Source organism: Terrapene carolina, unplaced genomic scaffold, assembly GCF_002925995.2.
Source record: "Terrapene carolina triunguis isolate 2854851 unplaced genomic scaffold, T_m_triunguis-2.0 Scaffold58, whole genome shotgun sequence".
NCBI classification, from domain to species: Eukaryota; Metazoa; Chordata; order Testudines; family Emydidae; genus Terrapene; species Terrapene triunguis.
This window is the reverse complement of record NW_020664409.1, coordinates 1,220,255-1,289,952: the sequence shown is the minus strand read 5'-3', so window position 1 is coordinate 1,289,952 and position 69,698 is coordinate 1,220,255. Positions and strand designations below refer to the sequence as shown.

Here is a 69,698-nt window from a genome sequence, read left to right as displayed (position 1 = left end):
CCTGCTGCGTCAGCAGGTAAATAAACTGGCCCAGCCCGCCAGGGTGCTTACCCTGGCGAGCCGCGTGCCAAACGTTGCTGACCCCTGTTCTAACTACAGGTACAAACAACTTATATTTTCTATAATTAAGTATATCACATTCACAACCAATAAACTATGCCAAGACCATATTCAGTCTTGGTGTACTTTTACTAAAATTAGTGGAATTATTCTAGGAAATTAGCAATTATTTGTATTATGGCAGTGCTTAGGAACCCCAAATCTGGACCAGAATCCCTCATTGTGCTAGGTACTGTTCAACCAGAATAAAAAGACTGTTCTTGCCTCAGAGAGCTTGTTGGGTCAATCAGCACTGGAGTTACACTAGCTATGATTTGGTCCATTCTGTGGCTAACAGTAAGCTCTTCTCCTCATTTCCTTACTGCTGAACCCCATGGAAGAAATTAACTTTAGGTGTTTTGTTTTTTTTTCCCTTTAATGAAATCTTTGATTCTGGAAGACAAAAAAGTGGTAAGGGATGGTGAATTTGATCTAGGGGGTATGGGCTGAAAAGGTGATAGAATACAGCTCTTCTAAATCCAGATAATGTCCATTAAGCACAAGTCCATCTTTTCCCTTGTGAGGGAGGCAATCATTGCCTGACACTTGAAATTTTCCTTTCTGTAACAACCAAATTATCTTTGTTAGGACGTCAGATTTTTTTGAATATAAAACAAAAAAAAATTTTAAAGTTGTAAACTGGCCATGATCCAAAATCAGACCCTCCCATCCAAAACCAACTCTGCTTTGGCCCTAAATCTCCTGAAAATAGCTGACAAGTTTTTGGAGTTATCAAACCCTTTTCTAGGTTTGGCTCTGCAGCTGAACTTCAAACCAGAGCCACAACCTAATTGGGGGCCCAAATGTAACACCATGCATTCCAATGGAAACAGTATCAGAAGAAGGGAGAGAGAAAATAAGAAGTGAGGTTTTGTTCATGGATTTGGTGATGGGACAAAAACATCCTACTGCCACCCTAGCACCAATAGAATTAAGCACATGCTTCAGTGCTTTGCTGAATTGGAGCCTATATGTGTACATGAGATCAGCCTCCTCTGGAATGTGACAAATCTCACTTGTTTTACTTCTGGGGCTGCACTTTGGGAGTAAGGATGTTGTCAGTAAAGAGGGAGAATTGCCACTTTAAATGTTCTTAGGCTAAAATCAACTCCTGGCTATTCAAACAGCCTGAAAAACCCACTCAACCTTCAGACTAAGCCTTGTTAATGCAGTACCAAAACGACAAAGGCTGTTGATCTTAACTTTAGAGTTATTTTTTGAATTCACCTGATTATTGCCTGGAAATATATAGCTTTGACAGTACTTAGCATTAAATCTTAACATAGATTTGGGGCTAGAAGCATATTCTTTGCTATGCAGTACAGAGAGGGGCAAATGAGAGTTAAAGTTGGTGGCATGGGGGAGAGATGGAATTCACAGGGACGGAGAAGAGAGATGGCTGTTACATGATACGTACACACCAGCCCACATAAGACCCTCTATATTAGAGTGCCGCAGAAAAGCAAGGGGCACATCTGACAGGAAGGGGATGGTGCTGGTCTTTAGGCAGCATGCTCTTCTGGAGAACTCACATTTTCCAACAGAAGAGTCCATGAAAGTAAGTGTTGCTCAGAGCAACACTAACTTCTGCACCTTGCTTTCTATTCTCAATTCCACCACCCCATGGAAGGAATAGGGATGTACAAGCAGAGCAGGATGACTACTGGCTAGCTAGGAAGCCAATTGTACTGCCAGTGTTGAAAGGGACAGGCCTGGAAACCACCTGCAAATACATGCATTTCTTTTGCACCCAAAACTCTCAATTACTTTAATCAAAGTTTTGGTTGCTCATGTAGAATGGGTCCCATCGTTGCTACTGAATGGTTGCCATGCAGTTAGTATGCAAAGCTCTTATGTTTCTTTCAATTTTAAAGGTTTATAGTGTGTAAATCTTTATTTTTAATTACAAAAGGAACCATCTATGTACTTTAGCAATGGGCACCAATAAAATATCTACATAAACGCATTTATTTAGCTTACAAGATTTTCACTGAAGAGAACATTTTGGGCTTTTTATCTCCAGGCTGTCAGCTAAACCCTTTCAAATGTGGGGAATAGCTAATCCAAAACCCACTGCATGGAAGAGAAGAAATCAAAACCTGTTGCAGCTAGCAAAAGAAATAGAAACCAATTATATATAGGGTGTATGCAAATTTATATACACACACACACACACACACACACACATTGTGCACGCATTACACACAAAGAAGTTAAAAGAACATTTACAAGCACTAAAAACAGTAGGAAATGCCAGAAGTAAGCAACCTTAATTCAGCCCCCCGTGCAACCTTAATTCAGCCTCCTTTTTTATGATATAGTCTTTAATGTGTGATATACTCTTTAATTACATGATCAAATTTTTTCCACAGGATTCCTTGATAAATATTTGCTCAGAAGTGGAAAGAAACTGCCGTTATCTATGCTAATTATAAAGATTAGATTAGGGAAGTTCCATTGCATGAGTTGGAAATAAAATCATCAATAAGCCATATTTCAACAACTATACATTACTAATAACATAAATGTCTACAGGGCAAATCCTACCCCCTCCATTTCCTTATGGATATATATGAATAAATAAGCAGTGTAACCAGTACAATTCCATTGTGCAAGGTGGAAGCATGGGATGCACAAAGGGTCTGTTGTGACCATTCTGTTTATGAGGGACACAGAGGGAAGGTGGGTGAGAAGGAGTAGAGTCAATCAATCTTAGATTGCATATATCTACCATAAAAACCTCCCTGCAGAGAGCGAGTGCAGGGGATGTGGATGTTACTGCAGAGTTCAGAAGATAGTAGAAGGATTGTATCCCAACTGTAACTACAAAAGGTCTGGGCCCAGGTTCAGCACAGGGCATATGATTTGCCCCATCTGTATAATATATATATATATATATATATATATATATATATATATATATATATAAAATACAGACACATACCAGAGAAGGTATTTGCAGGATAAAATTTAATACAATAAGTAGTACATTGCACATTCTATTTATAATAAAATCAGCATTTAGCATAGATTAGATACATAATACCTATTTATATTATTTTTCAGAAGCCTTGGACAATTAATGCAAGAACTATTTTGAGACTTAAAGTTACATTGACAAAATTATGGTACAGCTAACAGCAATATGACACACTAGGATTTTCTGGCATGTAAAGCTCATTTTAACAGATACCAATGTGACATACATAAAGCTGTCAGGCTTTCTCCAAAGGACAGTCATCCACTTCATCTTTCAAGTGCCAAATTAATTATATTTGACATTTAATTTATAACCTCAGGTATTTTGGATTTAAAACTTGACTATGATAACAGCAGATTAGAGCAGTGTTCCATTTGACAGAATCTATTTTTTTCAAGTTATTTTCATTGAGAGTGAGAGTCTTGATACAGATTTTTGTGTATCAAGTATGCATACAGGACATTGATACCTCTAAGCAAAGTGCACTTCATCATATCTCTCCTCCCCCACCAACTCTGTGGTGAATTATTTTACTTTGGGTCAAGTTTCTTTTGCAGATTTAATCACAACGCTCCACCTACTGGAATGATGCAGAACTGTTCATGAGAAAAGACAGGATTACAAATATTGCCAAGCAGCCTTTCGGTCAAGAGAAAATCATTATAAAAACTGTAAACAATTATGTATATGTAAGTAAGCTGTAAAGTCTGGTCTTCCAAACACTTGAAAGGATTTAAATGGAAGGAGAGAAGAAATGAAAATCAAAACAAAGACTAGAAACAACTATTACAAATCTTTTCATCTAGGTGAAATAGGAAGCCCATTTTTAGAACTGTCACAGACAGATGTAGTGTGCAATATTTACTAATATTGCATGTTTATATGGCTTTCATCATAAAAGATCCAAAACATTTCAACTATAAACTTACAATACAACTGTATGTAACATATAGGTACATCTGTTACTATATTGTTTATTTTTCAGCTCATGGAGAGTCACAAATATCACTTTTTTCCTATGTATTTCAAGCATCTGGAACAAATGACTTTTAAAATATACAGGAATGGAATATTTAACTGCTGTGCTGCAACTTAACAAACTCTACACAAATTCCTCATGTAATTTATTGACACTGCATTGAAATGCCAGTAGAACACTGGCACACCAAAACCACAGCAGAAACCAACATTGAAGAGTTTAAAGGTTTACAGTTAAAAACACTGCCAAGTTAGAACAATTTTTCAAACTAAAGTGCAATTTTATAAAAACAATCTGAACATTGCCTTTTGTCAAAATATGCCTTTGAACTATAAGGATGCTTGCCAGGCACACCTTTCTCAGGAGAAGTGAATGGAAGTTATGTATCAGTATGGCAGGACTTCTTAATTCCTATAAACAGGGTCCTATAGGATTGCTACATTTTTTTTTACTAAAAGTATAATATCAGGTTGATACATGATTCATCCTGTGTCTAGGCCTATACACCGGCCTGGCAGATAGCTTAATAGAAAACACCCTTTAGATTACCAATCTCTAACATTTATGATTTTATACGCCGAGCTCTCGTCCACTCCAGATTTCAATGTAGATAGCTGATAGTGGATTAAATAAAACATTGCCTAGGGAGGCTGTGGAATCTCCATCTCTGGAGATATTTAAGAGTAGGTTAGATAAATGTCTATCAGGGATGGTCTAGACAGTATTTGGTCCTGCCATGCGGGCAGGGGACTGGACTCGATGACCTCTCGAGGTCCCTTCCAGTCCTAGAATCTATGAATTATTTTTAACAAATTTAAAAAGCAATTCAGTGACAGTGAAAAAGTTTGATAATTCTTTTCATGTAGCCTGAGGACTATACTTTACAAGTGTAACATCAAAACCGAGAAATATTATATTTATGATGCATGAGAAAAATTCAAGACAACATTGTAGCATTTTAACTTAGAAGGGCAGCACGTAATTAAAATACACAATACAGTATGCATTCTTGGACTGAGTTACTTTGAAGTTATCAGGTTTCTAGTGCTCATAATAATATTGAAGACAAACTGTAGATGTTAAACTATTTACAAAGTTTCTCTCCTTTTTATTCCTCTGATTTTTTTAAAAAGTATGAGAGCAGAGGAATACTATATATTAATTTAGTAATATGTTTTCTAGTTAAAACTTGTGGTATTTCTCAATGATAAAAAATACAATCAAGAAAGCAAGATGGTACATACGTAGCCAATGGACCTCTTGTGAGCAAGATAAATGCTTAATTGACACAGTTAGAGAACAATGTGGTCTAGTGGAACAAATACGGCACTGAGAATAAGGACTCCTGAGTTCTTATCCCAGCTACATTCCTTTTATATTATTCCACCTGCTTTAAAAATAAAAGGTCAAATTCTGCATCCTTACTCACAATGGATGAAATCCTAGCCCTACTGAAATCAATAGGAGTGTTTTCATTGACTTCAGGAAGGCCAGGCGTTCACTCAAACAGTGTTATCTTATTCTGAGAGCAGACCAAATAAGACTACATATACAGTAAATTACTATTCAGTGAAAGGAGGCAGAATCTGGCCCAAATAAATTATGGAACTATGACCTTTATGTAGACCAGTATAGTTCAGTTATCTACTTTTTTCTCTTTGCCTTTTTACCTAAATCATTACAAATCAATAATTCAAACCAATAAATCTTATCTCTTGCTTTGCACACATAGGGTCAAACTGTCACAGCCTTTACTGGGCTATGCTCCTCAGCCCTACTTAGAACATGACTCAAGCAGTGAATGGAAGAGCAAATGGAAGATCGCTTGTCCAATATTCTCCTTGTGAACAAATGGACAGATTGGGCAGGGAGTAGGAGAATCCCCAGCTCTGCCCCTTGGCCTCCATACTCACCAGGCACAATAACTGGCCAGGTGCATAGGCAAAGTAAGATGCTCTGTGAAAAGGGGTGAAGCAATTTACTCCTCCCTGCAGAACAAGGGAAGACTGTTCATTTCCGTGGCTGTGCAGCTATGTGCTACCCCAGGGTTCAGCAACCTATGGCACGCGTGCCAAAAGCGGCACACAAGCAGATTTTCAGTGGCACTCACACTGCCCGGGTCCTGGCCTCCAGCCTCGGGGCTCTGCTGCCGGCCTGGGGTTTCGTTCACCGGCCCCCTGCCAGCCGGGGTCCCGGCCACAAGTCCTGAGGGCTCCACTGCTGGCCTGGGGTACCAGCCGCCGGCCCCCTGCCAGCCGGGGTCCTAGTCGGCGGCCCCGCTCAGCCCGCTGCTGGCCTGGGTTTCCGACTGCTGGCCCCCTCCCAGCCAGGGTTCCATCCGCTGGCCCCACTCAGCCCACTGTTGGTGCCGGCCCCAGGTCCCGGCCACCAGTCCGTGTGGCTCCGCTGCTGGCCTGGGGTCCCGGCTGCCGGCCTGGGGTCCCGGCTGCCAGCCCGGGGCTCTGCTCCTGGCCTCGGTCCAGTGCTCTGCAGCTGCCCGATTTTTTTTTTTCCACTGTGAGCTGAGGAGTACATTTGACAAAATGTCATCTCCTAAGAAAGCAAAGTTAGATATCCGTTCATTTCAGCCTTCTTGGACAGACACATTTGGATTTATTCAAAAGAAGGACTGTGCTGTTTGTGCTTTCTGTTGTGAAAGTGTTGTTGTGAAAGTTTGTCGCACATCGAGTTTTCAAACAAAGCATGAGAAACCTTTCTTGACAAAGCAGACAAGACGGAATTGATCAAAAAGGCAGTAGCAGGATATGAGAAGCAAAGCAGTGCTTTTAACTGCTTAAGGGTAAGTAAAATTCAAGCTACAGAAGGAAGTTACAAGATTGCACAGTGTGTTGCAAAAAACGGAAAGCCGTTTACAGGTGGGGAATATATAAAAGAAGTTTTTCTCAGCAGTTTGGAGCAGTTTGTTCAATGATTTGCCAAAGAAAGATACGATCGTATCTAGAATAAAAGAACTGCCTGTCTCTGCCAGAACAGTTGAAAGACACGTAAGCGAAATGGCAGAAAACATTAACAAAAAGCAGACAACTGCATTAAAGGACACAGCAGTGTTTAGCGTTGCAGTTGATGAGAGCGTGGATATAAATGATGTTCCATGTTTGGTAGTTGCTGCAAGATATTGTGCTTCCAATGAAATCCAAGAGGAACTTTGTTGCCTAAAACCCCTGCATGGCACAACAAAGGGGGAAAATATAGTGGAAAGTTTTGTAAACCATTTGGAAGAACGAGGAGTTGACATCAGAAAAATATTTTGTATGTCAACAGATGGTGCTCCTGCCATGGTCGGAAAACAGAGGGGATTTGTAAAGTTACTTGAAGATCAAATTGGCCGCCCGACAGTCAAATTTCACTGTATCATCCATCAAGAAAATCTGTGTGCTAAAATTTCTAATTCAGAGCTTAATCAGGTGATGAATACAGTGGTGCAAATTGTGAATTTCCTTGTTGCTTGATCTGCTTTGACTCAAGTTTCAAGCACTGCTAGAAGAGATGGACAGTGCTTATAACAACATTCCACTTCACAGCAACATTCGGTGGCTATGTCGTGGCAAGGTTTTGGAGTGCTTTATAAACTGTTTTGATGCAATCAAGGCCTTTTTGTCGGAAAAAGGACAAAACTACCCCGAACTGGATGATGACAAATGGCTGTGTACGATCGTGTTTCTAACTGACATCACTGCTCACCTAAACGAACTCAACCTCTGTCTCCAGGGTGCAGGGCAAATGGTTCTGAATCTTTATGAAGTCTGGAAGGTATTTGTTGTAAAACTAGCAGTTTTTTCTCGGGGTATTCGAACTTCGACTTTCCGCTACTTCCAACACATAAAAGAGCTATCAACACGTTGCACTGTCAGTGTCGATGAGATTGGAATGTACATTCAAGAACTGGAATCAGAATTTTCTGACAGATTTCAACATTTCCAGCGATTTGGCCCAATGCTTTATTTTCTAATTAAACCTGAAAAGTTCAACAAAAGCAACTTGGATTTGTCTGTATTTCAGTGGATGGGTGTTGAAGATTTTGAAATGCAGCTCATTCAGTTAAAAGCTCAGAATTGTGGGCATCAAAGTTTGGATATCTGCGGAGTGCACTTGGAGCTACTGAGAGAGATCATGGGGCCTCTATTCTGACCTGCTGGACGTCCCTGCCAGTGAAATTTAACTGTTTGAAGAAAACTGTGTTTGCAATGCTTTCAGCATTTGGATCCACATACCTGTGTGAACAGGTATTTTCAGACATGAAATCTGTCCTCTGTCCCTCTTGGAGCTGGTTAACAACTGATCACTCAGAAGTCTGTGTGTAGCTTAAAGTATCCAAATACGTGCCAGACATTGGAAAACTCAGCAAGGAAAAGCAAGGGCAAGAATCACATTAAACTGATAAGATCTACATTTTTAATTTAATTTTAAATGAAGCCTCTTAAACATTTTAAAAACCTTATTTACTTTATATACAATAGTTCAATTATATAATAATGACTTATAGAGAGAGACCTTCTAAAAAGGTTAAAATGTATTACTTACACGCAAAACCTTAAATTAGAGTGAATACATGAAGACTTGGCACACCACTTCTGAAAGGTTGCCGACCCCTGTGCTACCCTCTTAATCAAGGTAGATTGTAAAATTACAATCTAATCAAGAGGAGTGTACTTGATTCTCCATAGGCATGTATAGGTACTATAATTCCATAGGCATGTATAACTCCTGTTATTCCCCTAATCTTGTTATGACTAATACCATAATGATAACTCAATAGTCCCTGAGTCTAAATTTTGAAATTCAAGGAGTGGCTGGTTCTACAATTTATCTGTCAATGGCCTCAGAAAGCCTAGCATTTGTACTGACTCCTCTTCTGTCGCCAGCACTAGAGGAGGTCCCCTTAAAAATGCCTATAAACTATCTATCACCCCTAATTTTAAAACCCATGAAATAGGCAATAAAATAGACTAACACTTTAAGCAAAATTGATAAAGTGCAAAACCATAATAGAAATCTCAGCCTCAATGAACCCCTCTTTTACACAAATGCTCTAATTGGGTATGATCTCGTGAGATAAAAATAGGCTGGAGACTGCCTAGGCAGGGGCACCTGGCACGGAGCGGCTCAGCCTAGGGGCGGTCTGCGTCTGTCGCGCTGCCAGTCCCTGGAGGGAGGACAGCAGTATTAGCCCCCCTGATTGGCTACATCACAGACCTGATTAGCATACGAGACTCTTCCTCACCCCAGCCCCTTCACTTTGCGCACGCGTAAATCAAGCTTCATAGAATGTACTCCGCCTGTCTCCCCTTTGCGCATGCGCTTCACGCGCCTCCTTCAGCCTGAGACGTGACCCCTCCCCTTTCTACTGCGCCTATCATTATTAAGCCACATTCATCTCGGCGCAGGCGCAGATTATTATGTTCCTGGGCTCGGCCAGTCTTGTCTTTCCCCCCTTCCTCCGCCAATGGATGGAGACGTTACTTAGGGGGAGGCGGAGGTGGGGCCCCTCTGTCTAATCGCGCTGGAGATTGTTAGTTTTGCGGGACTCGTCATTCTTCCTCTTCCTTTCCCGGGCGGGTTGTCTCCAAAGATGGCAGCTGCGGCGGGGCCCGGGCCGGAGGAGCTGCTTTTGTTAGAGAAGCTCCTGGGCCTGAAGAAAGGGAACAAGTACAGTGCCCGGGAGGAGCGGAAGGTGAAGGATGCGAGGGGAGAACTGGGGGCCGACTCGGGCATGTGCGCGCGCAACAAACGGGCTGCCCTCGCGCTCGTCCGTCTCTCCCTTTGGCGAGCGCTACGCGGTGCGGCCCCGTTACCCCCGCCCCCCCCCCCGTCTCTGGCCGTTTGAGTCCCCAGTTAGAGGCGGTGAGTTTCTGTGGCCTCCTCCCCGCTAAAGGGGCGCCGTAGGGGGAGGGGGGCAGGAGGCTTCCCCTTCCCCTGGCAGCACGTCCAGGGCTGAGCGCGAAGACAGGAACCTCCCGCAGCTGCGATTAGATTCTGGCCGGGTCTAAACTGACGGAGCCAGCTGGGCTCGCTCATGCCGGCTCTCACCAAAAGGCCCCCCCGGGCTAGGCTTTGCGTTAGGGCCACGGTGCCTGTGGGTGACGTGCCCAGAGACACCCCCAGCTGTGGGTGCCAAAGGGATCAGCCCCTGCCGCAGTGCAGGATGCATTTATTTATTGGTTCGACTTACACACCTGAAGAAGAGCTCTGTGGAGCTGGAAAGCTTGTCTCTTTCACTAGCGGAAGTTGGTCCAATAACAGTACCTCACCCAACTCTTCTCTTTCATATCCTGGGACCAACCCAGCTACAACAACATTGCATAGGCTTAGTCAGTGAAAAGCAGTATCAAATCTAAATGTGGGCTGTCTGGTAGCGCACTCTCTTTGACCCGTAATTACCCCAAAAGTTACAGAGCTCAGAAACCACTCCCTCTCCAGAGACCCCCTCTGGCCCTCATAGCTGGGGCAACAAGTAGCCTTGCAGCAGCTCCAAAGGTTAATAAAAGTTTGTCCACGGGCTGTCTTTGCAACATTTTAACTACATTGAAACTGATGTAGGTAGTTCAAGCAGTATAATCCCCTACTGTGGGTGAAGTATGCTGGTGTTGGTATAGCTTATTCATATAAATAAGGCATTTTTACTGGTATAACTTTGTCCACTTTAGTGATTGTACAGATTTAAGTATCTTTGTAAATTATAATACTGTGAAATAATTAAATCTATCCAAAGACCCATTTGCAGACAAGGCCTAAAATGCAACAGACACTTCCCCCTTAATGTTGAAGTATAGAAATAGTGCATAACTGGGAAGCACATTTGCAAGGAGAACATTGCATGGGGCCACCTGAAAGGGACAATAATTAAGGCTATGGTTTAGTCCCAGGTATTTTTAGTAAAAGTCATGGACAGGGCACAGGCAATAAACAAAAATTCAGAGCCCTGTGACCTGTCCATGACTTATACTATAAATACCCTTGACTAAGGGGGGAGGGATAGCTCAGTGGTTTGAGCATTGGCCTGCTAAACCGAGGGTTGTGAGTTCAGTCCTTGAGGGGGCCACTTAGGGATCTGGGGCAAAATCAGTACTTGGTCCTGCTAGTGAAGGCAGGGAGCTGGACTCAATGACCTTTCAAGGTCCCTTCCAGCTCTAGGAGATAGGGTATCTCCATTAATTTAATTTAATTTAATTTAAATCAGCGGGAGGGGGAGCTACTAGGGAGGGTAAACCCTGGGGGATCGCTGCTGGCGTGGGAGCTGGGGGGCTGCTGCTGGAGGGGCACCCCGGGGACTGCCCCAGCAGCTGCCCGGGGACTGCCCCAGCAGCTGCCCGGGGACTGCCCCAGCAGCGGCTGCTCTGGCTGCCTGGGGACCGCCCCAGCTGCAGCAGCCGGTGTGACTGGCTGCAGAGCTGCTCCAGCAGCGACAGGTGTGGCTGTCCCAAGGGCCACCTGAGGAGGCCGCAGCAGAAGTCACAAATGTTGTGAAAAGTCACAGAATCCATGACTTCTGCGACCTCTGTGACAGACACAGAGCCCTCACAATAACAAATGGGCTTGCCAATATAAAATCAAAGTACCCTGAAATCTGGCCCAAAACACTTACATATTAATTTCATTCTTCCCAACTTTGCCTGCCCTTTATGCTCAGGCCTTTGAGTTATTGTAAAGTGATATTCATTTCCTGTTCTTGCAAACATACCATGTTCTCTAGAGTTGTTGATCAATCAATGGAGAAGGTAGCATTTTATTTATAATATCAATATGGGGAATGGGTAGCTTGGTTTTTCAGCATTATGTTTTAAGACTATGGTATGTTCAAGTTTGTTTCTGGCAGCTTTGAAATCATTCAATTCAAACTAGATCAGCCAGATGCACAAGATGTATTCTTTATCATATTTTCTTATTAATGTATATCTATTTTTCTGTTTTACCTCTGAAATTTTTGGTATACTATTTTATCAGGTATGCAATACAAAATATTTTGTATTTAGGGTTGGCATAATTGATTCATTCTATCTTCTCTACATGGCAACCTTTATCAGTTTTTACTGCCTGGAAAGAGCAGACTTCTGGCTCAGTACTGCTGTAAGCAAGTAGTTGTTGCCACACTCCTGTTGCTGAGTACAATGGTACTGCCACTGAGTTACTCTGAATGCACATTTGTGTAATCCTTTGCTCCTCAGTGTTGACCTCAATATGCATTTGTGTACCGTGCATTTATTTGCTGAAGAGGTTTTTAATTGTTCAGTAATAATACTCAGCACTGAATTTTGATTCCTATAATTAGAAATCTATTCTATTTTGGCATTAGGAGACAATCAACAAAACTCATGGTCTTCCAGTTGAAACCAAATCTAGTGAAGCATAATTATGTGTAACAATGAGGAAAGTAGTCTCTCCTTAATTCAGATTCTGGAGATCTGATCGTATCCAACAGCTAAAAGTAGTAACATACTGCAGAAAATTCCTTCTTGAATATCTGTTGTACTTTGAATATTGACTGTGTGACAGTGAACATGAGATCATTAACTTCATAAAATCTGAAGGAAGGAAGTACATCAGGTAGCTGTTATCACTGGAAAAACTAGATGTGTGATGCCCTTTTAAAATTAGATCAGGAATTAGTTTAGACCCTCTGGAAATATGCTTAATGCTTAAATGCCAACAGTATTTGGCATACAATCTTTATGAACCATTTTTGAAATATAACTTGATTCTTCTGCTTCAGAATATTAATTGAAATATCACAAACTTCCAACTATTCAGAAGTCTTGTTTAATTAGATCAATGTTACTTCATTTTCTACATGATTTTTTTAAAAGTCTCAAAAGTTTAGCTGTAGTACATTTCTTCTACTTTTTGCAAGAGAAGAACTAACTGCTGGTTACTGCTGAGCGGGATATCTACAGGGGACACAGATTCTGTTTGTTTGATTGGACCTTACCCTTTTTAAAGTTTGGGTCTCTGTCATGAAAATAGCAACATAGTTCTTAGGTTTATGATCTGGTTTAATAATTAGAATAGGTGCTGTCTAATGCCTTTATTTTGTTTAAGATACTTAATGATAATTCAAGTCCCCAATGAGAGGCAAGATCTTGTGGAGAGAAATGGGTGCTCCACTGCATGCTTTCTGTAGTGCCATCATACTCCAATCAGTTTCTTACTGAATGACTTCAAAGAATATTGTACACTATACTTACCCACTGTTGAAAGTCATGGACAGAATGGTTGTCTGTCTTGTCAAATAAAACCATAGGGTTAATTCACACTACATTACTGATTTCCTTTATAAGAATTGCCCACACGTACAGCCTGAAGTGATATAGTTTGTGGCACTGGCAGTATGGAAGACTGGTATTAAGAACTGAAGCCAGTTTTCCATTTTCTATAATGCTGCTTTAATAATTAGAAGAAAATATTGTATGTTTAGACATTTTCTTGGTTTTAAAAGTTGTACACGTAACAAGATGAAATTTGGTTTGGTATCTTAAACTAAATTAATATAGTCACAGATGACTTCTCTAGGAATATCAATTATTGTTAGGATCAGAAATGTTAACTGTAATTGCTAGTTTTAAATGTATTTCAGATAATATATGCCTATTACATTTTGTACTTTCAGGGTGCTCAGATGAGCAAAATAGGTAATTTTTCTTTTTACAATTTGAAGTACAACTATACATAAAGGCCTACTAACTTTTTCATTACATATGTTTTCAGTGATTATGATAAAGTTTAATACAAAGCCAGGAAATCCTTTTGGTGTGAAATTTGTTAGTTCTTGTCCAATTTCATGGTTTTCATCATTGAATTGATGGTTGTATTACAGTGATGAGGACAGTACTTAGAATTAGACAACAGTAGGTTTGACTTCTATATCTCGTGTTTTATTGAATTTGGTAAATATGGACTCAACTTTTGTAATTTGATCAGCATCTGTATAGAGAGTCCATGATTCTGCTGCTCCCCTTTTCTCCGCTATTCATTCTTGCCTTCTCACTCTGGTAACTGAGAAAGAGTTGTACAGGGCAGACCTTGTCCTTTTATAGTTTGCAGGTCAGCCTCAAATCCCCATCAAGTGACTTGTTTATTGGTTACCAACCCACCTGGGAGAACTGTTTTTCCATGGGCTGTAGCCAGCTCTTTGGTCTAGGGCAGTGGTTCCCAAACTTGTTCCGCCGCTTGTGCAGGGAAAACCCCTGGCGGGCTGGGCTGGTTTGTTTACCTGCCGCGTCCGCAGGTTCGGCCGATCGCGGCTCCCAGTGGCCGCGGTTCGCTGCTCCAGGCCAATGGGAGCTGCTGGAAGCGACGGCTAGTACATCCCTCGGCCCACGCAGCTTCCATTGGCCTGGAGCAGCGAACCGCAGCCACTGGGAGCCGTGATCGGCCGAACCTGCGGACGCGGCAGGTAAACAAACCAGCCCAGCCCACCAGGGGCTTTCCCTGCACAAGCGGCGGAACAAGTTTGGGAACCACTGTTGTAGGGTGATTCTATTTGACTGAGAGGTCATCGGGTTTTATCGAACCGCCATTGTTATCCCTCTGCTAGGTGCAAGATTTTTTCAGTTCAATATGGAGGCTACAGAGTCCAGGTGAAGGCACAGAACAGTTTTACATCAAAATGAGCTTCACAAAACAAAAAGGAGGATGCAGATTAATTAAGGGTTTTTCTACACTGGGAGTTATTTTGGATTTAGCTATTCCTGATTAACTCCATGTGTGAATGCTATAACTCCAGAATAAGTGTGCCTTATTCCAAATTAGCTTAATTCACTGGCACACTATTGGAAACACAGGGTGCTCTTGAAGTGTGAGTCTCTTAGTTTCCACTGTTATTACTTGAACTGTGCTCAGACTTCCTTAGCATGGGGTAAAGATTGATACAGCATTTGTATCTCCTTTTCTCCTCTTGGAGCAACATTTGCTGTTACAGTTACCTGGCAAAGTCTCTTCAGGAGGTGGTTGAACGACTTGACAATTATTTGTATAGGAGTTCACAGGAACAGAGAACATGTGCTATATTTAAAGGGTATCACAAAAAACCCCAAGTAATTGCAGTACTATAAATTAAGATTTTTAAAGGTTGACACTAAACTATAGCTTAACCCTAAGCATGGAGAAGTGTGATGCAGAATTTTTTTTTTTTTTAAGGTGAAACAACACATTTGCTGTTGCTCCTGAAACGGCTTCCTCCGAGTAACTTAGTCAGTCACTAGACTTGTATAACTCTAGTCATCTGTCTTGCTGAGTTATGTCCCTACACCTAACTGTGTGTAAAGTCACAACTTTCACAATCGTTAAGCAGTTATTTAGAATAAGCATTGAAAAAGTCTGACAGGTATGATTTATTTGTGGCTGTCCAGAAAAGCTGGATATTTGCTGATTCTATAGTCTGAAGTTTTATTTTTACACTTGAAAATGTGTATCAAAGGCTACCTATGAAGATTTCTGGTAGACGATAATTCTTATTCTGATGCTCTCACTGATTTTGGCATGCGTTGGTTATATTGAACTAGAAATACCCTATGTATATGTTCTGTCTTGCATGTATATATATTTTTTTTCTTCCTGCAATGGAAACTAAAAAAAAACCAACCCAAGGATTAAGAATAATTAATTTAAATATTTTCCATGTGAAGTATTATTCTTAGCATTAATATTTTTAATTGCCTAACTAAAAGTGAACATACTGGGATGCCATATAATGAGGTTGTTTAACAAAGGCTAACCTTTGAACATGACAGACTTACATGGTATTTGTTTTCTTCTAGATTCCAGTTCTTCAAACAAACAATGGTCCCAGTCTAACAGGATTGACTACTATAGCCACCCATCTAGTCAAACAAGCTAAGAAAGAACAGCTACTTGGAAGTACTGCAGAAGAGAAAGCAATAGTTCAGCAGTGGTTAGAATACAGAGTAACTCAAATAGCTGGACATTCTAATAAAGAAGATATAAGAATAATTCTGAAGGTAAGGATAACTTAATTGCTTTACCACCAGAATATTGAATTTTGGAGTGACTGGACACTAAAGCTGTTGAGTTGGGGACAGTATATTCATATACATATATGTATTTACTTTAGTAATAAAATGGTTAGATATTGATGATCTCAAATTATTTGCCATTAAATTCGTTGCTTTCTTTTCAGTTTATTGAAAAAACAACCTGAAACTTAAGGAAATGGTTTTAACTATAGAATACATAAAGCAAGCCTCCTGCTCTACTGTAAAAACTTAATATGTAAGAATGTAACGGAGAGGGAATGTAATTGTGCCTATAAAGTTCAGAGAGTGTTTAACTATTTAGTCTCTTCTAAATCTTGAAAGGCTACAGTTTCCTCACATCTGTAAGCTACTACTGAAGTCCCAATATATATAAATTGGCCTGCACTCTGATTCAAGATAACATTTGTTTTATTTTTATTGAGAACGACTCTTTGCTTCAGTAACAAGGTGGGATCTACTCCAAGTCTAGATATTATGGTGATTGGATAAATGGATGGATGGATGCCAAGATGAGTTAATATGCAATATGATATGTGAAATGGTGATGAGTGAAAGCATAGAGGGAAATTTCTATAAACTCATGTTTTCATATTTATAAACTACTAATGTATGGAATTTTTATTGAGTGTTCCTCACTGCCTTAGACTTCAAAAATTGCTCTCCCTTATTTTCAGAAGCTGTGGTTGGGAGGGGGAAAGGTACCATTAAGTTTTACCCAGTTAAAATTAAACTAAAATCCTTCTTTCCATTTTGCTTCTTCAGACTTCTTGAGTCCTTTCATCAAAAATGCCAAAAGTAGTTTAATTTTAACTATCATATCAGGGTAGGAGGTTGAAGAGGCCTAATTTTATTATTAAAAGTGTACAACGTGGCACTGAAATCCTACATAATTTTTAAGAAGTTCTCTTTCTTCAAATTTAAAAAGTTTCCATAATTTTATATGGAAAGTACAAAATGTCTGGTGTTTCTACAAATATGTCTACACTGCAATTAAAAACTCATGACTGGCCCATGCCAGCTTGTGGGGATCAGGTTGCGGGGCTATTTCACTGCAGTGTAGACTTCTGGGCTCAGGCTGGAGCCAGGACTCAGGGACTCTGAGATCTAGTTAAAACTTTTCATCAAACATATTTTCATGGAAAATTTGTATTTTCTTGGAAATTCTGGGGGGTTTCTTTAATTCAATGAATCAAAAAACTTGTGGGTAGAACTGGGTAAATAACCCCCCCAGTTTGTTGGCAGTTCCACAAGCACACAAAAATAAATAAAATAAAACATTTTGTTTGGGGTATTTTTAGTAAAAGCAAAGGAAATGATTCAAAAAAAGCTGTTGTCGGTGGTGCCCTCCTTCTCCATCCCACTTCCCTTTAACCTTTTGCCCAGTGGTTAGGATACCTACCTGGGATGTGCAGGGAAACCCAGATTTGAATCCCTGCTTTGGAGCAGGGACTTGTTCCTAGGTCAGGAACAAAAAAATGAAACACATTTTTCATTTGTTAAAAAAAACAACATTACAATTCTGTTTTGTTCAGAAGTTTTCATGGAAAACACTTAATGTTTTTTGACCACCTCTAGTCCTGATTATGCAAACTTCTTCATATGGGCAGAGCCCTGCTGAGTTCAGTGTGTGTCTGTGTTGGTATATGGGCTCGTCTGCACAAAGCAACTTGTAGGATTCCTGCCTTAGATTGTAAACTCATTGGGGTGAGGATCTTGTTGTTTTGTGTGATTGCTCAGTGCCCAGAACAGAGGGGTCCATGATCATGACTGGGACATCTTGGCCTTACTGAAATACAAATATTTAATAGTAACATCTGTGACGGGTCGATCACAGAAACCCTCTTGGGAGCTGCCACCTGATGTGCCAAGACTACTTCTGCCCCTGCTTTCCCTGCCAGCTTGGGACTCCAGCACCCTGTCTTGTTGAGCCAGACACCCCGGTCTGCTCCAACACAGACCCAGGGTCTGAACCACGTGCCCCAAAGCTGCAGACTTAACTGAAAACAACGTACAGAAGTGTTCCTGTCTTTAACACTCAGGTGCCCAATTCCCAGTGGGGTCCAAACCTCAAATAAATCTGTTTTACCCTGAATAACGCTTATACAGGGTAAACTCGTAAATTGTTCACCCTCTATAACACTGATAGAGATGCACAGCTGTTTGCCCCCCAGGTATTAATACATACTCTGGGTTAATTAATAAGTAAAAAGTGATTTTATTAAATTCAGAAAGTAGGATTTAAGTGATTCTAAGTAGTAACAGACAGAACAAAGTGAATTACCAAGTAAAATAAAATAGAACATGTAAGTCTATGTCTAAGAAACTTAATACAAATAACACCTCAACAGTTCCAGTAAGCTTCCTTTTACAGACTAGTCTCCTGCTAGTCTGGGTCCAGCAATCACTCACACCCCCTGTAGGTATTGTCCTTTGTTCCAGTTTCTTTCAGGTATCTTTGGGGGTGGAGGGCTCTCTCTTTAGCCAGCTGAAGACCAATAGACTTTCTCTTGTGGGTGGAGACCCCCTCCTCTCGCCTTTGCAAAGTCCAGCTCCAAGATAGAGTTCTGGAGTCACCTGGGCAAGTCACATATCCATCCATGACTCACAGTTTTTACAGGCAGAAGCCATTGCCCACATGGTATCTTGTATGTCTCCAGGAAGACTTCTTATATGGATTGGAGTATTCCAAGATGCATTGTTCCGTGAGTGCTTCTTTATTGGGCACTTAACTTTGTGAATTCCTTTCTAAAGAAGCTGATCAAATGCCTTACAAAGCTTGCTTAGAAATCAAGCAAGTATACAGCCAGTATTCATAACAAAAAATGATATATGTGTACAAATAGGATGAATAGATTCAGTAAACCATAACCTTTACAGAGATATGTTACATGGCACATGTAGCATAAAACATACTCCAGTTATGTCATATTCCCATAAAGCATGGGATACATCGTCACAACATCAATAAAATGGCCAAAGTTGTGGAGAGCAAAATGGTTTCACTATAAGGCATGCTTGATTATCATTGCTTTGGAAAGTGAATCTGTTTTAAATCTGTTTTAAAAAAATAAAATTAATATTTCAGGTTATAGGCTCTTCTCTTAGCTGTAAATATAAGAAGTAGATATTTACAGATTCTATCACTATTACTACATTTATTCAGTCATGTTTATGGTTTGCAGAAAGTATTCTGATTGCTGGGTTTTGCTGTATATTTACATTGTAAAGCCATGATTCTAGTATTCACAACTCCTTTCAACTGGTATACTATGTTATGTCTGCTAACCATACACACTTTCCCTTCGCTGGAAACTTTCCTTTTCAATTTAGTCTAAGACAATATGAATGTAAATCTGTACTTTTAATTTTCTTGCTCTTTTGGAATACAGATTAAAAGGCAGATTTTTCAACTTGGCCATAACCAGGTTTCCACAATGCAGCAGGCATAATTGCTTGACAATTGGATATCAAAGTACCATTTTATGTCTGTAAATCAGGTACTTAAGTATTAAATGACCTAAATTCTGGACACAAAAGCAGTCTTAGTGCCAGGTTTTTATAACTCTGGTCTATCTGACAACTTTCACATCACAGTTTTGATCTTAGCAGCAGTGCTAGTGTGGGAAAGAGAGATTGTCTTACACATTTTGTATTTCAATATTGTATGTAAATTGTTTCCAAACAAAATAAAAACTTCACTCCTAGTATATAAAGTAGATGTTGGGAGAGGAAGAAGAGTCTCAGCACTTAATTTTAACCAGTGATAGCAGTTTTCCTGGAAATGAGTGGCCAGAGTTCTTGCTGACACAATACTGCATGAAATACTGCCTCTGTAGAAATGTTCCTACAGAACAGTAGTTATTTCTTTGCTTCTATTTGTTCCTCTTGCCACCGTGAGTTAATAGTTGGAACAAGAGACAGCCTAGTATTGAGGTAGATAAGTATCCTGTGCCAAAAGGGAATATGGGAAAAGAACTAAAGTAGTCAGGCAAGTCTGAGATTGTGGTTTTACAATGTATCTGGAATGCATAGTGGCAGTCTTGGGACAGTTGCAGCCTAAAGCCGCAATTTGTAATGAGTTGTGTGTTGCATGTGCCAAAAGCAGTTCAGTCACCTCTGCTGTAAACTAGGCTGCCTCTACTTGGATCTCAAATGAGATGCTGTGACTCTGTAAAACCTCAGTAACAAAACTGTTTAGTGCTTGTTAAGAGATTCTGAAACAAAGGTCTTGTTGAGAAGAAAATGTATAGAATACTCAAACTGATCTTTCTACCTTTTTTGAATAGAACTCCTGCATAGCATCAAAACAATCTTGTTAATTATTTGCATTGCCTTACTCGGGTTTTAAATTTTTTTCATAACATGGACTGTGTTATTGAGAGAGTCTCATGGACCACCTTCCTATCCATTCACAAGCAAATAACATCCTTGTGGCAACTACAGCACTTGTGTATATGGAGAGGTTAGAAAAAATACACAAATTCTTTTATCTTTAATATAAATATTTGTCTTCAGTGCAATTTACTTCTTTCAAAATCTCCTTTTGCTCCTCAGTTCATCTCCTCTTCACGTATGTTCTGTTCCTTTCCCTCCTCCCTTGCATGTGCTTGTCTGCTGCCTGGTCATTTCTAATGACACAAAGGAGGAAGGACCTTAAAAAAGGAAATTTAGCAAAAAAAAAATCTATTAATCTGCATTCTTCAGATGCATATTTCAAATTATCAGGCCCTTTTTTCAAAATATGACTGTCACCTAGGGTGCAGGGCTTCATGGCTCCAATCTTATGGAATGTGCAAGAAGGTCTAAACAACAATTGAGGACCTTCTGTTTGAAGACACTGAACTGCGTTTGTTGAAGGATTTGAGTACCACTATCCACCCTCATCATATACATACCAGCTCCAATGAAGAAGCAGACAAGAGCCCAAAGTTTCACCAGACCAGAGGCCTCAACTTATTACTACAATCCACAGAGAATGTTGGAACCCCGCCAAAGAAGAAACTGAAGTTCAATGCAAGAGACCATGAGCTGCCTTTTCCTTCTCCTGCTGTATGCCTTATGTTTTCCTCATGTCAGCAAGTTTGAGAACCCTTCAAGAGCAGAACAGTTTCAGGATTTCTCTCCTCCTCCTCTCTTGGCAACTACCTTTTAATTTTTGGAAGACCTGAATTAAGATCACTCAGACAAATTGGTCCTTGAAACTAAGGGTATTCTATCCAATTTCAGTCACTCCCTTCTCCACCCTCCTTCCCCATCCCTTTTTCAGGAATCCCTCTCATAAGATACTGTTAAAACAAGAAGTGGACTCTTTCTGAAGCTCAGAGTACTGGAAGAGGTACCCATATAATTCAGATGTAAGGGATACTATCCCATTACTTCATAATCCCAAAGAAGAAAGATAGCTGGTGTCCTATTCTAGACTAGAGATGTCTCAGGAGATAGGTCTATTGGTTCAGGATGGTAACTCTGGCCTCAATTATCCTTCATTAGAGCTCCAGGATTGGTTCAAAACTCTCAACTTTCAGGACACAGATCAATTCATTGGATCATACAGCTCTTCACCATGCTGGGGATCAAGATCAACAGGAAAAGAATCCACAATTTTACTGATCCAGATGATAGAATTTATAGGAACTATGTTAAGATCTTGCTGACCTCAAATCTATCGATCACAGGAGAGGTACGAGACCATAATGAGTGTCGTTGATCATCAGCATGCTAACCTCAAGATGTCCGTAAGAGCATATTTCAGGTTCCTGTGTCACATGGTCTGTTGCACCTGTGTCACTTAGTATGCCAGACTTCACATGACCATGTAAGGGTGGTTCAAATCAGTATATCTATCAAGCAGTCACCACGTGGGCATGAAAGTGAAGCTCCCAGGAGAAGTCCTCTCCTCCTTAGATTAATGAAAGGATCTGCTTCATGTGTGCAATAGAATACCTTTTGCTGCACCATTGCCTACCAAGACTCTCAACATAAATGTCCTGGAACTCAGAGCCATGTCTAGCGTGGCATTTCTACCCATGTTACAAGGATCCATGATCCAAATGATGACTGAGACAACGCCCGAGCCATGTATGGTGTTAACTGGGAGAGAGGTATATGGACATCTCCACTTTGCCAAGAAGCTGTAGTCTCTGGGATTGCTGTATTTGTCATATCACACCAGTGGCTCTGCGTCTTCTGAGCTTGCAAAATGCCCTCATTGATCAGTTCAGCAGACAGTTCTCAGACAACCATGAGTGGACTATAAAAGACTCAATCCTGTGGAACATATTTTGGAAGGGTGTCTGTGTCCATAAATAGACTTACGTGCCACAGTGCAGAACAAGGAATGCCCTATATTCTGTTCTAGGGCATTCTGATGCCTTCCTCATCTCGTGGGTATGGGACTGATGTATGCCTACTGCCAATCCCCTTAATGCCATGGATCCAAAGGAAACTCAGACAAGATTCATCCTCAGTGATTGACCTAGATTGGCCCAGCTGTTCAGGTACACAGACTTGGTGAACCTGTCAGCTCAATGTCCTATCACACTACTTGTTCTCTCTGACATAGTTTCACAAAACTGAGGTCAGATCTCATGCCCAAATCCAGCATCTTTACATCTGACAGCCTGGATTCTGGCTTATTAACTACAACCAAAAGAACCTGTTTAGCTGAAGTCCAGAACATCTTGGTACATAGTATAAGTTCTTCTAACTTTATGCAGCAAAATGGAAAAGGCTTTCTATTTGGATAGCATGGCATCAGCTGTCTTCCTTGGAAGCTTCTGTTTCCTCTATTCTGGACTATTTACAAGCTCTGAAACATCAGAACTTTCTGTTTTATACGGGTCCAACCCAGGGGGTAAAGTAAGGTGGTACGGCCTGGTACCAGCCCCTACCGCCTTACTTTAAGTACCCTGCTTAAAGCGCTGCCCCTTTTGCCCCCGAGGCTGCCAACGAGTTTGGGGGGCAAAAGGAGCAGCTGCGGTAGCAGCAGCAGCGGCCGGAACCCCAGGCCCTTTAAATCGCCGCTGGAGCCCTGGGCTGCACGGGCCAGGCAGCCTGGAAGGGCTGGGTGGGGGACACTGACCCCCCCCAGCCCCACCCCTTCTGCCAGAGGCGCCGGCCCCCATACCTGTAAGTTTTTCAATTTTACTTTCACCCCTGGTCCAACCATAATTGCACATCATCCTCTTATCCAGAGCCATACTGTGGCAAAATTCTTTACCGAAATCTCAGTAACATTTTAGAGACTCTGCTGCAATGAGTCCAGCTGCTTAAAGTCGAAAAACAAATCCTGCGACATACTTGGATGGATGTGTAATCAGTGTGCAGTATTAACACATTCATAGGGAGAAAAGGAACCATATGGCAACTACATTTCTGTGAAGGATAACCCTAAAAGAAGAGTTACGGGGAAGTACACAGGTTGGATAAAAATCAATTATTGTTTTTAATGGATTTTTAAAATTTTATTTAAACCTGTATTTAAAATTAAATTTGAAATTATGACAGCCTATGTCAAGGCCTAACCTTTCTATCTGTTCAAATAATTTCAGTTAAATAAAAAATAATAATAATACTAAATGGTACATACTTGTTGCCAAGCTTTAAAGAAAGTCAGATCCCTGAACTGGTGAAAATCACTGGCTAAGCACCGGGAACAGGGATTTACTGAAGTTCCACACTACCTTTTGACATCAGTAGCTCTCTCTTGCAAATATAGAGAATAAACTGAAATGAAGAAAATATTCAGCTAGTTCAGTTGAATGACTAGTTCATTTAGAAACCAACTGGATGTTGAAAAAGCAGGAAAGCTTGTTTTTCTTTTCCAATTTATGAATAGAAACTAGGTGTGAAAGGATGAGATCTGTTAGTTCTAAAATCGTGAAGGACATGGTGACCAGAGACAATCATCTCAAATCAACAACTACAGATAAAGTATTACTAATTCAATTTTGATCAGTTATTTTTCTTATGCATCCAGCACATTTAAGGCTGATTAATTTAACTAATAAAATGCTGTTTATGTGCATTTTAATTGAATTTTAATTTCTATCAAAAGAGCTTGATACACAACACAAGTAAAAAGTTAACCATCTAGTACAGGGGTGGGCAAACTATGGCCCGCGGGCCACATCCTGCCCAGCCCCCGAGCTCCTGGCCCAAGAGGCTCACCCTTGGCTGCTCCCCTGCTGTTCCCTCTCCCCTGCAGCCTCAGCTTGCTTGCTCTGCCGCCGGCACAATGCTCTGGGCAGCAGGGCTGTGAGCTCCTGGGGCAGCGCAGCTGCAGAGCCCAGCCTGACCCGGTGCTCTGTGCTGTGTGGTGGTGGTGGCGGCAGCGCAGCCCAGCTTGAGCCAGGCAGCGCAGCTGTAGCACCGCCAGCCACCGGTGCTCCAGGCAGCACGGTAAGGGGGCAGGGAGAAGAGGTGGTTGGATAGGGGGCAGGGGAGTTCAGGGTGGTGGTCGGGGGGGGGGAACAGAGGGTTGAATAGGGGCAGGGGTCCCCAGGGGAAGTCGGCAAGGAGGGGGGGGTTGGATGGGGCGGCAGGGGGCAGTCAGGGGCAGGGGTTCCAGGGACAGTCAGGGGACAGGGAGAAGGGGTGGTTGGATGGGGCAGGGGTCCCGGGGGCGTCAGGAATGAGAAGAGGGGTTGGATAGGGTGGCAGGGGTCCGGGGGCAGTTAGGGGACAGAGAGTGGGGGTGTGTGGATGGGGCAGGGGTCCCAGAGGGGCTGTCAGGGAACAGGGGGGGTTGGATGGGGCAGGAGTCCCGGGGGGGGGGGGGCGCACAGATAGGTGGGGGCTGGGCCACGACCCCCTCCCCTAACCGGCCCTCCATACAATTTACGAAACCCGATGCGGCCCTCAGGCCAATAAGTTTGCTCGCCCCTGATCTAGTAAATAAGAAATGCATCATTCTCCATTTTCTAACATAATAAAAATTAATCTCAGTAAATGTGAGTTACGCTATATAATTAAATTTGTATAAATGTAGTATACCCTGGTTATTAAAAAGAAGCAGCAAATTTAGTGGAAAGGCTGTATTTTAATTGCAAAACTATGTTTTAATGGTTACCAGCCAATGAGAATCAATCAGTTAACCTTGGCTTAAATCTGTTTTTTCTGCTTGCTGATTTTAAATCATTTGATTTAAATCAGTCCACTCTGGGAGCTCATCTGTCATATTTTTTAGGTTATTGGTTTGACTAAGATCCCCAGGACCTGAGGAAGAGTTCAGTTCAGTGTCTCTGCCATTTAAGAATGCATAACTTTCTAGAAATTTCAACTTAGAAACTTTAGAATTAGTGTCCCCCTGCTGGCTATTGGGTAAGAGTGTAAGTGAACTCATCCATGGGAATCCTTATAGTAGCCCATGATGCAGGAAATGAACTAAACACTCCCAAAGTATTCAGAAAATAACAAATAATCTCAGCCTATACTGCAGCATTATAGAAGTAGCATAAGCTACTGCTTCATAATATAATCTTAAATATTATATTACCAATCTGGTGTCCCATATTCTAGAATTTTTCAAAGTAGAACTCAGTGTCAATTTTTAGATTTTTATAAAAGAAGTGAAGTATTTTTGAAATGTTATGAATATTTGGATGTATAACATTAAGCAAACTTGCTCAGTAATGTAACTAAGGAGCAAACTTTTTTTATGATCTTATCTTACCATTCCTAACATGTAAGCAGTACTGTGTGTGCATAACTGTTTTTTGCACAAACTAGTGGCGTCTGCCTTTTAGAAAGATTTCCAATGCCAAAAACAATGTAATCAGTATATAGTAACTTTTCTGAAGAAATGTTGTTCACTGAAGTACAAGTAAAAACAGTGTGATATTATCATGGATGGTATTAGATATTTGGCTTTTAATTTGCACAATGAAGATTTTTATAATTTTATGCAGGATGTGGAAAAATATTGGGGGGAGACTAGGACTGGGTCTCTGATATTCTGATTGAATTTAACATAGGTTTACAGTTATTTTGTTATGACGATAAAGCTGCATTTAGTAAGTGACACAACAAAAAAAGTTGGTTGGAGACTGATTATTAATATATTTTTATGCAAGGTGATAGGTAGCCTTTTAGTAAATAGATTTACAGATTAGCTCTGCAAGCTTTTTCCCTTAACACTGCATTAGCCTTCGCATATTTGTGTGACTAAACAATTTGTATAATACCTTTGTTGTCCCTCTTGATATTTAAAGTAATTTGAGAGCTAAATAATATGAACAAGGCAGCAAATAGTCTAAATAAAAAAAAAAAAGCTATATAGCTAGGAGCAAGTGACCTTATACAGTTTTAACTGTGTAGGGGTTAACATTTTCCCTGATTTACTGTATAAATAGAAATCAAAACAGAACATTCAGCAATTGCAAAAGTGCAGAAGACAGTCAAGAAGAGATTGATACAAATACACCTCTACCCCGATATAACGCTGTCCTCGGGAGCCAAAAAATCTTACCGTGTTATAGGTGAAACCGCATTATATTGAACTTGCTTTGATCCGCCGGAGTGCGCAGCCCCGCCCCCCCGGAGCACTGTTTTCCTGCATTATATCTGAATTCGTGTTATATCAGGTCGTGTTATATCGGGGTAGAGGTGTAGTAAATTGGCATAATGGAGTCAAAATTTGCCAAATTCTTCAAATGTAATATCAAATGGCTTGTAAATACTCACCATTTTAGTAGTTTTTGTGCTGTAGTATTCCCCCAAAAAAGGATTAAGGAGATGCTCCATAGTTAATGCTGAAGCTAGTTTCTAATTATAAAGCTGATTATCAGTCCCATTTCCCTTGCCCCAAATTTCCTCAAAAAGAAGCCAGTCTGCCTGAAAAGGAATATTCCATATATCATGCCAGGATATGTTTTTTAGAGAAACTTGGAAACACCAGAAAAGGTGTTGTAAAATTGTGTTTTTAAAAAGTCTTTGACTTTTTGAAAATGTTGTTGTTTTGTTGGCCTTATAAAGGAGAAGAGCTTTCCTGGTTTTGGTGGGGTGGGTACCAGGGGTATTGACAAGATGTATAATGAGTAAGTGATTGGGTGAACATGTGTCTATCTTAGAATCAGAGTATGGGATCCTGAATTTTCTCCTTACAGTAGGTCTAGAGGGAGGTGGCACAGGAAGACTGGAAGAAACATATCGAGGAGAGGAAGAAGTGTACATGTCTTCCCTCTCTCCCTGCCTCAACCTAGCAGAGGAACAAGATCAGAAAGCTCCCAGACTCAAGAGGAACTGCAAAACTGAGCATTTTACTATAGTGTTTAGAAGAAACACATAATAATTTAAAGACTGTTCAGTTTGTTCCTCCACCCCTGCCCCATCTCTTGTTTGCTATTTGGCTTTTCTTGTCTTGTTTAGTGGGTTGGGGAATGGGATACAAGAGAGGCATGAAAGGAGTGAGGTGCAGGGGGCTGGGAGATATGGAAAAGGACAAAGAAAAGCAAGGTTTTTTATGTGTATTAAGCTTCGGATACTTAGAATTCTCTAGATATAGAACTTTTTCACTGTGAATAAATTTCCCCATCCTCTCTTCACTATCCCCAAATCCCAACCAGGTATAACTCCCCCACTCAGTACCCATTCTCACACCCCCCTCATATGGACTTGCTAAAATCTGTGGGAGAGGAGAAACACTTTTGTGAGCTTCATAAAATATTAAGGCAGAGCTCTCTTTTTATGGATTCTGTGTATCAACTCCATTTAAAATGTTAACAATCATTAATAATCTGGGAGATTCCCAAACAAAAAAAACTGAGTTAAGTTTGAAAGTGTGTTTCAGTGGAGTCTAACATCCAAAAAACCTATGCTGTCTTTACAAAATTTTTGCACCTTTAAAATAAAAACAAACTATAATCTTAAAAATATTCTTCTACTCCACCAATACATGACTTTGAGAATTTACAGAATTCTTAGATGATTGATTGTACTTTGGAGATATATTTCTTTCACAGTCTTTGCGCATCTTACAAACAATAGATATAAAATCAATAAAATATACAACCAGCGGCATATTTTCATTACAGAACAAAGAAAGTTAAAATTGGATGGATGATGCAAGTGGAGTGAGTGATAAGGATTATATTCTGTGGGGGAACTAGCTGGATCCTTTAACTGTACATTTACAGACTGTCATTTGGAGTTTTTTAGGGTTTTATTATTTATTTTGGGGTTAGCTGGGCTTACCCAGCTGAATCACTTTTCAACTTCAAGCCCTGGTCTACACTACGAGTTTAGGTTGAATTTAGCAGCGTTAGATCGATTTAACCCTGCACCCGTCCACATGACGAAGCCATTTTTGTCGACTTAAAGGGCTCTTAACATCGATTTCTGTACTCCTCCCCAACGAGGGATTAGTGCTGAAATTGACCTTGCTGGGTCGAATTTGGGGTAGTGTGGATGCAATTTGACAGTATTGGCCTCCGGGAGCTATCCCAGAGTGCTCCATTGTGACCGCTCTGGACAGCACTCTCAACTCCAATGCACTGGCCAGATAGACAGGAAAAGCCCCGTGAACTTTTGAATGAGCTCCAGCATGGATCGAACGGGAGGTTCTGCATCTGATCGCTGTATGGAGAGACGAATCCGTGCTATCCGAACTCCGTTCCAAAAGATGAAATGCCGGAATATTTGAAAAAATCTCCAAGGGCATGAAGGACAGAGGTTATAACAGGGACCCGCAGCAGTGCCACGTGAAACTTAAGGAGCTCAGGCAAGCTTACCAAACAACCAGAGAGGCAAACGGCCACTCCGGGTCAGAGCCCCAGACATGCGGCTTCTATGATGAGCTGCATGCCATTCTAGGGGGTGCCCCTACAACTACTCCACCCCTGTGCTTCCCTCCTCCCCCACCCCTCCCGGACTACTTTGGCAGTTATCCCCCCATTTGTGTGATGAATTAATAAAGAATGCATGAATTTGAAACAACAATGACTTTATTGCCTCTGCAAGCGGAGATCAAAGTGGGGAGGTGAGGGCAGTTGGCTTACAGGGAAGTAGAGTGAACCAAGGGGGCTGGTTTTCATCAAGGAGAAACAAACAGAACTTTCACACCGTAGCTTGGCCAGTCATGAAACTGGTTTTCAAAGCTTCTCTGATGCACAGCGCGCCCTGCTGTGCTCGTCTAACCGCCCTGGTGTCTGGCTGCACATAATCAGCAGCTAGGCGATTTGCCTCAACCTCCCACCCCGCCATAAACGTCTCCCCCTTACTCTCTCAGATATTGTGGAGCACACAGCAAGCAGTAATAATGATGGGAATATTGTTTTCGTTGAGGTCTAATTGAGTCAGTAAACTGCGCCAGCGAGCTTTTAAACATCCAAAGGCACATTCTACCACCATTATGCACTTGCTCAGCCTATAGTTGAACTGCACCTTGCTACTGTCCAGGCTTCATGAGCCATGGGAGCAAGGGGTAGGCTGGGGTAGGTGCGACCACACGGTGCTGCCGACTGGGAGAGCAGCCTGAGGCAGAAGCCTCCAGCTGGCATGATATTCCAGGCAGGACTGAATCTCCATTAGATGAAACTTAAAGAAGAGAATGACCTGGAGTCGTTCCCATTTTTGTCCAGGCGCCCCCGACCGACCTCACCAAGGCCGGCTAGGAGCACCCATGTCTGCCCAGGCGCCCCGGACCAACCTAACCGAGGTTGGCCAGGAGCACTCACGGGATGACGACGACAGTTAGCAGTCATATTGCACTGCCTGCTGTCCGCAAGGCAAGGGGATGCTACTGTGTAGCGCTGCAGTACCGCGTCTGCCAGCAGCACCCAGGAGACATATGGTGACACTGAGCTGAGCGGGCTCCATGCTTGCCGTGGTATGTCGTCTGTACGGGTAACCCAGGAAAAAAGGCGAGAAATGATTGTTTGCCGTTGCTTTCACGGAGGGAGGGAGGCCTGACGACATGTACCCAGAACCACCCGCGACAATGTTTTTGCCCCATCAGGCATTGGGAGCTCAACCCAGAATTCCAATGGGCGGCTGAGACTGCGGGAACTGTGGGATAGCTATCACAGTGCAACGCTCCGAAAGTCGACGCTAGCCTCAGTACTGTGGACGCACGCCGCCGACTTAATGCGCTTAGTGGGGACACACACAATCGACTGTATCAAATTAATTTCTAAAAAATCGACTTCTATTAAATCGACCTAATTTCGTAGTGTAGACATACCCCAACTCTTCCTAACAAAGTCTTTTCTGTTTGAGAATAATTAAGACTGTTTCAGCTATTGTGACTAGCTGACAATTTATTAACTGATCTAAATTGACCTAAGAGGCAGTTTTTCAAGCATTCTAATTCTTAGGAGGATATATCATCAGTTGCATTAATATTCTGTCCAGCTGCTATTGTATTGACTTTGTAATTCTTTTATTTTCTTTTAGGATCTTAACTTATACCTTGAAGACAAAGTCTACCTTGCCAGAAACAACTTTACTTTAGCAGATATTTTAATGTACTATGGGCTACATCACATCATAGTAAGTAATATTTAATTACTTTTCTGTTATAACAATCATAATCATTAATGCATGTGAGTAATAAACATTTCTTGCTTTAGAAGAGTGCTAGCTAAGTAGAAATACTACTTTTTCCATTCTGTAATTAACATTGATAAAAGGGCAGAGTTTTGTGCAAGTGTTTGAGATTAATTTGCCTTTAAATGTGGCTCCCTATTTAAAGTAGTATTTAGCTGTGGAACAGGCAAAGGGAATGTCATATCTGTAGTGTTTGGATAAATAGATTTAAAACTGTCCTTTATATAATGCGATATAAGGACACTACATGTGCCTTTTATTTCCTGACTATCCTAACTTGGTGGCAAAAGTTTGTATCATTACCATTCACAGAATTGGAGGAGGAAACAAATGGATAAAACTGGAAGAACTTAGTGACAAAAAATTAAGGCAAAACCTTGATCTTGATAACATGGGTGAAATGATACCTGGTCCGAGAAGATGCAGGTGAAGATAAGCTAAATGCTAGAAGGATGTACAAACGTGGTGACGGGGTTTTTTTTTTGTTGTTTTGTTTGTTTTGGGGGGTTTTTTTTGAAAAAAGAGTGCTCAGGCTTCAGGATTTGATGTTAAGACTTGATCATACATGATGATAAAAAGAACAGTGAATTTAGGATGGTAGTGACAGGAAGGAAGGAGTAATATCATGGATGTAAATCAGTGTCTGAGGGGTGGTTTTTGATGCTTCCTATGCTATAAAGAATTAATGTTGCTACAGAAAATGGGTTCTTACTTCCTGGGGAAAAATCTGAATAGGATTAGTCAAAGGTCTAAAGTAGAAAGTACAGATAATTATTTTTCAGAAAAAACACTATGAGGAAAAGGGATAGTGCAACAAGATAGATTAGCCAATACCATTATAAAATGTGCTGCTTTTAGAAAAATAATCTTGTCCCTGATTCAGAGTAAATTTAATTGCAATCTGTAGAAATGTCCTGGAATGAAAATAAAAGAGAGGATTAAGGAAGCAAATGAAAGGGGTTCTATCTTGGATGATTTTATTAAAATGTTAGAGTAGATAATCAGTTGACTTGGAATTAATTGTGTGAAAAAAGGTGATCTCATAGAATATTAGTATTCTAGTGTATGATTATGTTGTTAAGATTGGTTACCTTTTATGTATCATATGAAGGATTTATATACTGCCTATAAAAGTAATAGAGGGTGTAAGAATACATGTGAGATAGTACAGTTAAAAATTAGATGAAGAAAATCAAGCATGTTTAAATTCAGAGTTTGCTCCAGAGTTGACCATCTAATCAAGAGGAAAAGATACACGTTATTGCTTAGGGAAATAGAACAGGTGGTAAAAACAAATGAGTTGGTTCTCCTGGACTGTGACTTCAACCATCCATATATTGGTTGGGAAAAGTATGTAGAATAATATTGATGTCTAAAAATGTTTTTAAATTTCTTGGAAGATATTTCCTGTCTCAAAAAGTAGAAAGTGCAAATAGTGGGGTAGTTATCCCAGACCTGATACAAATAGGGAGGAAATCTAGGTGCAACAAAGAACAAATTGTTTTGAATATTGTAGCCTTATGGATATAGCCAGACGTCAGTACTTAAATCTAAAATGACAGATGATAACTTTAAAACTTTATGTGGAAGAAGGTGTTTGTTTTTTGAGGTGGGGGAGTACCTGTGATGACATTGCCCTACTCAAACTTCAGGGAGGGAGGTGCTGGGCTTCTTAATGCAGTACCGCTCCTGGGACCCTGTCTTGTGGGCCACCTTTTGGGATCTGTATTGGCTAGTAGGCCATGAGAAATTTTGAAGATTTTCTTTCTTCCCATTTCCAGCCCCTTCTGCTTGTTGGAAAAGGAGCTGATCTGCATGCCCTTCCTCCTCTCCCCCCAAAGAGAGAACAGTTCCCAGCTCTTTCCCTTTAATCTTGGCTGCAGAAATAAGGATGGGAGGAGGACAAAGGAGTTGCCGCCCTTCTCCCTCCCTCCACCCAGAAATTTGTTAAAAGAATCTGATTACACGGTACTGCCTCAGATTACATACTACCAGTAAACACTTGATCTCCCACCGTCAGTGGTAGGTTAGTACAAAGATCAAGGGCAGAGTATGACTATTGTGAAGAAATCAAACTTTTTAATAAATAAAGAAATCTAAAAACACTTTTTGTTGCATTCAGCCTCATTCATTGGGAAAATTTGCTTGTTTTTAGCACTGCTGATACTTTTACTCTCTTTTTGCTCTTGCTTCATATTCTCCCTTCCTCTTCCCTTTCCCTGTGACTTTGTTCATTTTCCTTTTTTTCTTCACTTTGCAATTCCCTGTGGGCAATAACTTCCAATTCCTTCCATCTCCCTATTTGCTAACACAGTCAGTAATTAAACAGTTTAATATTAGTGTTCCAACTATTGTAGAGTTAACACTACAATGAGGTGAATGAAGAAAGTGGTGTTCGCATCTGCCATTTTCAGGCTGTTAGCAAACTAGTGAAAACTATACATCATCTTTTCACTTTCATTTAACATGTTAAAAATTATCTTTGCAACCAGGAAGTTTAGAAACTGAGATATAAATAAAATCTTGGGTTCTGCAGAATCTGAGTTTATAAAATAGGCCACATGGTGTATTTATGTGAAGAGTTTGATATCCCCACACTATATGAGCCAAGAAGTCTCTTCCAATCCTATGTACGACTACGTTTTTGACATGGGAGTCATGAGTTCATGTTTTTAGACATTTTTTGAGTACATTTTGTGGGGGTAGATAAATTTGGTGAAAAATAGAGTAGAGCTGACAAGTTAAATCATGGGTTCCAGAGAAAACAGAAGGTTAGCAGTACTGCTAGGGGACAAAAAGGACAGTCTTTCAGTAAGGATAGAGCTTTCAGTAAGAACTTTAATTCCTCCATGGGTTATTAGTTTAGTTTTACTAAAATTGTCTCTGATATGGAAACAACCTTTATATCTGTACACTATAAGTTGGAACTGGGGTGCTTATGCTGTATGAGGACTTTTGGGGACTAATCAGTAAAATGTCTGATTAGTTCTATTTAACATCCCAGTGTTGCCTGAGATAAAGATATAGACTTAAGATTACCCTCCAGTTCGTAAACTGCATTAATCAGCCATAACGAAAAAATAAAAATAAGAAAATATATCACACAATAAACTACCTCTGAACTTAACATAGAATTTTCTGTCTAATCAAAAATAAAACTATAAAAGTTTCAATCAGAGTATCAGGTTCATATCAAATAAACAAGTTCAGATCAAATAAATTACTCTAATATGAATTCTATCTAATAAACTGCGAAGATGGCCTTCTGCTCACATGCAGGTCCCCAACTTAAGACTGGCTGAAAAACTTAGTATGAGAACGAAAAATCAGTTCCCAATTCAAGTTCATTAATATTTGAACTACTTATCCAGCATTTATTGTTCATATTCCAGTAAATGTTTTGGTTAATGTCCATTAATAAACTTCCATCTTGTCTTAATACTGAGCTGAAATTATTTGCTAATACTCCTTAACATCTATTTACACAAAACGGGGAAATAAATGTTATTTGGGGGTACAAAACAACATTAATGATTCTTAGGATGTTTTACTGATCACCATGACTTTTGCCCATGACGACTCTGTGACTTTTAATTAAAATTAAAAAAGAGATAAAACAGCCATAACACATAGTTACCATTTTTCCTTTACTTCTGTATTCTGTTATAACAAATACTATTTAAAGTTAGGGGCCGGAGCCTATAAATCCTTACTATTGCATGTAGTGGCTCTATATGAAGCATAGTCTTGCTGATTTTGCTGCAGGATCTGACTTGAAGTTGATATCGCATTTTTTTAATCTAAGTATTGCTAAATTTGTCAGGTGTCTTATCAAGCCATCCCAGTGAGATACTGTCAAGTTATTATTACCGTTTCCCTCCCTCCCCTCCATTTCCTCCATGTTTTTTCTAAGCACTTCTAAACTTGTACAAGTGTTTGAGCTCTCATGATATCCTTATTCTCATGCTAAAGTGTTTGGTACATAAACAACTCTGTAGGCAAGAGTCTCACCGAGTTTAGAGGGTGAGAATTTGTCTGTAACCACAGTGCCATTGAAGTGTTATACTCTTTGAAGAATGTAATTTATAGTCCTTTTAGAAACTCAGAAAATCTAGGCTTATTGTATAATGACTACTTTGGTGAGCCTTCATCAGCTCTGCATAGAAATATCAAGGGTTTTCCTCCTTTAAAAAAATCCTTAAATTGAGTGGCTGTTTGTTTGCTATTAAAATTGCTTTAATAGCAGATAATTATTTTAATAGCAGAACAGCAGCTTTTCTTAACTTGGGGGAATTATCTAATTTAATGAGGAAGAACAGAAAATATCCATCTATAACAAAATGTTGTAAAAATGCCATGGAGATGATCTCTAAACAATTAACCTAAGAATTATAATCTGAGTAAAAACTAGAGCATGCCACAAAGTGCTTTTTAATATACTGCACCAGCAGAGTACATTATGTAAATAAGGTAAAATATCTTGCCCATTTTTTTTCCAAGAGTACAAAAGGGGTTTCGTTTTCAGAATAGATATTTTTGCCCTCTGTTTTTTCACTCTGCTAAACAGCCCCTAGTAAAACTAATCCTCCTGCTTTTTCACTTTTGTAAATCAAAAATAATTATTGAAGTCTTAGAGTTATTAGTGTGAGAGAATCTTGGGCCCATTGTCTGCTAAATTTCAGTGGAATTCCATATTTTAGGGCCCAGTGTCTTACCCATTAAAAGTAGGTTTTTACCAAAAAAGGACACATTTAACTGCAGTGCTGCTACTAAAATACCATAGTTTGCTCCAGAATGTTCCAGTACGTTTTATATTTTAAATACTGAATTTTGTAAGGCCTCAGGGTGTATACACATTGCTCTTGCCATACTCTTCATTGCTTTGTAAATTGTGCTGCTGCTTTATATTGGGTACCAGTGTCAAACTACACTGAATATTTAGGACAATTATATGTGATCAGAGGTGTATTTTCTATGCATGTCATTGAGTGCCCAATATATGGGGAACTTCAGGCAGTTTTACAGGGTATTTTAATTTAAAGACCATTCTATGCTGCTTTTAATAGCTTTCACCTTTTGGTTTGTCAGGTCTCTAAAAAGCTGAAATTTTTCTCTTGCCAATTTTGTTCTTTTCTACATGGATAATGCTGATTTAATTGTGTTTCTAGTGCAGCAGAAAAAATGGGTTCTTATTTAAGTGTTTGTGTACTTCTATCAGTGATGTCAGTTGCAGTATGCAGAGCTGATTTCACCTTTCTGCACCAGTAGGAGGCAAGCTTGCTAATTAAGTTTCAACAAAATTGGAATGGACCAGAAAAGGGGATTAGAGTTTGAATTGTTGAATTTTTTGCAGAAATATAGTGGCAATAGTATGTTTGCATTCTGGCAAGTGAGTTCCCTTATCTAGGGATGTGTGGTGTCTGCTGTAAGTGATGCTGCAAAATCTACTTTTTTCCAAGCTGCTGAAAGGACTATTGGGCTCAGAGATGTGCTTGGCTTAGTTCAGAGTTAGAGTAATTCAGCAAAGGCAGTTCTGGAAAATCAATATTGTGAAGAGGAAATGTTCTCTTTTCTACTCTTCTTCCCTACTTCTATCCCACCCCATTCAATCTCTGGTATTTTTACTATCCCCATGCCCTCTTATCTTTACATCTCTCACTCTAGTTCTGTGCGGTACAGCTCTATGATAGAATACTATGGGGGAAACGTGCCTGTTACAGCCAACACTTGCAGTCCCAAAAGTTGACTGTTACAAGATGAAGCTCAGCTTGAGACTCTAGCTACTGAAACTATTCAGAATTATCCCTTCTTTTTCCCTCTTTGCTCCTATTATCCAGCAAGTTGGAGCTGACATATCTTCTATGTGGCTTCCAGCTCCAAACTAAACTTGGAACAATCAGTCTTCACATGCTGTGAGGGCATATCTTCAGATACAGTAATATCCCACTGGAACATTCCTCTAGCACAATACTCACATATGCTCTGGCCAGCATGGATTGATTTAAATCATCAACTTCAATCATGTTTTGCATTTGTATTTTTTAGTTATCTTCTTGAGAGAGGTTGATTTTTTTTTTTTTAATTGGTTGGTAACCATTAAAACATGTTGATTTGCAATTAAAGTATAGCCTTTATACTAAAATTGGCTCTTTGTTTGCTAACCAGGAGGATATACTAACTCAATAAACATTTGTTAGCAGTTATATAGCTTAATCTACGTTTATTCAGATACTTAATTTTCAATTTTCTGTTATGTTAGAAAATGGTGAATGAATCATTCTTTATTTACTAGATGACTCATTTGTTACTTTTGATTTGTGTAAAGCTCTCTTTGGATGGAAATTCAATTGAAAGTGCACAAAAATTAAAAGGTTTTTGTGTTAAATAAACTACCTTAAATTTTCTGGACACATAAGGTGAAAAAACTTTTATCACAATATGTTGTGGATTTAAAACTCATTAAACAAAGGAAGCATTATGTGTAGTTAGTGAATTGAACTGATTATTCTGGTCACTATATTTTTAAAGATTTTTAGAATGAATAATGTCACTCTCGCACACCTAATTTTTATTCATAGATTGGAAGAAGAAAACAGGCTTCTATCTGTACGTGTATATATAGTCTGATATGGCAGGTTCAACTGAAGATCTTCTTTGGTCCCTTCATAGTAGATTGCTGTCTACCTTTCTGGGCTTAATTAATTTTTGAGTCCCTCACTACTAGGTCAGTTAATATGGAAGGATGTGGAGAGGGAATAGAGCATTTGTAAAGCATGCTGGAAATTAAGCTGGCAATGGAGGAGCTAGGAAGGGTAATAAAAAATAAAAATAAAAATATATAGTAATGGGACGATTGTAGAGAAATCCTAATCCTACTGAAAGGAGAATAGACAGTGAAGAACCAGCAGTACAGTCAGAATTTCAGTGTGTCTCCCGTGCCTTTGACTTCAAAGAAAATGTAATGGTAATTAGATTTCATTGAGAATCTTGGGCCAATTTCTTGACTGCAACCAAGAATTATGCAATGTAAACAAATGCAAAAGTGGAGTAAAGCTCACCTCTGTAGTCCTCATCCTGGAGTGTGTCTACTCCAATCTTCAGACATACATTGAGGCAGCTTTTAAAGCTGTTCATTATTAAGATGGTTACTGATGGGCTGGTCGCAAATAAATCCTGTTCGCAACTACTACACGAGCACCAAGGAGGGAGGATATAAAGTCAGCATAATGGCCCTGGAAGCTCCTTCTAGTTTCATCTTCCCATGGCCAGTTAATTTACGTTCACAACTAGATTATTCCAATAACCCTAAGGTCTTTACTTGAAAACTCTTTTAAAATGTTGAACATATGTGGTGACATGGCTAGGCAAGGCTATCCTAATTATAAGGCGAGGCAGAGGCGCAAACCAAGACAAAAGGGATAATTTTAATTCTTTAGAACTTTATAAGGGAAACCCCAAAAATTATACCAGGAGCATAAATAATATATAAGATTACCAATGACTTGCTACTTATAATAATAAACTATAGGTTACCAACTCATTAACCTTTGTGAGCTTGTACACACTGTGCAGTTAGTACGAAATGCATTGTTGTTAACAAGAACAAGAGAGAACAATATACTGTGTCACTTCAGAGGAGAATCAACTTTTCCTTTCCTTGGTGGTAAGTCCAGCTCCACTCTTACAATCCTGTTCCTTGCTTCTCTTCGACTTGAAGTGTTCCTTAGATTTGATGTTCCTGTGGCTGTACACGTTTTCACTGAGTTTATCCACAAACAGGTCCTAGTGGCCCTCACTTGTCCATTAGGCACCTTTGAACTGTATTCTTTCAATAGATGTTCAAACAGTCATTCTCTGTTCATACACTTTAGATCTTTTGTGGGTGGGCTTCTTGTTTACCATTTTCAGGATCTGTTTTCATCAAACACAGCTTTTTGATCTTTTTTTTTTTTCCCCCACCAATTATATTTCCTTTCAAGTTTTTTTCCCCCTTTATAAAATCTACAGATTTACCAGAGAGAGAGAATTTCCTTCTACTTCCCCTCTCTACCAGTTTCTGCCTGCCCACATACCCAGGTCTCCCCCCCCCCCCCCACGCCCTCCGGTTCTGACATGAAAACTTTCCTATTTTCCTTCTCACTTCCCAATCCCTTACTTTTATTCTCCTGTTCTTCTTTCCTTTTATCACCTCCCCTCCTACCCAGGCTTCAGTTCATCCGCTAGCTCATATCTCTGTTCTTCTCCTTCTCCAATAGCTTTTTCCCAGTTCCCTGTCAGTAGAGCCCTGCGCGGATGCAAATCGGTATTCACTGAACTGAAGGGCTCTCCTGGGAACCGCAGCGGCGAAAGGAGCAGAATGTGAGGCCACCACTTCCAGGAGCCCGCACTAGCAGTTCCTGCCGTGTGACTGTACCGCCCCATCCCTTCCACGCAGCTGTTTGCATGACTGTCTCTCCTGTCTGGGGTCTGTACAGCCGCATCAGAGGATGGGGCTGGGGTGGTACAGCCTCACAGGAGGAGCTGCCGGCATGGGGTGCTGGTTCCTGGGAGTGGCAACCCCATGTTCTGCTCCTTTCACCACTGCGGTTCCCGAGAGAGCCCTGCGGTTCAGCGGATACCAATTTCTATCCACAGATATAAATTTGTATCTGCGCAGGGCTCTGTTACATGGATTCTGAGCCCCCTCTTACTGGCCAGCTCTCTCCCCAGGACATCGTTCTGTGCTGCTTCATCACAACTGCACTAGGGGCTAGTGTCAGGATGCAGATTACTACACATATGCACCTCTAACCATGGCAGACAACCCTACTAATTCATGGTTATATTTCTAATGTGGACAGATCCTCAGTCTATAGCTTTTGGTTGTGACGATGTGAATGATGCCACTTGTGTCCTAGATACTAGTAATCTGAGTACATCTAAAGAAAATAAGTTACTGTTGCATGTGACAGTTGCATTTATGGACTTTTCTAGAGTTGTTGAACCACACCCAGCAACTATTGCTGACACTCTTAGATCAAACGGTAAAAAAATTAGAAGCATATCTTTAATTCATTTGTCTTGAATATGCTTGGAAACAGTCCATCCGTCTGTTCAGTACTGCTTTTTAAAAATGTAAACTAAGCATTTGGCCTGAAGTGCAAGACTGCAGTTCAACAGACAGCTTCCTAGACTAGAGCTCAACAGTGAGGATTACTTGTATGTCTTTCAGAACTTTTCCTAAGGATACTATATAGTAATCCCTTGCTAAACATGCTAAATTCCAGCCTTTCTTCACTTTACTAGAAGTACTGGAACAAGAACCAGGCCTGTATGCTTTGTAATCTCTGCTTTAAACCCATACAATTGAGCCTCCAGTTCTGTTTTATGTTGAATTATGCAAATTATGGTTGAAAATCTTCAGACTTCCATAAAGCTAACATATGGTTTTAAAACTCCACAACCAAAAAATATAAAATCAATGTACTGCACTGCTAGACTGTCATAATTTTTCATCCTATTTAAGAACTTACTTTATAAAACTACTTTTTATTCCTGTAACTTATCATATGTTTCTGCGTTAATAGGGATATGATTATTTAACATCTTGTATTTCTTCCCTTCTTTAGGCTGAGCTTACAGTGCAAGAGAAGGAGAAATACCTCAATGTGTCTCGCTGGTTTAATCACATTCAACATTATCCGGGTATCAGGCAACATCTGTCTAATATCATCTTCATGAAGAACAGACTCTACATTAATGCCCATTAAGGGTCTTCTGTGCCATATTGGAAGGATGATTGGGAACTGAAAAAATGAGAACTGTTGTTTGGATTTCAAAACCACTAACTTGTAAGCATAGATGTATAACCTTCCTTGCGTGAACCAGAACAGCTGATGCCTAAAGTAATAAAATTGCGTTGAATAACTATCATTTAAGATTTGAACTTCATAAAACAATGGTATAGTTTTTGTTAAAATGCAACAGTAGTGAAAAATGGGAATCAAGAATCAAGTTTTAACCTTTTTTTAATTTTTTTTTTAGTGAACTATTCTTTTACCCATGTAATAGCTGAATCTTTAATATAAGACAAATGAACAACTTGTCCTTCAATATTCACTCCATTTTGCTATTTATTGACCTACTACATACTTAGCACTTCTTTGTTTTCATTTTATTTTCCATGGATGTTTACACCAGTTTTGTAAATATTATGGTAAGAGCTATATTGTGTGCCAAGGACATGAAAAAGGGAACAGATAAATGTATCAGTTGCAAACAATATTTATGTGATCTAATAAATTTATTTAAAAAGTCTAGTCTTAATTTGGTTGTGATACTTTTATTTCTTAAAATATTGTTTGGTATAAAATTAAAAGTTAAAATATCCGAACTCAAATACAGACGCTCCCCGGGTTAGCAAGACGCAACTTACACAAATTCACACTTATGGAAAAAGTTTCATAAGCCAGAAATAGGATTTTCGAGTTGTGGAAATTTTTGCATAACATACAGGTATATGTTTCCTACTTATGCAAAATCCGAGTTACGCAAGGCTTTCCAGAACGAGACAATTGCGTAAATCGGGGGGTGTCTGTAAGCTTTTTAAAAAATCACTTGCATTGGTTATTGTGACTTGGCCTACAAAGGAATTTAGACTCTGACCAGATAGAAGCAATAGCTAATTTTTGGTTTGCATGTTAAGTTTGACATTATTTCCCAAAAATGAATCCTGAAATTTTTCATTTGAAAAAGTTACAGAAGTGTAAAATCTGCCTAAGCAACACTATGTATTTTTTCAGAATGTCTACATATTTCCATCCAAAAAGAAATACAAGTTTGAAAACTCTGAAAACATGATTTTTAAAAATGCATTCAACTTCCCTAAGGCAATAATGGGGTACTTTACTAAAGTCATTTTTTGACTCGCGTTGATTTAATTTCTGTGGGTTAAAAAAAAAGAGAAAAAAGGGTTCTACGTGGTTTTTTTGTTGTTGTTGGTTTTTTTTAAGTAGGATTAAAATCTTTTTGATTCGAACCTCTGTTGAATAGTGTGGATTAGTGAATATGTGGCTCTTCCAAGTCTTTGGAAATTAGTGATCTACAATGGAAATGCTTAGCACTATTAATGCACTGAGATGCATAATTTAATTGCCTAACATTACCTTCTGCATACTTTGAGGCAATTGTCTTTTTTTTTTTTTTCTATAAATAGTTACTGAAACAATTGTTTAGTTCATATAATTTAGTTTCTACAGTTCTGACTGAATCTGGACCAGAATGCATATCCTGCATTATGTGGAAACTTTAATTTTGGCATTTCTTAATTTCAGTGCGCCTTCATTTTGTAACATATGTTGTTAATATAGCTTTTATATGGAATCTCTTAAAATTATGCTAGATAATAGAAAAATACTTTCAACCCCCTCCCCCTCTCTCCTCTTCCCCCCCCTACACACACATACACACACACACACACACAGGAAAGGGCTCACTCAAGGTACTGCCTCATGGAGTGCAGTTTTTGAGTTTTGAAATAAGTATGCCTCTTGGGTAATAGGGGAGCAGTGCTGGGCTCAGGGTAGAACTAGAGGGATACTCTGGTCCCATACTGTCAAGTTGTCCTGTAGTGGTTCAGGAGCATGAGTACCAACCTCAGGGCACACTGTTAAGAAGCAGGGCACAAACTCGAAATTGGCTGAGAGTTCTATACTTAGATTTCACCGATCAATTATCAAGTGTGAACTCCTCAAGCACTATTAACAGCCTTAACATGGAGTAAGTCCGATCAGGGCCGGATTTACATCTTATACGTCCCTAGGCACAGCATCTTTAGTATCCCCCCTGCCTATAGCTGACCTTTGTGTTTTCCATAAAAAAATACTTTTAACCCAGTTTTAACTTTTAGGTGCCCCTAGAACACCAGCACCCCTAAGCACATGCCTATTTTGCCTAATTGGAAATCCGGCCCTGATTCTGATCTATCTTGTCACCCAACTAAACTTGCCTTTGTGTTAGATAGTCTCTTACACGAAGACCACAGCAATATTCAGGTTACTCCTGTAGTAGGAAGAGGGCCTGAAACGTAAGCCCATGAGGTCTGGGCTAAAGTAGTCAAAACCTTGCTGATATAAAGCAAAGTTCAGTTGTGAGCAAGAGGCAGGCCCTGCTCACAGAATTTGGCAAGCATAAGATTGATATTGCAAAAACACTCACGCAAGCACATTCCAGAAGGGTGGTACCAGAACACCCTGATAAACACATTCCCCAAAGATAACAGGAACGTGCTGCCCCATCTTAAGGATAAGGTCAGGATGACAGCATGATGGATAGAGATGTTTTGATCAAACCTACAGATATAAGGCAATGGGTGACACCCTAATATGTCAGATGGTAGTATCCTGATACGTCAAGGGGATACATAACTTGTTTGTATTGGGGTATAAAGATGTATCTCAGAGGGAGTGTCTTTGTCCAGCTGAAGGGGCAGTGGAAAGTCTCGCCACTGACTGAGCTGCATCCATTGTCACAGGCATACATGTGCTAGTGTAATTGTAGACATTGATCTGGGGAGCTAGGACCATGCTTTGCTGACAATAAACGTGACCAAGCGCCTTCGCACTGTGGATATTAATTAGAATGGGTTTCAGCTCGCCAATTTGTTGTTATTAAATCATTATTAATCAATTAATTTAAAAAATTAAAGTTAAATTAAGTGGATGAATTAAATCAACACTACTAACACACCCCAAATCAGGCTACAGCACCTTAATGGATTTTATGGTCATTGGGCGGTTCGCTCGAGGTCTTCTTTGTCAGCTGTCTGCGCAGAGCTGGGACAGCACACACAGAACACACATGCAGCTGAACATCTGATAACTCCCAGTCCCAAAGGGCCAGTCACTTACCTCAGGTCAGTTGCACCTTAGATCTCCCACCAAATATAATGCTTGTAGCTAATACTATTGTGACGGGTTGGATCACAAAAAACCCCTTTTGGCTGCCAACTGATGTGCCAAGACTACTTCTGCCCCTGCTTTCCCTGCCAGCTTGGGACTCCAGCACCCTGTCTTGCTGAGCCAGACACCCCAGTCTGCTCCAACACAGACCCAGGGTCTGAACCACATGCCCTAAAGCTGCAGACTTAACTGAAAGCAACTTACAGAAGTGTTCCTGTCTTTAACACTCAGATGCCCAATTCCCAGTGGGGTCCAAACCCCAAATAAATCCGCTTTACCCTGTATAAAGCTTATACAGGGTAAACTCAAATTGTTCACCCTCTAGAACACTGATAGAGAGGTATGCACAGCTGTTTGCCCCCCCACCCCACTATTAATGCATACTCTGGGTTAATTAATAAGTAAAAAGTGATTTTATTAAATACACAAAGTAGGATTTAAGTGCTTCCAAATAATAACAGAACAGAGTGAATTACCAAGCAAAATAAAACAAAAAAAACACACAGGTCTAAGCCTAGTACAGTAATAAAACTGAATACAGATAAAATCTCACCCTCAGAGATGTTTCAATAAGTTTCTTTCACAGACTGGATGCCTTCCTAGTCTGGGCACAATCTTTTCCCCTGGTACAGTCGTTGTTCCAGCTCAGGTGGTAGCTAGGGGATTTCTCATGATGGCTGCCCCCTTTGTTCTGTTCTACCCAGTTATATATCTTTTGTATAAGGTGGGAATCCTTTGTCCCTTTGGGTTCCCACCCCTCCTCAATGGAAAAACACCAGGTTAAAGATGGATTCCAGTTCAGGTGACATGATCACATGTCACTGTAAGTCCCCAAGCCTTCATTCCTCCCAGCCTGACTCACAGGAAGGCCTACCTGCCAACAGAGCCATCCACAGTCAATTGTCCTGGCTGATGGGAGCCATCAAGATTCCAAACCACCATCAATGGCCCACACTTTGCATAATTACAATAGGCCCTCAGTTATATTTCATATTTTTAGTTTAGGATACAAGAGTGATACATTTATACAAATAGGATGACCACACTCAGTAGATTATAAGCTTTGTAATGATACCTTACAAGAGACCTTTTGCATGAAGCATATTTTAGTTACATTATATTCACATTCATCAGCATACTTTCATAAAATCATATAGAGTGCAATGTCACAACTATAATAAACTGTCTAAAGATTTATTAAGTTATTTACAAGGTTAAAGCAGGTAAACATATATACATACAAATGAGTTCCAGTCTGAAGTTTCAAAAGGTAATAGAAGCTTCTATAATAAGCAAGCACTATCTGTCCTTTAGGGTTTACCCAGGCCAACTACTGGGGATCTCTTGCTTATGCTTAGTAACCCTTGCCCCCCAGAGTCCAAGCAGCACAAAGATAGTTTATCTTTGTTAGGGCCTTTTATTCCTCCCTCCCTTCTGCTTCAAGATGCAAGTTCAGCTGTTGGGAGGAATTCAGTTGCACCTCTCCTCTTCATTGGGGGGGAGGGAGGGGAGAGACAATCAACAGTCTTTTCTCCGCTGTTCCACAATGGTTTGTCTGGTGTTGATGGGCCTTCTTTTGTTGGGCAGGGGAGAAAAACCTATGGCAAACTAGTATTTCACACTTGGTAATGCTTCTCTCCTGACTGGTGATTTACAGTTACAGATCAAACACTTACATATTACCTTGTAACATGGGATACAAATATTATAAGTGAGATTTATGTATGTGTCAACTTACAAGCATTCCATAAAGTCTAAATGCATTTGTAGAACTCTAATACCTATTTTAACAATACTAACATATGTGAGCCAGACTGGTTCCAGCTATGTATGTCAGTGTTCACTTGAGACCTAGGGGCCTTGACATGAGCTGGCACCTGGTCTGTCAGCATCACAAACACTATTGCCTTTTCTATACATCTTCTAACCCTCACCTCCCTAAGGAATTTGAGACCAGTTACAGTCAAGAGTCTCCCTGGTGCAATCCCAGTGGAGCAAAACTACCAAGAATGCAGGATGAGGGGAGGCCTGAGGAACAGGGTCCCAAGTGAATGTCTGGCATCCTGTGGATCCTCTGGGATCAGCAGTGGGCCCCTGTGGCCTTTTCGAAGTGGGAGGAAGCGGACTCCTACAGACTGATGTTGGGTGAACTGAGAGATCCTCACAGGGATTTGGAAAATTCTCTCTCTTGCTGATTTTATCACAGAACAGGATGATGAAGCTCATTATTAATTATAGGTGGCATAGTTTGCAACATCTATAACAAAGATTACACAACACTTCCCAGTATAGGACCCTGTTTTCAATTGCTCAGAGCTTTGCCAAATTCAAACTGGGCTGAAATTATCCATGTTTGGATGTCTGCCTCTGGCTAAATTTTTTAGGAGTTTCAGGTAAAATGGTTCACCCATTTCCAAGAATGGAGTTAGGGAAAAATACATTGTATTTGCTCTTTTAAAAAAAATAATTCTTCCAACAGTTTCGTTGGGAAACTCTTAGCACCCCCATGCTTTGGATCAGGAACATGGAATTTGGCAGTGTTCTTCCTGCTGTCAGGGATGTGCCTTTTGCTATGTCTGAAAGAACTGGGGAAGGGGTGACAGGCAAAAGCTGGGATGGGAGCTAAGTTCCCTCTAAGCTGCGGGGTGGCAAAGCAGCCTATTAAATGACGCACAGCTGCTCAGGCTGCAGCGGGGAGAGATGCCTCTCCTCCACAGCCCCGGACCTGCCGCAGCCGTGGAAGAGGGGCCCTAGCCCCGGACCTGCCATGGCCGGGGAAGAGGTGGCCCGGACCTGCCACGGCTGGGGGAGAGGCGCCTTTCTCCCCCCCCCAGCCCAGGTGCTGCTGTGGGGGCAGAGAGCTGGGGGGAGTCCTCTCCCCCTGCCGTAGCCCCAGGGCAGCCTGCACCCCAAACCCCTTGTAACGATGCAGTTTTGGCGGGACCCAACTGAGAGTGCCAATTCAGGACAATCACTTAAAACAGGGCAGTTACAGCCCAAGGCTGGGGTTTTTCCACCTCTAAGGCAAACCAAACCAGCCAGACAAAGAGGACTTTGGTCTCACCCCACTGGCTAACCACAAGTCACACAAGCAATTCCCTTAGACATTCCAGTTTCCCAGTATCACCACCAGTGCCACTTGTTATGGGGACAAATGGTTATGAAAACCAATACCCCAGTAAAAGAAAAAAGGTTCTCCTGATCCCAAAGGATCAAGCCCCAGACCCAGGTCAATATACAAATTAGATCTTACCCACAAATCACACTGTTGCCAATCCTTTAGAATCTAAAATCTAAAGGTTTATTCATAAAAGGAAAAAGATATAGATGAGAGCTAGAATTGGTTAAATGGAATCAATTACATACCGTAATGGCAAAGTTCTTGGTTTAGGCTTGTAGCAGTGATAGAATAAACTGCAGATTCAAATCAAGTCTCTGGAGTCCATCCACAGCTGGGATGGGTCATCAGTCCTTTGTGTAGAGCTTCCATTTGTAGCAAAGTCCCTCCAGAGGTAAGAAGCAGGATTGAAGACAAGATGGAGGAGAGGCATCAGCCTTTTATAGTCCTTTCCAGGTGTAAGAACACCTCTTTGTCCTTACTGTAGAAAATTACAGCAAAATGGAGTCTGGAGTCACATGGGCCAGTCCCTGCATACTTTGCTGAGTTGCAAGGCGTATCTGCCTTCTCTCAATGGGTCAATTGTATAGCTGATAGTCCTTAATGGGCCATCAAGCAGGCTAGGCAGAGCTAACACCAACTTGTCTGGGATGTTTCCCAGAAGCATAGCATAAGTTTGAAATACAGACAGTTTAGAGCCCATATTTAGAACTTTAATTACAAAATTGATACACACATATAGACAGCATAATTATAACCAGTAAACCATAACCTTGTCTTAGACACCTCATTTGACCCCCTTTATACAGGACTTTGGTTGCAACCATGTTCTATATGGTCCCAGATTATATCAATAACGTCACACCCCTCATCCCCAGCCCCACCCCAGAGCCCACACCCCCAGCTGGAGCCCTCATCCCCCCTGCACTCCAACCCTCTGCCCCAGCTCCTCATCCCTGGCCCCATCCCAGAGCCTGCACCCCCAGCCAGAGCCCTTACACACACACCCCAACCCTCTGCCCCAGCCCTGAGCCCTCTCCCACACTCCAAACCCCTCGGCCCCAGCACCACCACATGAATTTTATGTGCACCAATATGGAGGTGATGTGGGGAAAATTAGAGGGTGGGAGGGTGGAAATAGGAACAAGATGGGATTGGAGAGGAAAGGGCAGGAACCATAGAACGTAGGAACAGGTGTGGGGATGGGGTTAGAAGCTGGGATGGGGATAGGGAGAAACAGGGCAGAAGATGTGGGAGGGGTTTATACTGCAAAAGAGATGTGGGTGTAGGCCTTAACCCCTGGATTCCAGGTTTCCACAAGAACCTGACCCTCCAAATTACAGAACCTCTAGCCGGCTCTCTACCACACCGCACTTTGTGCTGGAACCCTACCAAATTCACGGTCCATTTTGGTCACTTTCACGGTCATAGGATTTTTTAAATTGTAAATTTCATGATTACAGATATTTAAATCTGAAATTTCAGTGTGTTGTAACTGTAAGGGACCTGACCCAAAAGGGAGTTCTGGGGGGGTTGCGGTACTGCCACCCTTGCTTCTGCACAGCTGCTGGCGGCAGCACTGCCTTCAGAATTAGGTGGCTGAAAAGTGGCAGTAGCTGTCTGGGAGCTCAGCTCTGAAGACAGAGCTGCCACCAGCAGCAGCGCAGAAGGATGGCATGGTATGTTATTGCCACTCTTACTTCTGTGCTGCTGCCTTCAGAGCTGGGCCCTCAGTCAGCAGCTGCCACTCTCCAGCCACCCAGCTCAGAAGGCAGCAACGTAGAAGTAAACGTGGAGTGGTATGGTATTGCTACCCTTACTTCTGTGCTGCGGCTGGCAGGGTGCTGCCTTCAGAGCTGAGCGCCTGGCCAGTAGCTGCCGCTTTCTGGCCACCCAACTTTGAAGGCAGCGCAGAAGTAAGGATGGCAATACCGCAATTCCCTACAATAACTTTGTGACCCTGCCCCACAACTCCCTTTGGGTCAGGAAGTGCTGATCTCCCCCATTAAACCTATATAGTATAGGGTAAAAGGACACAAAAGACCAGATTTCAGTCTGCGATGCGTTTTTCACAGCCATGAATTTGGTAAGGCCCTACCTATGACTGTCTAGTAGCAGCTGCAGAAACAAACCAGAGGAGTTAATGCTGCTTGGAGCAATATTAATGCCCATTCAGATATTTGGAGGAGAACATGCTACAGAATTGTGGCTCTACTCCATCTCCATCCACTCTTATTCTCAAATTTCCCTGGATCCCCAAAGAAGCTTCCACATCATCTTGAACATCTTGACTGCATTGCATGGATCCAGCACTCTCCCACCATCCTACACCTTCCAGCATGTGTTGTCAGTTTTAGTTCCTCTCAGAAATGGAGGAGGTTCAACCATCATACTGAATAAAAGGTTAAAAATATCACAAATATTACCAGAAAACTAATACAGTAAATAAAGGTGATTATGTATCATTCTGTTGTCACTCTGTCTTAAAAATGTGCCTAGAAATGTGGGAATTAGAAGGGAATTAGTAAAATGAACATTATTCCCAATGGCTGGAAAGGCATTTGCTCAAGTAGCACATATTCTAACTTCAACATTATAAGCACGGTTAGAATACTTGATTTTTTTTATTCTCCACTTAGGATTTTTTTCAGAATGGAGTGAAAAAGGATGGGTTAGTAGTACTTTTGCCTTAAGAAAAAGCTGATAGAATTAGATCATATTGATTTATTTTCTATGTTTATTTATATTTTAGATTGTTAGAGGCAATTAGGCTTATAAGAGAATGTTGAGAAAACATGACGAATAGTGCAGCTTAGCCTATTTAAGGTTGTATGGGGTACATTTTTAAAGATAAAATTAACCTTCACATGATGTACAGCTGATGCTTATTTATTAATGTAGATGATCTTTGTGAAATTGACATTCTGATAATTCTGTATGGAATGCAGATGGATAAATGCTCCACTCTTTAAAGACAGTTACTCCTTGTCCTTCTGCTTCTGTTTTGTAATAGTTCATTATACACTCACTAAACCTCAATAAAAGTGCTGTAGTTTTTCCTTTTCCCCTCCCCTTTCCCTTTTTTAAACTTCTGTTCGCTTAAGGGTGCAATAAATAGTGTGATGGTATTTTACTTTGTTTTGTTGCTTCACAAACTGATGATTATGATGATGACCATAATGATGTGATGAATTTATTTTCACAGCATTTCATAAACAATGACACTCTTGTTTAATGCATCTCATCATTGCTTATTATTATTATTATTGCATAATTGTTTGATCCAATTTATTCAAGGGCCTGACATGTTATGGTCTTTTAAGTATGTGCCTCTGGGATTTAAGGTTGCTGCCATATGGTGTGATAGCACTGCATGAAAACCTTTCAATAATTGAAGAATTCAGTAGAAGAATAAATGTGATCATTGTTAGTGTGCACTTAAACATCCATTTATCATGCTGGCTTGACTTACTGTACTTCCAGGGCTGGCCTTACCATGAGGCGAACTGAAGTGACCGCCTCAGGTGCCAGACTGTGCGGGGGCACCGCTAGGACCCAGAGTGTAGAAAATTGTGTCTGCTGCTGGTGCATATGTATTCTCTCTGCTCTATATGCACAGAGATGGTGGAGTTGTCACACCCCAATGGCCCCCTCCCTCAGGGAGTCCCAGGGAAGGCAGATCAGCATTGTACGTGGCTAATGCTGTTGCAAGCATCACAAAGCATTTTGGGGAGGGTCAACGGTGTGTGAGTGCGGAGTGAAAGTTTTGTCAGCAGGTACGAGAGGCCTGCAAAATCATTCATTGCAATGCAATGCATGTATGGAGGCAAATTTTACCAGTCACCAAATGGGAGGCAGTCACCCAACATTTGCCTTTGGAACACTTCCAAGTCCCAACCTTCCTCCCCAATTGTACCTGGGGAGGGTCACCCTCCAACTTGCCCTCCTTACCCAAATGTGGCTTCCCCCCCGGAAAAGGCAGACCCTAGTGGGCTCCTTGTGGGACAGGGCCAATGCGGCAGCTAGTATTTGGAATATTCAGCAAGGGCCCATGAGAGATAAACGGTTGGAACAATTAAAAAAAAAAAAGCCATGGGGCTGGTAACAAGTGCGGACCTTACCCATCTTACAGTGGCTACTGCCGCCCTAAAACATACTGCCGAATTGGCCCTCCACACGCGGGATACCTTACAGGGACTAATTAAGACCATAATTGAGGCTGGGGATCAATTAGCATGGAATTCGGTATGCTCCCAGCTCCAGCAATATTTAACCCAATAAGTCCGTAGCATCCAGGAGAATGTGCTCCATGGAGTCTGGCCCGGGGAAATCCATGCCCACACAGGAATTCCCCAGGAACAATGGCCTTTTCGCCACTTCTGGAGGCTCCCTAAGTGAAAATGCACAGGCATAGCCTGTTCCTTCACCGCTTTCGGCCCCATGAAAGGAGTATGGGCCCCTGCCATGAAAATCCAACCAGGCATCTGGGAAGGCTGCCTCTTGGAGTGGGTGGTCCATCGTGACATGTGGGAGGTGGATGCTCCCCCAAATGACACGGCTAAGCGAGAGGTGCTGACTGCGTCCCTGGACTATCAGCACATATGGATTGCAGAGGGCAACACTTGGCAGCTGTGGCCTATGGAGCCCTCTCAAATAATGTGTAAAGAGAAGGCAATGCCAGGCCACTTTTATGAGGTGGGTCAACACATCTGTAGGGAAGGGGAGGCATCGGGATATGCCCCCACTGCAGCACATGTGTTTACCAATACCTCTGTGGGTGTTTGGAGAACCATCAACCCCTTTCAATTTGCTGTTAAGATCATGAACACAAACTTTTTCAGTGCACTGGCCCGTCGTTATGCAACAGACTGTTAATGTTTCTAACTATGTTGTGTTTAATTGTTTATGGATAACACCCAATGTGTTTCTGCCGTTGGCACACATCCAAGAGCAGCTTTCAGTATTCCAGACAGATGCCTCCTCCTTCACGGTGTTACAACACACGTTTAACCAGGAGAAAGCTGCCTTTGCCACCGCCATTCGAGTGGGGCATCTATGCCAACAAGGAAATGTGTTATGCTATGTTACTAATGAAGCCAAAAGTCATTATTGGCTGGTGTATGCAATTGTTGCTGTCCTAACAATTTGGTGCATACTGTATTGCTGTTTAGGTAGAAGACCAACAGTAACCCTTGCCACTGTAGCAGGGGGAGGGGGAGGAAGAGGGTGGAAACTTAAGTGGTGACCCCTCCCAACAAAATGTTGATTGAGGGTCAAGGGGGGGGAATGTCACACCCCAATGGCCCCCTCCCTCAGGGAGTCCCCAGGGAAGGCAGATCAGCATTGTATGTGGCTAACGCTGTTGCAAGCATCGCAAAGCATTTTGGGGAGGGTCAAAGGTGTGGGAGTGTGGAGTGGAAGTTTTCTCAGCAGGTACGAGAGGCCAAGAGGGAAGGGAGAAAGAAAAGAGCAGAGAACGAATCAATTCAACACTCCAGCTAGCTGAATCCGAAGATAAGAGCTGGCCCCAGCCAGCCCAAGGACACAGCTCACAGCCAAGGCTTGGCTGCGAGCCAAGAAAGACAGGGGTTTGAACATTTTCCGAGCAGCTGTGAGAAAGAAGAATCCTACTGCCCAGACCTGCAAACCAGCAAGGCCAACTAAAGAAGATAACCAGCAAAGTGTGAAAACACAAACGAGATGACAAAAGGGGGGCGCCGAGCCAGGCGTCCCTGGAGCCGCTGTGTTTTGGGCAGCTGAGAAGGCCACAGCAAGCCGATTGGGATTGGTACAAAGAGCACCAGGCACAGAGGGCCCTGGATGACGACACTCCCAAAGGAACCCAGGACTTAAAAACCCTCCCGAGAGCTGGAGCAATTCGGAGAACACAGCGGATTCTTGGATGACCTGGGCCCAGGACAGCACTCCCCGTCCACCCTCCCTCCCCGCTTCTTCTGACATTACACCTAGACTTGGCCAGTCTGGGTTGTGCGTGGTGCGAGTATGAAAGTGGGTTAGGGCTTGGGGCATTAACACTTTCTTCCTTCCTTTGAGTGATGTGGAAGCATTTCCAGCACTCTCCACTGTTATTTTATCAATAAAGCTTTAAAATTCAGATGTGTGGTGTGCCTCCTCATCTCCTCCCCAAAAAGATTCTGTGGTCCAAGCCTGATCAACTATGGGCCCAGGCAGATTGGTAACGAAAATCTGTCACGCTGTGCTGGAGGAAGGAGGGCACAAGAGACATAACAGGCAGGCAGGAGAAAAGATGAGAGGGAATAGCAGAAAGCAGCAGGAGCTGCAGGGAGAGAGAGGAGGAGGAGCCTCTGATGTACCTCTCTAGCACCCCCAGGAGCCTGGACTGATTAACAGCAGCTTCTCAGGGAGCTTCCTGTTTCCTGCTGCTTCCCTGAACCCACTTGAGGAGAACAGGCAGTCAACTGAAGTAGTAGGAGCCAGTTAGGCCCTGAAGATGCTGATATCTTCCCTCACTCAGGCCCTGCTACCAGCCTGCTTATTTGTCCCCTTCAATTGAGTGTTGAGAGCCACTATCGCTGGCACAGAACAGCAGTCATGAGTGAAAGAAGAAAACGCTCCTCTGGGGCAGCATTCAGAAAAAGAAAGCAAGCAAAGGAAGCTTTTCTATCTAAGCAGGAAGGAGCTCTCCTGAGATACATAGACACAAATGTTCACGGTGAGCCTTCCGGCCCCAGTGAGGATGTGAGTGGTGAGGAGATGCCTGATCTTCCAGTTAGTGCAGGTGACCTGGCAGCTACTGCAGCATCCATATCTCCATCTCAAATGGATGTAACCATGCACATTCCTGAAGAAAAGTGTAGATCAGAGAAGAGTGTGGTGGAGGTGCAAGAAACAGCTGCTGCTGAGTTTAGTTCCTTAAGTCTAGATGATCCAGGACTGTGGACCCACTTGAGCAGTAGCCTGAGGCCTTATACTGCATGGGCCACAGCAAGTGAAAAACTTCATGTTCCCTAAAAGACAATGAAAATAGAAGTTTCCATGCAACACATTACTGGCATGAAATCCCCAATGGTGACAAAGTAGCGAGGCCACGGCTTATGTACTCAAAAACCCAGAATACTGCATACTGTTTTTGTTGCAAACTCTTCCAGTCTAATGTTCCAGCCACATTGGGTTCTACAGGAACAAAGGACTGGAAAAATCTGGCTAGAAATCTGGCATGCCATGAAAAGGCAGCAAATCACCAGAGAACTTTCCATGGGTGGAAAGAGCTTGAGATGAGACTAAGGTTAAAGGCCACTGTAACGTGGCAGGACTCACCCCTGTGGCGCCTCCTGTCAGTCATCCTGGGAATTAGCTCTTCGACCCAGGAGCGCCCTCTGCAGGCCGGTGTCCCGCTTGCTGCTGGGAGCAAGTCCCTCATGGACTCCAATGCCCCTTTCAGGCCGGGGTGCCGCTCCCTGGCAGTACCCCCACAGATCTGCGTCTCCCCTCCCCAGGGAACCCCCACCCTCTAGCCCCACCTCACCTCAGGCTTTGGCTACTGCCAGTCACTATCTAGCCCCCGTTCACTGGGGCAGACTGCAGTATAATTGCCACTCATCACTGGCAAGGAGGGTTTTGGACCTGCTGCCTCTGCCTACCCTTGGGCTGCCCTCTGCAACCCCAGTACCTTCTTTGGCCTTTAACAAGGCCTGCAGCCTGGGGGATTTCTAGGCCAGAGCTCCCCAGCTCCTTGGGCCTTCCCCGAGCCCTGCCCTACAGTACCCTTTTCTGGCCTTTAACAAGGCCTGCAGCCTGGGGGGGTTTCTAGGCCGGAGCTCCCCAGTTCCTCTGGCCTTCTTCCAGCCCTGCTCCAGTCTTGGTATCCTCTCAGCTTCCAGGCAGCCAGGCCCTTCCCTCTCTACCACTAGAGAGAGGCTCTGTCTCTGGCTTCTGGCCCCAACCCTCTTATAAGGGCCAGCTGGGCCCTCATTAAGACAGCCTTGGTCTGATTGGGGCGTGGCCCCCAGCTGAGGCTGCTTTTCCCAATCAGCCCCACTTTTCCTTCCCTGCCACAGCCCTCTCCCTGGGCTATTTTAAGCCTTTTAAGACAAGAGCGGGTGACCACCCTGCTAGAGCCACCATAGATGATCAGCGTCAGGAGAAGATTGCATCAGAGTCTCTTTACTGGCAAATGTTCTGAAAAGGCTCATTACCATTGTGAGAATGCTTGCTATCCAAAACCTAGCACTGCATGGCACTTCAGAGCAGCTGTATGTGCCAAACAATGGAAACTTAAAATTGTGGAGCTGATGGCTGAGTTTGATGCTGTACTCCAGGAGCATCTAAGAAGAGTCACCACCCAAGAAATGTACACACACCACTACCTTGGAAAAACAATTCAAAATGAGATCATACAGTTACTGGCAACAAAAGTCAAACAGAAGATTGTGGCAGATCTGAAGTCAGGAAGATATTACTCTGTTATTCTGGACTGCACACCTGACATCAGCTATACAGAACAAATGACTTTAATGGTGCGTTTTGTAACAACAACAGAACCTAGTGAAAATGTCCCTGCAATGGTGACTGTCAGAGAGCATTTTCTAGAATTTATTGACATTGATGATACTCAGGGCCGGCTCCAGGCACCAGCCGAGCAAGCTGGTGCTTGGGGCGGCAGATTGAACGAGGCGGCATTCCGCCCAATCCTAGGACGGCATGGCCGCTTTTTTTGTTGTTGTTGTTCCGCTCCGGCCACCCTGTAGGGGGCGGCGGCGTGGAGGACGGGAGCGCCCTGCAGCAAGCCCGGCAGGGCAGTCCTCGTCCTTCCCTCCCCACCGACCGGAGCGGAGCCCTCCCGGCAGGCGGCGTGCGGCACAGCGGGAGGGGCCGCGTGGCAGCGCCCCGCTGTAGCCCTGGGCGCCCCCCTTCTCTCTCTCTCCCACCCGCTCCCTCCTCCTCCCCCCCGCTAGCCGGTCCCCCTGCACCCACGCTCCAGCGCACAGATCACTGGTTTTTTCTTTTTGTTTTTTTTGCTTTGCCGTTCTGGCCCCCCCCTTTTTTTTTTTTTTTTTTTGCTTGGGGCGGCCAAAAAGCCAGAGCCGGCCCTGATGATACTACAGGAGCTAGTATGACAAATGTGCTTCTTAAAAAGTTGGAAGATACGGGAATTGCAATAGCTGACACGAGAGGTCAGGGCTACGATAATGGTGCCAACATGAGAGGAAAGAACAGAGGAGTGCAGACACGGATCCGAGAGTTAAACCCTTGAGCTTTTTTTGTCCCATGCAGTTCTCATTCATTGAACTTGGTGGTCAGTGATGCAGCATCAGCTTCTAGTGAGACTGCTGAATTTTTTAATGTAATTCAAAGCATCTATGTATTTTTCTCTGCATCAACTCATCGATGGCAAATTTTGAAGCAACATCTGGAAACATCCTCTCTGACACTTAAACCACTGAATGCCACATGACGGGAAAGTCGAGTGGAGGCAATAAAGCCTATCAAACACCAATTGGGAAGATAGATGATGCCATTATGGAGGGTAATGCTATGACAAGAACTGTTTGTGGGAGAACAGTGACAGAGGGAAATGGAATCACCAGAAACATACATAACTTCAAATTTCTGTGTGGCTTAGTGTTGTGGCATGACATACAGTTTGAAATAAATGTTGTAAGCAAGAGACTCCAAGGTGTTGACCTTGATATATCTGGAGCAATGGAACAACTGGACAAAGCAAAGTCAGACCTACAGTGTTACTGGTCAGATGAGGGATTCCAAAACGTTCTGAAGAGTGCACAGAAGTTGGCAGAGGAACTTCACACTGAAGCTATTTTCCCACCCATTCAAGAATACAAGAGTCACCGAAGAAGACATTTTGATTACGAGGCATGGGATAATCCCATAAGAGACCTCAAACAACAATTCAAAGTTGAATTCTTTAACTGGGTGCTAGATTGTGCAATACAGTCAGTTGAAGAATGTTTCATGCAGCTCAAGGAACAAAGCAGTATATTTGAGATGTTGTATGATATTCCAAAACTCCTCACTATACCTGAAGAAGACCTACACCAGCAATGCAGGGCACTAGAGACAGTGTTGACACATGATAACATGCGCGATATTGATGCAAGTGATTTAGGTGATGAACTGAAAGCCCTTTCAAGATACATTTCAGCAGGATCAACTCCAAAGGCTGTTCTGGAATATATGTGCACAGATAAGATGACCACCCTCTTTCCAAATGCTTTTGTTGCTCTGTGCATACTTCTAACACTTCCTGTAACAGTTGCCAGTGGAGAACGCAGCTTCTCCAAGCTGAAGTTAATAAAAACACATCTACGCTCCACATTGACACAGGAGAGGCTGGTCGGCCTTGCAACCATCTCAATAGAGCATGAGCTAGCCCAGACTGTGGACCTTCAGCAGGAAGCAGTTCAAATCTTTGCAACCAAGAAGGCACGGAAAGCACCACTTTGATTATTCAAACAGATAAAAATGCCAGTGTTTACTATGCAGACAAGAAAAGTTCATTTGCTGTTCAGGTGTTTGAAAGTTATGTGTTACTTAAAATTTTTGAACAAGGCATTTTAAATTGTTAGTTCTCCTTTATTGGGGTAGGTAGTAGAGCAATACCATGAGAGGAGGAGAACAGGAAGAAGGCAGAATTGAGACCTTTCAACATTTTGGCCCAAGTGAGGGGGTATGGGGGCATCATTGGAGCTCCCCGCCTCAGTGTACTGTGTACTTCTGATTCCCAGACTCCCAGGGGACCAAAATCAGGCTGATGATCACCACTTTCAGACAAAGTTGAAATTGGTGATCAGGTACCCCATTGGTATATTAGAAATACATAATTATATACGATTTACTTCCTTAGTCTTTACATGTAATTTAATTTTGTATGGGTAGTCAGACCAGATCCTGCTTTTGGGAGTCTGAGAGAGGAGTTTCTTCATTCCAATCTACAGGACAAATCAAATTAAATATGTGACTATGTAATGTGTGTAGGGAAGGAAAGAAGAGACTTGAGGAGATGAGTGGAAAGGAGAGATGTAAGAGGATGGAGGACTCCACATAATTATGAAACCAGTCTAGGTTTTTTGTTCAGGAAACAGCATCATATAACAATCATGACCACATTCATGGTCATGACCCCCCACAACAGACACAATGGTCATCAACAGGGATCAAAATATGAGTCCTTTGGCACCAAAGCATGAGCTAAGAAGAACTCTGTTGCTGTGTGTAAATAATAAGCTGTCATAGTTACTGGGGCAGCAACTAGAGGGGCACATAATCTCAACATTAAGTCACAGTAGTAGTATAACATGCTCACTTTTCATGATTTCCTTCCTTCTTCATCATTCTCCATTTTCTTTCTGTTGTGTTCCATCTGTCCCACCAACCACCACAGTATGTCCCAATTGTGTGCACAGAAACTAGTTTGCATAGATATCTCTTCTGGTTAACTAAAAAGAAGTTCATCCCACAGTCCACTTAAGCAAGTTACCGAAAAAGCTGTAGTGAAGATGCTACCTGCGCCAATGGGAGGGCTTCTAACATCAGCGTAGGTACTCCACCTCCCCAAGAGCCAGTAGCTATGTCAATGGGGAAGTTCTCCCATCAATCTAGCGCTGTCTACATTGGGGATTAGATTGGTTTAACTGTGTCACACAGGAGTGTGGATTTTTCACATCTCTGAGTGATGAAGCTATACCAACCTAATTTCCTCGTGTAGACCTGGCCTCTGAAAGGAACAACATGCACAAAAGGAGCATGTAGGGAAGAGGGTTCTGGAACTGGGTCACTCCCCCTTATCTTTGTCGAAAGGGTCTGCTCCCCACAGCTGCGAATTGCAAAAAAATAAGGCAAGTAACTCACAAGCGTGTTAGCAGAGAGAACTACCAGAGAAAGTTGGAGGTAGACCCATAGATAATAATGATTGATAGGAATATCTACAGATGCATCAAAAACTTCACCTAGGACACCCATCCCAGTTCGAAGGGGTCAACTTATGTCTCTACCTATACAGGTCTCTGGGGACACTAGCATCTTTTCTCTCCCCTGTGCTTTCCAGCTTCCTGCAGCTGAATAATGGTTATCTGCTGCATGGATGTGCTAGTGGGAGAAGGGGGCTTGCTATGCCCCTCCCACAACTACATTTGCACTAGTGTGGCCATAAATTGTTCTTATATGTGTGTGTACATAAACTAATAAGTAAATAAAATTGTGCTATTTTATTGATACTGTTAAAATGAGACATAATGTATATACCTGTTCATTTTCCCTTCTACTTTTCCATTTCAACATTTATTTATTTTAAACTCAGGTATATTTCATGGTCTTTATCGACAATATAAAAGTTGTGGAGATGTGCCTGTTTGATGGATTAGTACACTTATCTTTTGCCCCCAAACACCAATATTTCTTCTTAGCATCCATGTTTAGCTCATCTTACTGCTGTCTGTTACTGGAGATGTAAGTTTCATATTCTCCATACATCTGAGCACACTTCTATGTATTAAGCAATCTTCATTTTATTCTTAATTTATTGAAACTGAATTATACTCCTTGCCCTTCTTTGAGCTCAGGGTGAATTTTATTGCAAAAGCAATGGGTGTAAAGTTGCCATCATATATTTCGTGGCTGAACAAAGCTTTTGGATCCACACAGGGGCTTCATGTCTTGTGTACTGGATTTATAACACTGTGGGTCCCACCTCTAGAGTAATAAATAGGGATATCATAGATAGCAAAGAGAATTTGATTGTGCAGTAATAATTACTTGTTGCTTCTGTGCTCACATTCCTGCAGACTTTGCCTTTATTTCATGTACTGGTAGTGACTATAATCATTCCTTTTATTGCAGAACACTGCCAAGCTCATCTTTTATTGGGCAGGGAGGAGGGAAGTTAGTATTTTTTTATTGTTGTTACATCTTAAGGATTCCCCTTTCCCCTCCCACATTACCTTGGCCCCTTTAGGACGATTTTGATCTATTAAACTTTCCCTTCTCTATTGGAAGAGCTAATCTTTTTTAGCGTTTCCAGCCTGGTGATCTAATTTGACAGCTCTTCGGTGATGTCTATTCCACTTCAAAGAGGCAGGTAGCCTAAGGCTAGCCAGCTGTATTGTGGATTCTGCAGATTTGGCTTGCTGTTCCTGCTGGGTGTCATCTGTCTTCTTAGTCTTGCAGTGGATAATTTTTGTCCTCCCTAACATCATCTGCCTGAGCAGTTTCTGCCTGGCAGGCCTGTCTGTCCAGGTTGAGCATCAAATACAGTAGCCATACAGCTAATCTGACAAGGCACTACTCCAAACAGTACAGCCCCAGGCCTGCTTTGACCAGGATCAGCATCACGGCCCACAAACTTCCAACTATCATGACTGCAGTCTCAGTCTTCCATCACAGATGCAGCCCATGGACTTATTCTGCTCACATAAAGTATGTCCCCCACCCCCTTCTCTTAAGGGATGTCATTTCAATTCCTTGTATCTCAGGAGAAGTCTGCCTCAACAGGTTTGGGTTTCCCTGCCTGTTGCCAGCATTTGACTTGGACACCGCCACTTGGATGAAACAATCCTTTAGTGCATTATTATTGCTAGACAGCCTGTGGGAAAAATGACAGGATTCAGCATGTTAATCTGAAGATTTTGCAATCCAGAATGCTGCTAACACTAATAGCAAATGGCACAATGATCCCTAAAAGAGAAAGCGGGTTCTATTGCAAGGCAAAAATGACACAGTTTGTTTAGTAAATCTTCCAAAAAATACATGATGACTACATATGTTGATTTTCATGCTCCAAGCCATAGATATTTCCATATTTTTAAGACTTGATGACTATTTCTTATAAACTGACAGGTAAGGGCTCCACAAATATTGTCTTTTTATAGTAATCACCTCCTTCAGCCTCCCTTAATTTTTTTAAATATGCTTTGTTAATAAGTTAGACAAGGCTGTGAGCAAGGTGGGAGGGGGAACATGGAGCAGCAAATAAAGCATTTTTTTAAAGGTAAGAAAACAGCAAAACAAAGAACAGGGATAATTTCAGGATACTAGCTCTGAAGACTTAGGCACTTATCTGTCACAATATTTGCCCTTGGTTCAGTCCTATAATTCAGAACCTGACATTGTTCATGATACAAAAATTCTGTCCTAGAAATGAAGTGGTTCTAAACTCTTGGTCTTTCAACTACAGGATTTTCCCATTAGCAAATAAGGGGAAAGCTGGATTCTAATGCTTGGAGGCAAGGAGGGGTTGAATTTGCCTGGGACACACGGGGTACATTTACACTGAAAACAAAAAAACCCCCAAAACCCTGGGGAAGCGAATCTCAGAGCCTGGGTCAACTGACTTGGGCTCATGGGGCTTGGGCTATGGGGCTAAAAGTAGCAGTGTAGATATTCCTGTTCGGGCTGACCGCTGGCCCCAGGCTTTGAAACCGGGGGAGGGGAGAGGGTCTCAGAGCCTGGCTCCAGACTGAGAAGGAACGTCAACACCGCTATTTTTAGCCAAGTAGTGTGAGCCCGAGTCACTTGTCCTGGACTCTGAGACTTGCTGCCCTGGGGCTTTTTTGCAGTAGAGATGTAAAGAATGTGGAACCTTGAGAGGACTGCTGCTAGGGTTCAGCAGGGAGAAAATCAGTTGAGCAGCTTTGTCCATTATCAGTAGAACAAATAGAATATCCTGTAGATGTTAATAATGCAGTCACAATAATAATTTAATCAATTAATGATTGTAATGTGCTTTGGGATCTTTGGATAAAAGTGCAAAGTAGCTGTAGTTATTATTACTTGTGAAACCCCTGTAACTTCCTAGGACTTTAAGTGATGAGAGATTTTTTGCTTATAATATTTTATCTCTGGCAAGAATAATCTGGCAATAGCCTTTGGGATATAATATTTATGGAACATGCAATACTTAGAGAATAAAGAACAACATTTTTAAATTGCACATTATAGGAGAGCTTTTAAATTGCACATATTATAGGTGAGCACCACCTATCCTTAAGGTTGCCTGACCTTTCCAGTTATAAGACCTTGTTTTTAGATGCTTATCTCCTTGCCAAACTTTAACCATTCAGAATGAAACTTCCCATGCTGTCAATTGTCAACTGTATATATAGAATCATAGAATAACAGGGTTGGAAGGGACCTCAGGAGGTCATCTAGTCCAACCCCCTGCTCAAAGCAGGACCATCATGATGCATACACGCAAGGTGGCTGAATTAAGGTTGTACAGGCAACCTTAATTCTGGCATCTAGCTTTTGAGAGCTTGATTTTGCAACCATAACAATCTCTGAATGATTGTCCATATGCACATTCCATTTGTAGTGCAGCCCACACTCATAAATTCAGAGTCTTTTAGCCAGCAATGTCTGTGGCAGCCACACATGCACCTTGAGTTTACTTGTTTCCCGTACAAGGGCATAAAAGGGCAGAGTGGACTAACTACCATTCAGTTCCTCTCACTGCCTCCTGGCTTCAAGATGGAGCTGCTTGCTATCCATTGTTCAACAAACTGCTGGCTCTTTCTTCAATTTGTAAATAGTACAGTTAGTTGTTGCCCACTGACATTTTGTTAATTTTTATTAGAAATGGGTTTAATTTTACCAGAAATAGCTATTTGTTTCTGGTATTAGGAAGACTTCTTCAAAATCCCCTGATGAGTACTTAAAATGTTTGTTTTGATTGGGACAGTAGCACATCCCTGGAAAATGTGCCATTTGAAAGTCCTCACTCATCTGATCCACAAAATAGGGAAGCTCAGCTCCAAATCTACTTAATGCACAAATCAATGAGACCAGCTTTGGATCCTGGGTCAGCTTTGGATCCTAAAAATGCTAATACCAGGTCTGTAACTTCCCAGGCCTCCTCAGTATCATCTCCTGCTTCAAAATCTGGAAGGTCAACAAGAAACTGCCTGCAAGAGAGACACAGAGCAGGGGAGAGTCCAGAGTAGGTCCCTGACTATGATTTCCTTGAAGACAAGGGTGGCTTCCGCACACCACTGTGAGACTTCAAGGTCTAGTATGGCTACTTCTGAAGCTTGACCTCAGCATGGTACCAAAGTTTAGGTACTACAGTGGTACTATTTACGGTCTTCTTTCACCAGAGACTGATCACCTCCCACCCCAAAACCAGGCAACATTTCCACAGGAAAAGACTGATTGCCTCTGCTGCTTGTTCTTTGCAATCTATATCTGTACCAAAACACTCATTTTGATGGGACAGTCGAGATGTCAAGGCATTTCCAGGGATTCAGAAACCCCAACCCTTCCTTTTAGGGACCATTTGACTTTCTTCAGGCACACATCGTCCTCCAATGGTCCTACCCCCTCAAACCATTGTGTTATGGACACAATTACTGTGGGATATCTAGTATAACACTGTGCCAAATCCCATCTCCATTCCCCAAGCCTCTTCAAGAACCCATCTCCTGAGGACCTACAACTTCAAGGAGTTTTCTTGCTTCTTTCCCCTGGAGCCCCAAAAAGGGTTCCCCCTCAGTACCAAGGAAAAGGATTTTACAACAAATACTTCCTGATCCCAAAAAGAAAGGAGGATGGGGGCCCACCTTGGACGTAAGAAGGCTCAACACCTTCATGCACAGGTTGAAGTTCAGGATGGTCCTGCTAGCACCCATAATTCCCTATCTGGATCCCAGGGGCTGGTTTGCCTATCTCAGCCTTCCAGGATGGATGCCTAACTCTTGGGGTGGAGAGCTCACATGGATGGTCTACAGCAGAGGCGGGCAAACTTTTTGGCCTGAGGGCCACATCAGGTTTCTGAAATTGTATGGAGGGCCGGTTAGTGGAGACGGTGGCCTGCCCCCGCCTCCTATCCGACCCCTCCTGCTTCTCGCCCCGATGGCCCCCCCGGACTCCTGCCCCATCCAACCCCCCCGTTCCCTGATGGCCCCCCCGGGACCCCTGCCCCATCCACCCCCCTCGCTCCCTGTCCCCTGACAGCTCCAGAATCCCTGCCCCTGACTGCCCCCCTGGGACCCCTGCCCCCATTCAACCCGTTCCCCGCCCTCTGACCGCCCCGACCTTATCCACACCCCTGCCCCCTGACCACCACCCCAAACTCCCCTACAGCCGCACCACCCGGCTGGAACCAGCCACACCACTGCGCAGCACAGAGCACCAGGTCAAGCCAGGCTCTGCAGCTGCACTGCCCCAGGAGCTCGCAGCCCCGCCACCCAGAGCATTGCGCCGGCGGCACAGTGAGCAGAGGCTGCGGGGAGCGGGGGGGAGGGCCTAGCCTCCCGGGCCAGGAGCTCAGGCCAGGCAGGAGGGTCCCGCGGGCTGGATGTGGCCCACGGGCCATAGTTTGGCCACCTCTGGTCTACAGGCTCAGGATTTTTGGACCACATGGGAAGTACAGATGCACATCGTTCTGGTAGACATCAGGGCAGTGCTCAGAGCTTGCAAGTCCTTTCTCCATCTCATCCAGAGCAATCTGTCCAAATAACGATGGACAATACACCACCCTGATTTATATCAACAAATGGGGGAGGGAGAGGTCAGATCTTCCCCATTATGGCAAGGAACAGTCAGGTTATGGAATTGGTGCATCAGGCACCAGATCTCCCTCTCAGCAGTACCCTTACTTGGCCTGCAGAAAAGCTAGACAAACTGAGAAGGCTGTTCTCGAATCATGAGTTGGAGATCAAACACTGGATCCTTCAGGATTTCTTTTCAGATTGGGGCCATCCTCTTCTGCCTATTCACAACTCACAAGTGTCAGGTCGTTTATCTGAGAGGCTATCAGATGCCAGGCTATCATGCCTTTTTAATCTCTTGGTTGGGAGGCCCTGATCTATGCTTACCCACCAGTCTTAATGATTCCAAGAGTGATGCGCAAGATAACTGATATTGATAGCTCCAAAGAGGCCAAGACAGTTCTGGTTCCTCAATATTCTGAACTTTTCAGTGTGCCAGTCAAAGACTTAGCCTCCACTTCCAGAATTGCTTTCACAGTGAGAAGAAAAGATCCTTCATCCAGATCTGAAGTCTTTTCATCTCATGGTTTGGCAACTGGAGGGATGTTAAACTTTTAGAGAAGTCCTGCTCATCTCCTATACAAAATATTGCATTAAACAGTAGGAAAGATTCTTCAAGACGGACGTTTCCTGGTGAAATGGACAAGGTTTTCTTCCTGGTGTCTCCAGAGGTCTTTGAATCCACAAGAAACTTCTGTGCCTGATATTTTGGAATACCTACTTGATTGGAAACATTAAAACCTGTCGCTTAGCTCAGTCCTGGTTTGACTGCTATTTCTGCACACCATCCTCCAGGGGATGGACAGTTTTTTCTCATCCAACTGTAGTGATTTTTGAAGAGTCTTATTGTGGTGTTACCACCAGATAGAGAAGTGATCTCTCCATGGGACCTCAATTTAGTGTTTTCTGCTCTAATGGGTCCACCCTTTGGATGGATGGCAACATGTTCATTATTACATCTGTGTATGAAAACTCATTTTTAGTCACCTTTCTAGATACAGTGTTTCTTAGGAACATCCTAAATTCCTACTGAAGGTTGTCACAGACTTCCATTTGAATCAACAGCTTCACCTGCCTATATTTTCCCAGAACCCACATGCTTCTAAAGCAAAGGCTTTGCTTCATACATTAGATGTCAGATGTGCTTTGGCATTTTATTTGCAAATAACAAAATCTTTACGATCTTCACCCAGATGTTTCATCTCCATTGGCGAGAGGATAAAAAGTGAACCCCTCTCAACTCAGAGATTGTCCAGATGGATATCTGACTGTGTGAGGACCTGTTATGAAGTGGCTAAAATGGACCCTCGTGCTTCTCTCAGAGTTCACTCCGTCAGAGCTTAGGCAGCCTTGTCAACATTATTGAGAAATGTTTCTGTTGCAGACATATGTAAAGCAGCTACCAGGGACCTATTCACACATTTATGAAGCATTACAATATCAGTGAAACCTGCAGATCAGATGGTGTGTTTGGAAAGGTGGTTACAATCTCTAATTTCTTAAGACTCCAAGCTCCCATCTTGATTACATTGGTCCACTGACTGGGAGTCACCATAAATGGAATGCGCATGGACAATCACTTGAAGGAGAAAGGAAAGTTACTTACTTGTACAGTAACTTGAGTTCTTTGAGCTGTTGTGCATATGCACATTCCACAACTTGCCCTCTATCCTCTTTATCTCAGTCCTATACCACCAACCAAGATTCTACAGTGGAGAGGAAATTGAATGGCGGTTGGCCCACTCTACCTTTTTATGCCTTTGGTGTGGGGCATGAGGACACTCAGTGCTCATACACAGCTGGACAAAAGACTCTTGAACTAAGAGTCATGGGGCACACATGCACTATGAATGGAATGTGCGTGAAGTAAACTTCCTTTCTTTTAATGTACTTTGCAGTGTGTAATATCTCAGAGTAGTTTTTGAAGATTTGAACTCTTATTTCATCTTTCTTCACTGTCAAAAATAGTTTAAAGGGGTTGTAATGGAAGGGGGGGAAATGGGCCTAAAATAATACTATTATATTTGTTACCTTTTTGCCAGGCAGAGAGGGTGTTATTTGTGAAGCCACAAATTAATCTTCTAATGAGGGAACATGAAACCATTGTGCTTCACCCCTCTTCTATTGTAACAGTAGCTGCTACAGCTACTTTGGCAGATCTCTGGTGTTCCTAGTACGAGTGCTGCTGCTGCTCTGGTATTGTTATGGGCCAGCTCTTTAGAATATTGTATTTAGTTATTATTTTGGCATGCTGTATGGTGTTTTATCTGGTGCAAATAATAAAAATGTATTATTAATTATTATTATTATTATTTATTTGTACTGCAGTAGTACATAAAAGCCCAAGCAGGGATTTGGGCCAATTCTACTAGCCACTGTACACACATGCAAAAAAGACAGTCTCTGAAAAAGTTAACAAGATGCAAGTTGAATTAAACGTGAAAAAGTTTATTGAAAATAATATCACACTGATAGTCTCAAATTGCTTTAAAATACCACAGTTGGAGACCTTTTCTTTTTGTTGTTTATTAAATGTCACCCACTTTATATATATATGCCAGAGGTGGGCAAACTACATCCAGCCCCTCAGACCTTTTAATCTGGCCCTTGAACTCCAGCCGGGGAGCGGGGTCGGGGGCTTGCCCCGCTCCGCGCGGCTCCCAGAAGCAGCGGCATGTCCCACCTCTGCTCCTACGCGTAGGAGCAGCCGGGGGGCTCCGAATGCTGCCCCCACCCCTACCGCCGGTTCTTCAGCTCCCATTGGCCGGAAACCACAGCCAAAGGGAGCTGCAGGAGCGGTGCCTGGGGACAGGGCAACGCGCAGAGCTGCCTGGCCACGCCTCCACGTAAGAGCCAGAGGGGGAGACATGCTGCTGCTTGAGGTAAGCGCTGCCCAGAGCCTGCACCCCTGACCTCCTCCCGTGCCCCAACCCCCTGCCCCAGCCTGGAGCCCCCTCCTGCACCCTGAACTCCTCATCCCTGGCCCCATCCCAGAGCGAGAACCTCCAGCCAGAGCCCTCACCCCCTTCCGCATCCCAACACCCTGCCCCAGCCTGGAGCCCCCTCCTGCACCCTGAACTCATTTCTGGCCCCACCCCAGAGCCCACACCCCCTGTCCTCACCCCCTCCCACACCTCAACCCCCAATTTCGTGAGCATTCATGGCCCACCATACAATTTCTATACCCAGAAGTGGCCCTCAGGCCAAAAAGTTTGCCCACCTCTGAGATATGCTTTCTGTTTTGTTAGACCATGCATCTACTTGTTTTTCACTATGAGTGTTTCTGGAAAAATACTTCACATTGTGTGAAGAGATGCTGTTATCAGGACATTTTGAGATTCTATACTTAATTCTCTCACTCTGTGAAATTCCCTGTTCAGTACTCCTCATCAAATTTACTCGGTTTACAAGTTAATTGACTGTTTCTCTTAATTCCAGCCCTGCAAATGTAGCCTGCAATCTGAAAATGTAGTTATTCTTTCTGCATAAGATGTTATCATATGGTACAGTTAGTATTATTGGCTATTTTCTGTATATTTTGACCATTGTTGTCTGTGGGGATCACAGAGCGGAACAGGGGTGATGTGCAGACTGTACCTCTCCCAAGAAACTGGCAGCTCACCAAAGAGTAGCATCACAGAGTTAAAGGGTGTTCTTCATTCCTTTACCAAGTTAGGCAATGGATATGGTATTGTAAAAAGGGGAAATTAGGACTTCTTATAAAGGGATGTATGTAAAAACCCTGTGAACTTCACATAGACAAATAACCATATATCTTATATCCATTTTCATTCACTTTTTGTCTGGATGGTGAATGAACAGAAGATTTATGTTTGAAAAAATATCAAAGTATGAATTTTGAAAATAGCTGGTATTCAAACCTCCTAGGCTGTCTTTCTAGTAAGCTAACATAGAAAGGGACAGTCAGAAGAAAAATGGAGGCAAACAAATTCATTAAACAAAAAGGAGTCACGGGATAGGGGAGCTCAGTGCCATAGAGTCACAATTGTGGGGGTGTTTACTCTCCATGGCTCTGCTAACTCCGAGATGGTGACACTAATTACCATACCACCATTGATTGCTGTTCGCCTAATGTACAAACCATGGACCATGCAACTCAGGAGACCTAGATTCTATTCCTGGCTTTGCCACTGGCCTGCTGGGTGATTCACTTTGCCTTTCTGTACCTCAGTTTCCCTATTTGTAAAATAAGGATAATGATACTGAGCTCCATTGTAAAGCTCTTTGAGACGTACTGATGACAAATGCTTTATAAGAGGTAGGTATTCTTGTTTCTTTATTGTTGGAAGACAATACATAGAGAACCTATCAGCTGATTTATCTACACTTCCTCTTACAGAGGCAGGAAAAACAGACATATTTCTGACTACTTCTCAGAATAACTTCCTGAACCAGGACTCCTTCCCAAATAAGAGAAAGTTCAACCAGTTGAGGGATGTGTGTGAGTGGCACACCCATGGCACTGTAGCACAAATCCAGTCAGCACAGTATTAATTATTTTAGTTTCCTGGCCTTCAGAAAGATGTATCAAAGTGCGAGGCTCAGAAGCTTTACACTTGTTTCCCTGAATGACCCTATCAAAAATTTGATGAGCATCCTTCTATCCCATTTCATACATGATGAAAATTGTCCCATTTTTTCTTAAAAAACAAACTACTCTTACATATGATTTTACATTAAGGTATTTCATTACAAGCATCCAGACTACTGCAACAGAGGCTATTTACTAAACAGCACAATACAAAAAACCCTATACATTATGTACTTTTTTAAAAAACTCTGTCAGTGCCTGATAAAGGTCCATTTGTAATGCATAGGCACAAGAAGGCAGAGTTAAGGTTGCTGGGGGAAACTGTACTCTGAATTCCCTCATTTTGGTACGATTTTCGGTGGCGCTGTTTAGATTTCAAGCTGCAGCCACCCAGCTGTTGTATAGAAAACCCGTTTTGCACTCTGTTGGTCTGTGGCGGCTGTACTGAGCAGGTGAGCGATGACCCCCTGCAGGGAGTGAACTAGTCTGGGGTGAGAAAGCCTTGCCAGGATGAGGAGCTGTGTCAGCAGGACCGGTCACAGGGCCTGGGGAGAGGCGTCACCTCCCGGCCAGCTTGGGACGGGGCTGGCCCCGCGGCGGGACGCTGCTGTGGCACGGGGAGAACCAGGCTGGGGCCAGAAGGCGCTGCTCAGAACCAAGGCCGGCCGACGCCGTGGTGGGATACAGCGGGGGCGGGGCCTACCCAATGTGTGCGTGGCGGACAGGTACCCGGGCCCAGCTTAGCCACTGGGTGCTGCCACCGTCACAGGCGTGGGGGCGTGTACTCTCCACGACTCTGCCGAATCCAACAGGGGGGCCGCGGTTGCCATGGCGGCAGCGCGAGTCATTCACCCTAACGAAGGGCGGCCCGGGTTTAAGTTCTGAGGCCAGAGTTCGGCGCAGCCAAGTGACGTCATACCGAGGCGTTGGGAAGGAGGCAGAAGCTAAGAACCAAAGCGGGCTGCGGAGAGCTACGTAACACCGCCGGGACGCCTCAGCG

The 69,698-nt window shown here is 42.3% G+C and overlaps 1 protein-coding gene across 1 annotated transcript; it reads left to right on the top strand.

The window, feature by feature from the left end:
• Positions 1 to 9,634: 9,634 nt before the first annotated feature.
• Positions 9,635 to 40,915, top strand: EEF1E1 (eukaryotic translation elongation factor 1 epsilon 1). The gene is made up of 4 exons (XM_026647315.1): positions 9,635 to 9,750; positions 15,830 to 16,030; positions 30,458 to 30,553; positions 40,219 to 40,915. Exons 1-4 carry the CDS (start codon positions 9,649 to 9,651, stop codon positions 40,357 to 40,359), a joined length of 540 nt encoding a protein of 179 aa, XP_026503100.1. The 5' UTR covers positions 9,635 to 9,648; the 3' UTR covers positions 40,360 to 40,915.
• Positions 40,916 to 69,698: the final 28,783 nt, after the last annotated feature.

Bases quoted from the DNA above. Each gene is read 5' to 3' on its own strand.
- EEF1E1 (XM_026647315.1), top strand. From the start codon at position 9,649: ATGGCAGCTGCGGCGGGGCCCGGGCCGGAGGAGCTGCTTTTGTTAGAG. The intron at 9,751-15,829 runs GTGAAGGATGCG...GTTTTCTTCTAG, and splicing joins GTGCCCGGGAGGAGCGGAAG to ATTCCAGTTCTTCAAACAAA. The intron at 30,554-40,218 runs GTAAGTAATATT...TCCCTTCTTTAG, and splicing joins ATGGGCTACATCACATCATA to GCTGAGCTTACAGTGCAAGA.